The sequence below is a fragment of the Talpa europaea genome, assembly GCF_964194135.1.
Source record: "Talpa europaea genome assembly, chromosome: 5".
Lineage (NCBI taxonomy): Eukaryota > Metazoa > Chordata > Mammalia > Eulipotyphla > Talpidae > Talpa > Talpa europaea.
The window spans coordinates 101153117-101225205 of record NC_140071.1 but is presented as its reverse complement, the minus strand read 5'-3'; the positions used below and the strand labels follow the sequence as shown (position 1 = coordinate 101225205).

The 72089-nt window shown below is 36.8% G+C and overlaps 1 protein-coding gene across 1 annotated transcript; it reads left to right on the top strand.

The window, feature by feature from the left end:
• Nucleotides 1-25773: 25773 nt before the first annotated feature.
• EREG (epiregulin) lies at nt 25774-42010 on the top strand (the record flags this gene model as incomplete). Its single annotated transcript, XM_084233642.1, has 5 exons — nt 25774-25977; nt 37597-37683; nt 39549-39672; nt 40272-40421; nt 41929-42010. The coding sequence occupies exons 1-5, from the start codon at nt 25929-25931 to the stop codon at nt 42008-42010; spliced, it is 492 nt and encodes a 163-aa protein (XP_084089768.1). The 5' UTR covers nt 25774-25928.
• Nucleotides 42011-72089: the final 30079 nt, after the last annotated feature.

Sequence of the window (72089 nt, the reverse complement as noted above, 5' to 3'; positions counted from 1 at the left end):
GGTCTTTACATCTGCAGCCTAGATTCTTCTATTAATTTGAACATCCTGCTTCATCTAAATTCCTCTGAGCCTAGTCATCGGGATGCCTGCAGAGGGCCTTGTTGTACTGCGAACCACACATTCATAAAGGATTTTCACCCGGACGGGTTTCCCAGGAATGTGCTCTTGAGGAGAACCCGCACTCACCTGGGAGCTGGCAGGGGCTGCTTCTGCTTCTGATGACTCAAACAGACACTGCCCTGCCCACACCCTCAGTTACTCTCTGCTAAAAATCCTCGCCAGATTGGTTTCCTTAGTGCTCAACCCTGTTTATGTTACCTCCCTGCTCAAAAACTGACACCGACACCCTATTTGTGCGCCATGTTCAGTGAACTCCACTCAGGCTGCTGGAAACCTCTCCCACAGAAGGCTCAGATGTTCTTTCTTTCCATTTACACTTCCAAGGCTCCCTCGAAGACCATCAGCTATAGTCAGCAGCTGCCTTCTGCTCCCTGACCAGAGTCCATAAGAGCCCACAACTTCTCTGTGTTAAGATTTCCTCATCTCTGCCAAAATTCTAAATGTTTTTCAAATTCTGACTTCTTTGTAAAAATTTTCTCTCTCTCTGCCCTCCCCTCTACATTTCCTCTCCACTTTTTTTTTTTTTTTTTTAACTCCTGGACATGCTTTTTTTTGAAACCTCTCAAATAGTGCTTACCTTTTGCCTTGTATTATAATGATTAATATGGGCGGTGGTGGTGTATGGTTTTTGCTGTGGTGGTGGTGGTGGTTATAATAGTAACAATAGACTTCACTCTGCAAGCTCATACCATAGACTGGGTGCTAAGCAATATGTATATATAGCATCTCTTTCTATCCATGAGACTGCCAGAAAGAAACATTTATTTGGAACTGTACAAATAGTGCTTAAGGTGATGGGATTTCTTTCATATCAACAGATTGAGGTTTAAAGCCCAGCTCTACTCATTAGTTGTGCTACCTTGATCAAGTTTTTTGACTTTTCCAGGTCTGAATTTTCTGATTTGTAGAAAGGGGGTGATATTTATCTTGTAGAGTTTTTGAGGGTAATAGTAATTTCTCAATGAATATTAGCTCTTTTATTATTACCACCTTCCATTTTTCAGATTAGGAAACTGAAATCTAGACAATTTTAGTAGCTTGTTCAATAATGTGCAACTAACTGGTGGTAGAACCTGGAGGTGACCCCAGGGCTGTCCAGTTCCCAAGCATGCTTCACTAGCATAATATTTTGACCAGGGCTGTTACTTGGTCAGTGTGGTTGATGCGCAATCTTGGGGAGCTAGGTTTGAATCCATTATTTATTAGCTCTGTGATGAAAAATAAGTTATGTAATCCCTCTAAATCTCAGTGACTTATATTGTAAAATAGGAATAATAATTATACCTAACCCATAGGGTCATTTTAGGCTGGAGAAATGATTATGTGAACATTGACCACACATTAGCAGAAATGGAGTCCCATCCAGTCTTTATGGAAACCAGGATGGAGGTTTCCCAAAATGTTAAAAATAGAAATCCCACTCCCAGGTTTCTACCTGAAAAATGCAAAAACACTAACTGAAAGGGATGTTTGTACTCCTATGCTGATTGCACCTCTACTTATAGACAAGTTATGCAAGCCAACTAAGTGACCAAGGACAAATGAAAGTATTAAGAAGATGTGGTGCCTATACACAATGAGATACTACTCAGCTTAAAAAAAAAATGAAGTCTTGCCATTTGTGAAATCATGGATGGAACTGGAGAGAAAATGCTTATTGAAATAAGTCAGAAGTAGAAAAACAGACACCAGATGGTTTTAATCTTATGTGGAATACAAAGAGACAAAAGGGTCATACAAAACCAAACAAACAAAAACCCCTAGAAATATGGCTGCAGAAATGAGGCAGGCTGCCAGAGGAGGAGGGGAATAGGGAGAGCAAAGGAGGGATGAGGCCCAATGGACTATGGTGGAGGACCCTGGGAGCCTTTGTCCTGAGTGTGGTGTGGTAACATATAGTTGAAAATGTGTGGCCCTTTACCTCTGAATCATATAGAGTATTGTAAACCAATAGTATCTCAATAAATACTAACAATAACAGCTAATGTATATACAGTATCTAGAACACAGTACTCAATAACTATTGCTTATAGTTATTTAATATTGGAAACTACTGTGGAAGCTCTCATTGGTACTCAATCCAGTTAATTTTATTACAAAATGACATGTACCTTCCCAAAATTCATCCCACTGCAAAATTAAACAGTAAAAACCAAAATTAAACAGTAAAACAGGAAGGACTAATGAAGTAACAGGGGTTTATGGGTCTAATACTCAAAAATTGTCAGTGCATATAAAAACAAGAAACCTAACACAAACAGCAGCACAATTTTGTGTATTGTAAATGATTAAAATATATGTGTGTGCGCATGTATAAATATATATATAAATTATGTAAGGTATATATAAATATATATACATATACCAATAATATGTCGTTTTATCTTAAGAAACACCTGAAGTTTGCTTTTGGAGGTCAAACAGGTTGTAGTTTGTGAGTTATTTGCAGATGATGAGGAGGGGTTATAGAAATTGAACAGAAAGTTCTGGCAGCAGATGCAGATTGAGTGGCTCATAGTGAATATGTGAACCTAGGGTGCTGGTATATGTTTGACATCTGCACATGGCTGTAATCTGTGCAGTTAGTTCAAAAGCTCCGTGCTTTTATCTAGCAGTTCTCTCCGATTAAATTATGCACAAACAAACAAAATTCCTGCTATGCTTAAATTTAAATTTCACATTGGAATAAATTCATCTCGTTTTGAAAACAGGACTGTGCTTGAAATTATCACAATACTTGTCCCTCAATCTAAACCACAATTATAATTATTAAGGTCTAGAAATAGTCTGATTATGTTAGGTGCTAAAGACCTTGTGGAGGGTTAAGATAACCCTCATTGCTCCTCCAAAGTTGTAACAAGAGCGCCAGAGACATAGATCCAAGGCCCTATGTTACTGTGCAATCAAGTTCTTTCAGACAAACTTATCATGGTGTTTGCTCTTTCATTTGTTAAGCTTTATAAATGGATAGAAGAACCTCATGATTATATTCTCCTTCTTAAATGAACTATATAATGGTTTTCTTTCACAGTATCCACTTACAACACTAATATGAAGAGTTCTAATTCTTCCTCATTTCATCATGATTTCTTTCCCTCCTAATTTTTGTACCCTCCAAGGGCACTGTTACTTTTATTCAAAAGCATTCAACTGGTATATAAGAAAAAAAACTTTGGCTTCCTTCAGCAGTCTATATTAGACAGTAAATAATGCAAAACTGCAGATTTTCCTGCATCAAGAACTTAAGAACTAAAAAAAAATTTAATAGAAAAAAGGGGCCACTAAGTAAAAGGAAATCTATAAGAAAGACATGAATGTAGGAATATATCAGGAATCCTATTCTGAGTATAATACATTTTACTGTCAGGGTCCGGATCTGCTTAGCAGGGCTGAGAAAACAGTTGTTTTTGCAAACTGCTGCTTTGGGCCAACAACAGTCTTTTTGCTTAATGGACTGACTAGCAAACATCCTGTGAGTGAGCATTATTTCTGAAGCTTCTCAAAGCTAATCAAAACTGACTTGTCTTTTAGTGCTTTGTGTTTGCATAACTAGGGAAAAAGTGGCCTGCAGTAAAACTGAAGTATTGGTTGATTTGTTTACCTGGCCAGCATCCTTGCCCCTTCTGAAAACAGCATCCTAATTTTGCTTTGGAGGACCATTCTCCTTTACCTTCAGCACCTGGCTTAGGTGTATCTTCTTTTCCTCTAACCCCAAGGGCTATGAGAGCATCCCATCAACCCCTATGGTACTGATGAACTGAGAGGCAGGCATGAGACCTCGTCCTGAACAATGAAAATTAGCCCTCGCATTTTTATTGGAACTCTCTGGACCGAAAAATTCTCTCTCAGATTGCATTGTCAAATTAACAGAATAAAATCATAGATTTTTTTTTAATATTTTATTTTATATAATTCTTACATCATTTTTCATTTTTGCCCAATGTATACATTTTCATTTTGGTTATATTCCCATCAATTGCACCCCCCCCCTTATTTTGACCCTAGTCCTTCCTCTCCCTGCCCCTCCCCCCCCCTTGCCTGCCCTTCCCCGACCCCCATAGTGTGTCTCTGGTTTATAGTTGCATGTTGATTTTGATTTTTACTTTGTATTAATTACTTTTTCCTGGTCCCTTATTTAGGTTTTCTAAATTCCTGCTATGAGTGAGACCATCTGGTATTTTTCTTTTTCTTTCTGACTTATTTCGCTGAGCAATTCATAGATTTTTCTAAAGGCCATCAATGCTATCACAAGGACAATACTGAATTGGGAATGAAATGAGAACACAGAGAAGCAGTAAGAAGCACAGAAATGATTCTGAACCCTGATTCATATTAGGATTATTTTTGAAGTTCGAACTCTGTCCTTGTACTTTATAAGATAAATTTGTCAAAACATTTCATTGATAGCTTAAGCACTGACCATCTCCCAAGTTATCATTTACTCAAATATTAGAATAGATATTTCAGAATATTTTGCTACTTAGTAGTTTTTTTTTTGTTTGTTTGCTTGTTTGTTTGAAGTATTTATTTTATTTAAAATCTGTGTTATGTTTTAGGGGTGTAGGTTCACACCTCTTCAGATGCACATTACTGCACCATGCCCACTAACAATTTTCCACCAGAGTCCATTAGGAGTCTCCCCACTTTGCTTCCCAATCCCATGCACCCACTCTGGTAGCCTCAGTTCCACAGTTAGAATTCTAGTGTTTATCAGTTTGGTTCTGTTTGATGCTTTGTTTTGTTTCTCTATATACCATACATAAGTGAAACCATCTGGTATTTGTCTTTAGAGCTTACCAGAAAATTCATAGTATTTCATGTCCAATATAAGACATAATAGAAAAGGTCCAATATACATTAACAATTTTCAGTGAAACCTTGGATAATTGAAGTGAGAACTGTAACCTAGGAGGCTTATGCCATGACTTTGGGATGTGTTTTGTTCTAGAGTGTACCTTTCAAGATATATAGATCCCTGTGTGTGCTTGGTTGGTGGGGGCTAATATAATACTGACATATAATGTACTTATCCTCACCTGTAACACTTCATTTTTAAGAAGTAAGTTCTCTAATAACTTTCAAATGCCTGACTCATGCTCACCTAAGTTTGTGGCTATTTGGCTTCAAAGATTCTTCCCTCTTAAGCTTCTGTGTACTGACATAAGAGCTGTGGCTAAGGAAATCTTTGAAGCCAAATAGCCACAGCTCTTATGTCAGTACACAGAAGCTTAAGAGGGAAGGATACCTTTTTCCAAACCTCATTACTGAAAAACATGAGAAGAAATGGCAAGAACCTAGAACCTGAAATTCTTACCCATAGAACAGTTCCTAGAGGTGGAAAGACTTTCACCTGAATCTCAAGTTAGAAATCTTTAACAGTGTATAGAAAAACAAAATTTCAAGATGGAGACCAAAAGGAAAGCATGTCCAGATCTCATTTCTCAAAAATGATTTGGGAAAGAAAAATCCTGTATTTGAGGACTGAAAGAAGTCCCAAAAGGAAAACAAAAGAAAAAAAAGACTAGTAAGACAATTTCATCTTTTTCAAGTGAGACGAAGTTTCTGAAAAAATAAAAATAAAAGGATCAATCAATATTAAGAAACCAATCTCATTCGCCAAATCATTTGGGATAGATAAAGTCCTATTACTTGACTGAGGCCAAGCAATGTGGTTTGTAAAATGAGTCTCAAGAGAAAACTAGGAAGGAAAAAATAAATTCTTGGGGTGAGCAATCTATAGTAAGGATAAAATCCTTAAAATCATTTTAAAGACTAAAATCCCCTAAACCCTCACAATAGCAATGAACTCTTTCACACATTTTTTTTTCTCTCTTACATATCTTCAATTTAGAGAGAGAAATGAAGATTTCTTTCCACTTAGTTTCCATTAGCAGAGGGAGAGAAAGATCAGGAATCTGATACAATAAAAATATTGTGTGTGTGTGTGTGTGTGTGTGTGTGTGTGTGTGTGTGTGTGTGTGTGTAGAATTGGGAGGGCCAGACTTGTGGGGTGAGAGGATTCACCAGAGAGAGTGTGGGGAGCAGAATAGGTGAATTTACTGAAATACACTGCTGAGGGGAGCAGCGGGCCATATGTGGCCATTTGCTGTGCCATATGTGTATTAACTCCCTCGCCTGGGAGCCAACTCAGGCCTTGGAGCTCCCTCATGTTGATAGTGCTGAGAACCTCTAGACCACCTGAGTGTCCCTAATACTGTAAAATCTTTATCAAACTTGTGGGCATGTCCAGAAGCCCTCGATTTCATCCTCTGCAGTCACTTTGGGGAACAAGCAGCTCAGCCCTTTGATCAATCTGCTAACCTGGCTCACCAAACTGTTCAGGGCACAAAGGAAAGCTTCCCCTACCCCTCTGAGCTCTTCTAGGCTACCAACAAACCAAGTAAGCATCAGACAGATTGATAAGAGCCAAAGGGAAGTTTAGTAAGAACATGTGTGTCTCTCATATACATGGAGAGACCCAGCATGACGGAATAATCCTTTATTCATTTCCTTGCTTGTAGTTGGCCTGTTCATATTTTCTATTTCTTCCTCATTCAGTCTTGAAAGGTTGTATAATTCTAAGAATTTGTCTATTACTACTTCTTTTTTCTAGATCCTTAGGTGTAAAGTTAGATTATTTGAGCTCTCCCTTACTTGTTGAGTTGTGCCTGTATTGCTATAAACGTCCCTCTTAGTTTTGTTTTTCCTGCATATTTTAGGTGCTGATAGATTATGTCTTCATTTTTGTCTGTCTCCAGGTATTTTTGAGTTTCTTTGCTCACCTAGGAGTTATTAATATTTTGTTTAATTTCCATATGTTTGAGGATTTTTCTGCTATCTTTGTGTTTGATCTCTAATGTTACACCATTATAATCAGAAATGATACTTGATTTGACTTCAATTGATTTGACTTCAATTTCCATGAATTTATTGACATTTGTTCTGTAAACCAATAAGTGATCTTTCTTTAAGAATGCTCCAAATGCACTTAGGATGAATGTGTGCTTAGTTGTTTTTTTTGGTTTTGGGGAGCAGAGTATCCAATAAATGGTAATTAGCAGTCCATGTGTTCTAATTTCTCATTGAAGACTGTTATTCCTTTGTTGATATTCTGTCTAGCTGATCAGCCCATTGATATAAGTGGGGTATTGAAGAGGGCCAAATTAAAATTGCTTAAACCTTTCTTTAGAGTCAGTTTTTGAACCACCTTGGATAAGAATTTGAAATACGGAGAATATTTTATGAAACCCCACATTGTTTATATTATAAGCACAAGCCTGAAAGATGGGAAAAGAACTGAAGTTTTTATTCGTGCTGTCTTTGTTGGATTTGGATGTCACCATTACGTGATATCATATGGCAGTCTGATTATATAAAACATTAACTCTGGAGCCAGATTAGCAAGGTTCAAATTCCACCTCTGCTACTATCAACCATATATACAAATTATTGAAACTGTCTATGCATTGATTTCCTTGACTGTACAATATAAGACCTTGTCTATTTCTGGTTCTTTCTTATTATTAGGATGCAACTCTTCAAATCCCAAGTGAAAGGCCAGGCTCTGGGTAACAAGGACCTTCCTTTCTGGTAGGATCTAAACCCTAACATTTGTCCCCATCTTTGTAAGTTTATGAATAGTTCTGCTCAGCTTCTTACTTCTTCATCACCTACTTCATTGGGAATCATCCACATAAGAAAGGGAGACCCACCTGGGGAGCTCCCCATCCTCCCTCCCAGATGTGGATCCCCCAATTCCTCACTAGCCTCCTGGCTGTCTGATGCCTTGAGAGAAAACTTTTGTTTTGCTCTAGTATTTCTAGGTACTTTCAATGAAAAGTGTAATCCAAAATACCATCGTCTCCCTACTTTTTATTGTAAGTCTAATCTTTGGACACACCCACATTTTCTGCTATGGTAATTATTTAAATTTTGGTTACATCTCTTATTTTAATACTTTTCTCAACTTGTCCTCTGTTCCCTAAGGGGTTTCAAGCAATGTCTATTGTCTCTCTCTCTCTCTCAATCTCTCTCTTCTATTTTAAAAGATTTTATTTATAAGAAATTTTACTTTTGTTCTGTTTTTCCTTGAGCTATGACTGCATGTGCCTCCAGTTATTCTGTTGTCTCACCAGAAGGCCCTGAGGACTGCTATGTTATCTAAGAGGACTTTGATTGTGACTTAAGTCATGCAAGCTTATGGCAATGTATCGCCATGGTTTTTATCTGCCAGTGAAAATATTTTTCTTGTGAGTGTTCCAAACCTGCCATTTGTTTCTTCTTCGTTTTTCCTTTCCTTGTCATAATTTTTAAGACCTTTTTTCTAATAATATTCTCAAGTGAGCAATGAAAGAATTATGTATAATGTAAATATAGTTTTAGTAGCCTTTTATACACTATACAGTAAAAAGTTCACAAACCCTTGGAGGTCATGGCAAGGCCCTGATACCTTACTGCTGTGTTCATGCCTGGGTAAAATCAAGATATACTTTAGTGTTTTCTATAAAATAATAGTAAATAAGTAAAGAATAATTGTCATACTTTCCTCACAAGAGTTTGTAAAGAATCAAAGCTGCATTAATTTTCTAGGGCTGCCATAACAAAATGATACGATGGGGAAACTTAAGAAACTGTGATTATTTTCTTCATAGTTCTGGAGGCAGGAAGTCCAAGATGAAAGTGTTGGCAGCTGTGGCTTCTTCTGAAGTCTCTTTCCTTGTCTTTCCTTCCTACCATGGGCTCTGCTCTGTACAAGTACATATATCTGCTATCTCTCTGTGGGTCCAAATTTCCTCTTAAAAGATTCTGGTCGGGGGCCTCCTTGGTGGTGCAAAGGGTTAAGACACAACCTTATGAAGCTATCCTCAGCCACTGCAGCATGAGTTTGATCCCCAGCCAAGGAGCTACCCATATGGCACAGCAGACCTCTCTTCTCTTGGCCACTGCTCCCCTCAGCAGTGTACTTCAGTCATTTTGCCTGTTCTGTTCCCCACTATGTCTTTTGGTGATGAACCTTCACAATCTCCCCACACTTATGGCCTGTACCCCAGTTCTTGTATGCATAAATAAATAAATCTTAAAGAAAAGAAGATTCTGGTCAGGTTGAATTTGTGCCCCCTCTCCATGCCCTTCTCTTAACTTAATCACCTCTCTGAAGACCCAACCTCCAAATGCAGTCACATTCAAAGGTACTGGAGACTAGGATATTTTATTTATCAATTAACTAATTTATTTATTACACAAAACTTGATTCAAAATGCCCTTACAATGTCCGGTTAGGATTTTAACATGTTGCAGTGCAGGCAGCAGCAAGGCGGGCAGCGGAGCCTTCACTCTCTCTGGGGTCGCTCTGACATTCTCTCCTGGTCTGTCCACTGTTCTCCCCTGCTCTCCGCAGCACTGTTCTCTGCCACACCACCTTTGTATGCTCAGCCTCCACGCTCAGGCGTGTCCACCTACGCACGCCCACATCATGCTCCAGGTGCCGCCATCAAGCATGCGTATAAGACCACAGGTGTCAATCATAGATGCTAAAAGTGGGAGAGCGGAAAATATGATAACTTCCATTTACCCTACACATGTGATGGTGAAGAGATAGAATTCAGCACTAACACACATTGCTGTTCCATTTTGTTCCAGATGACATTTTTTCTAGCTTGATAGCACAAATTTACCTCCACAAACTTGTGAAAACAATGCAATTATTGTAGGTAGTGTGATGGAGAATGAGCGAAAAAATGGTGGCTCTGTAAATGTAAATAATTGTAAAATGTGTTCAATTCTAATGCTAATAATAAAGGCATGTGATCTGTGAATAAGGTATAAATGAAAAAAATCATGGTGAGTAGTTTTATAGATGAGTACAGAATTTATGTGTCATTAACTCACATTGTCTATATTATTATTAACATCATGAATATTCATCATTTTGGGTCAATAAAATGTGTGCTTTCAAGAGTCTTCCACTCCATGTTTTATTTACTTTTTTTGTTGTTTAATGAGAACTTATTTTGAGGGAGAATAAGGCTGTTCCCAAAAATAATTCACAGTATTAACTTAGGAAACAAATCTTAAGGTATACTATTTTTCTACATGATGTATTTGACATGTCAACTCTCATTCACAAAAACACATCACCACATAACACTCTTCTGTGGGGTATCACACACATTCGTATAACTCAAAGCAGCACTCAGGGGGTGCTCCACTAGTGAGATTGCCTTTGCAGTTTAGGGAAGCAACTACTCAACTCATATATGAAAGGACAGAACTCTACCTCCTACATAATAAGGGAGACAATTGATAAAGACCAAATATCCTTTTCATGGTTAAGCCACATAAACAGGTTTCAAAATTAAATGCAAAAAAGTACAGGGTGGGACTTAATTACTAGGTAATGTCAAAGGAAGTGAAATTGGGAGTAGGCACAGGGCAATATGAATTCATGAATATTGGAAGGACAAAGATGGGGAGAAGATGAAGATGTTAGGGGAGAGGGCTGGTGAAAATCTGATCTTAAACATGCCCCTAGGAAAAGAAATAATAGGTCAACATGACTAAATCCCACTAGGTGCTTCAGAGTCCTCCTCACCATTGATACTGTCTGTCTTACTCTCCTTCCTCAAACTCTTTTTATTTTTTTAATTTCTTTTTAAAGATTTATTTATTTTTACACAAGAGCTGGGGTAGAGGTCAGAGGTGCAGGACAATGAGAGGATTCACCAGAGACAGAGTGGGGAGCAGAACAGGCAGACTGACTGAAATACACTGCTGAGGGGAGCAGTGGGCAAGACAGGAGAGGTCTGCCGCGCCCCTCAAACTCTTTTTTAAACTATCCTTGATAACTCCAGCTGGTCATTGCCCCGTTTTCATTATCAATATCATCCAGTCGGTCTTCCTCCTTAGCAGAGTCATCCGCACCTTCCTCAGGCTCCCTCTTCACATGAGCCTCTTATTTCTTCAGGGAATTGTTGCTTTGCTCCTCTTCTGACTGACTTGTCTTCATCTCTACTCCATATCTGCTCTGTTCCCTTTCAATTCTACCCAGGTTTTCTAGTAGAGAAATTACTTTTTTGTTTTATTTGAGTCAAGTCCTCCTTGGTATGAAGTTCCTGTCCTTTCAACTGTCCAAACTTGGAAGATATCCCTGTCCATGTTCAGAATCGAAGCCACTCTTGCCCTTCTTGAGGTGTTCCTGACACACATTGGCATTTCAAGGGCACTACAGCCTGAGGAAGAGGGGCCAGAGGATCGCATCCTTGGGAGCTGTAGGTCCTCTCATAATAATCCTTTTGAATAGCCCAAGTCAAAAGAAAAGTCAGGCAGTTCTGCCTACCTGTGACTATGCAGGTACTTCTCTTTTTCTTTCTCCTTATCTAATAAACTGTCCTTTTAAAATGTAAAAAAAGGAAAAAGAGAGAAGACTCATACATCTTCCCTGCAAATCATTTCATATGTGCTTTTCAAGGTTCACTTTTGGCTCTGAGCCAGATATACATCTAAAACCTCAGCAGCAATCATTCTGCCATCCTCTCCTGCCTCAGCAGCCCGGGCATTTCTCTATTAACATATTGAGTGAAAACAAAGCCTTTATGAACAGAGAACCCACAATCTTGCTGTATGATGAGAGGACTGCTTTCACATCAGACGTTTTAACCACCTGAGTATTGAGATCCCCAATGAATACGCTTGGTTCATGGGGAGAGAATCTGTGTTACTGGTAACATTGCTGGCCATTGTCTTTGATGACAGTTTCTCACAAAATTGAAAAATGTAGCTGAAGTTAAAAAAAATCTCACTCAGCCAAGTTCCACTAATTTACAGATTTCAAGTGATTTGTTACCAGGGGAGAAGAGAGTCAATTCTGAACCCCCTACTCCTGGCTTCCACATGGATAAGCCAGCAGCTGCCAGAGGTCAGTAGTGCATCTGCAGCTGCTCAGCCTTCATTTCTTCACACAAAAAAATTCACCTTTTATTTACTCTTGTTTAATAGCTCACTTGAGTCCTTAAACAAAACATGACTTCAATTATGCAACTATTTCAAAACTATTGAACTGTTTATGCTTTCTGAAGAAAAAACTCTAAGGAAAGAATTAAGTTCAAGCTCCCAAAGTTTATATTACAGCCTTTACAATATAATTCAGTAACCCAAATGAAAATAAATGTCATGTTGATGAATAAACAAAAACTAGAAAAAGGAATCACGCAAAATTATTTCTTCTTATCCTTTATGCTGGAATATATAGTATAAGAAAAACAGCTGAAATTAAAATTAGTTCCCATTCTGTACCTGGCAATAAATATATTCCTATTTTCTTTTTTTTTTTGTAAAAAACAAAGATCCTAGCCACTCTAAAGTTTGAAAAGTTACTGTTTATAATTAAGGATCCTACTGATATCCAATAACTGTGCATATATGAAAACATTGCTAAATTGTTACATTGCAACACTCCTCACAATGAGGGAATTTATATCTGTCAAACTTTTATTTATATTAAAAGTAAAGGACCTTTTCTGGCATTTTAGCATATAGTATTATTTATAACTACCAGGGACAAAATTTGTTTCCTAGGTATTTTGTGTGCTTGTGCATGTGCGTGCATATGTGTGTGTGTGTGTAAATTGGCACATGTTTTCCTATGTGCCAGAGGTTCTTTTGAGCACTCTGAATATGTGAAATTATTTCAACACTGACAGTATCACACAATGCATATTTTATGAACTCCATACTACAGAGGGAACAATGATTCAGCTTGTTAAATAACTGAGTTAAGTGTAGGATGTGGGATTTAGAATGTTGTTGAAAAATCATTAGCAGAGTCAAGGCTACAAGAAGTTACCTGGGCTATTCTGATGTCTTTAGACAAAACTGCACTTAAAACATAGATAATATTCTGCTTCTTGCCCTCCTTCCCTAATCTTCGAGGATAAAAATCCACACAAATCCATAGTTGGCCAATTCAGTCTTCACTCTTAACTGCTGGAGTGCTTCTTGGAAGTCTCTTATCATTTAAGAATATCCTGATTTTCCCTGTCTCTGCTGAAAATCTGCTCACCACTCAAAACTGAGAGTTTCTTTCTACTAAACACACCACATTCCTGTGGCTATAGTTGGTTGTCTGTTGTCAGAGATTCCAACACAGACAGTGAATGTAGTCTGTTCTCAGATTTCACCATGGGTTCTCAGGGTGATCCTACCACAAAATCACAAATTCAAGCAAGATCAGTTCATTTGGTACTTATAAGAACAGACTAACTGGGAGTGACTCCAAGTTGGTCTAGGTTTCTTACGAAGGCTTTGCTAAATACCTATGTAATATCCAGTAGTCAATAATGGGATCAGTGGGAACATGACATGTTTAAATGCTCCCCAAATTTCCCAAGTAGATAAACAAAAGAAATCCTGTATTTCACCAGTACATTTCCAAGATCATATTTATGACATAATTATTATTCACTCTTAAGTGCTTAAGTGATGATGATAATAATAATAGTTATTACATAGGCTCTTTGCACACTCAATGTCATCTGTTTCCTTTTACAAACAATAGATTCATGGATACTCCTTCTGTGGATATTTTATCAGGTCTCTGTTACTCTATAATTTTATCAGCCAATTAAATACATGGGTTTTGTTTTGGTTGTGGAAGAAATGCCAAGGAGGAAATACGTACACAGTTAGAGTTTGAATAAACATAACCTTCACATTTTCAGTGGCAAATTTGTTGCATCGTGTTGTGATTTTTAGAAATTGGGAAATACGTAAATTAAGCTTATTTAAGGAATGTTGTTAAGAATGAAGTTAATCTATTCCAAGTAAGAATGTAATTTCTGACTTCTTCCCTACTTAAAAAATGATTCGATGGTTATCTGGTTCTAGCACTGACTTGTAAAGAGCTCAGAAGTTAACACTCCTTCAGCAAATGCTGAACAAGCTAAAAATCAGATTTTTCTTGGATCTGTCAGAGGACTAAGGTCACAAAACTAACTGCCATGCCCAAATCTAGAGAGACAGATGAATTTCAGAGATTCTTTGAACTCTGAAACAGAAGCAAGCCATTGAAGCCACAAACTGGCAGGAAATTTAAATGGTAATTTTGATGAATTGCTAAAGACCAAGGATGTAGGACAAGAGAATGAGAAACCCCTGGGGGCTATAGTTTTAGGAGGATCCCCACACTTTAATGGGTTTTATCTACAGGAACCCATCAGTTTTGCTTTGAGGAAAACTAAGAAGAAACCCTTCTGACTCGGGTGTGGGAAAGGGAAGCATAACCCTACAAAATATGCACAGAGCACCTTTCCATGGCAGAAGCCAATCCTCTGTATGAAATTCTTTATTAGAGCTTTACCCCACCTGGTAAAAGGGCATTTTTCCTTCTCCAGCCCATCTTGTCTTAACTCATCTAAGGGAGTGGAAAACAAGCTAAACAATATGTGTCTGACTAAAGGGAGAGATGCACACTTACTAAAATGCACATTTTTTTTAATTTAAGATTTATTTATTTATGCATAGAAGAACTGGGGTACAGGCCAGAGGTGCAGGGAGTGAGAGGATTCACCAGAGACAGAGTGGGGAACAGAACAGGCAGACTGACTGAAATACATTGCTGAAGGGAGCAGTGGGTGAGACAGGAGAGGTCAGCTGCACCATGTGGATAGCTCCCTGGCCAGCCCGGGATCTAACTCATGCTGCAGAGGCTGCAGATTGCTTCATAGTGCAGTGCTTAACCTCTTGTGCCACCAGGGAGGCTCTAAAATGCAGATTTAATTGTAAGATTACAGACCATTTCCTTTCCCTCACACCTTACCACTACAATGGGCTGCAAGATGTGCAGCTTCTCTCGGAGATGAATTACTTAGGGCAGAACTCAGAAATACAGAGGTTCATGAGACTATTAAGAACATATGTATGCCAGTAAATTGGATAACCTAGAAGATATGATCAAATTCTTAGAAGAACACAAGCTTATGAGACTGAATCAGGAAGAAATGGAAAACCTCAACTGACTAATTACAAAAGAAAAGGATTGAAGCAGTAATTTAAAATCTCCCAAAAAACAAAAGCTAACACCAGGTAGTTTCACTAGTAACTTCTAGAAAATCTTCAAAGGCAAACTGATACCTATCCTTCTCAGACTCTTACAAAAAATTGAGAGAATGTTTCCAAATTATAAGGTCAACATTACTCTGACACCAAAAGCAGGCAAAAACATCACAAAAAAGTGCATGTCAAGAAGACAAAATAACTGCTTTTACAACTGAAGCAAAAATATAATGAAGCTCTATTCAAAATAAAAATTATGATTGAGCACACAAATAGGCCAATTAATGAAGACAGTGGAAGTAAGACTCTTGTTAGCAATACAAAGAGGTGATAGATATTTTTAGCAGTGTATAAATATATATATATACTTATTAATTATAATTGTCAGGCTATTTTTCCTATCCCAAAATTGTTTTAGTTTCAAACCCAAGATCGTTGAATAGCGCGAGCTATGTTATTCTTCAAAAATCAGGGATACATAGGTAAAATTATTTCAAATATAAAAACTGGGAATAGCAATAACTTAAACCATGGATTAGGTAATGCCATTTCTCTTAATTTTGCAGATGTGTTTATCTTTCAGGCCCCGGTATCATTGCTATGTTAATTTTCATAGTCACATGTACCAATGTGATCAGGTCCTTTTCAAACACAAGGGTGTTGTGTTGCTTAGGCTCCTAATTATTGGATTGCCAATAGAAGGAGTCCCTTGAGTCCTTAACCCACAGGATGATTCACCTCATCTCTGACTAGTTTTGAGCACGATTCAAGATGTTCTTCCACCAGAGCAAGACTTTCTACAAACAACATATTTTGAAATTTATTTAAAGTATTTCTCCTGCTCATCAGGCTTTTTTGGTTGTCCACACCAAACCCATCATATAACATTGTGACTTGTGAGCAGTACTGGTCAATGCAGAGGAGTAATGGTAAGTAACCTCCTTAATGGGCAAGTCTTCCTTACCATTGGCCCTAGATTTGAATTCATAAGTGTCTAACAAAACTGGTCCAGGAACTAGTGGAGATGATATACATATCATTAATGTAATTAGGAATTACAGTTGCAATAATGATTAACATTGTAACATCTGATCAACAACCAGATATAGGACAACCAAGTCCCAGTGTAATTTCTTTCTCTTCCTATTTATAATATGGAATTCAACTTTGGTAATCAACAAATTCATTCAATAACTATGTATTTAGTGCTTATTATAAGCAAAACACTAAACTAGTGACATCAGACTATCCAAACACAAGACATTACTTTGGCTCTGGTATTGAGGATACAACTTTTCAATCACCACTAAAAATAACATTTGCTGAGTAATTTATTTTGTGCCAGGCAATGTTCTAAAATAGTTAACTTCATATTTTAGAGTATTGCCGGGCACATAACTTACTCAGTAAGGATAACTGTTGATTCCTTTTTCTAGAGTTTGTATTTCAGTTAAAAAGCAAAGCATATGATTAAAGAATGGATGTATTTGTGATAGAACTCAGTACGTATAACTGGTCTCTGTGTCACTGGTTCCACATCTGCAGGTTCAACCAAACACAGACTGAGAAGCATACCATGTAGTGAGTCCAATGATGGGTGCACCTGTACTGGGCATATAGAGACTCTTTTTTTCCATATAGTCCTTGAAAAGGATAGTATAATACTATTTGCAAAGCATCTACATTGTATTAGGTATTATAAGTAATCTAGAGAAGATTTAAAGCATATGGGAGAAATTTGTAGGTTATATGCAAATACTATGCCATTTTATATAGGGAACTTGAACATTCTAGGATTTTAGTATCTAAGGAAAAGGGATTCTTAGAGTAAATCCTCCAAGGATACTGAGGGATAGCTATCGAGATCAGGGAAGGCTTCTAGAAGTGATATTAAATCTGACTCATTTAAGTGTTGACCAGAACAAAAAGTAAGCAAAAATGCCAAATACTTGGAGCTGAAATGTCATTAAAGTTTTTTTAAATTGTAAATCACACAAGTAGAAATGGTTCCTATTACATCAATGATTCTACCCTCAAATAGGCTCTAACTCTTTATCCTGGTGTCCTGGTGTTGAGCTTGAGACAGTATTTCCTTTTGAACATATTTTATTGACTTGTGATTTTGAAGAGTCAGCAGCGACCTTGATGCAACAGAAAGACTGGAAGTTTTCACCTTTGGTTGCCATAATATCTACTATGATGGTGGCAGCACAGGGTATTTGCAGAGAGGAAGGCAGTTTACAACCATTTTTTTGGAAACCCACAGCTATATGGTCACTATAGTTTACAAATTCCAAGACATATTTTGTCATCAAGATTGGAAAAAAAATTGGATACAGAAGGCCTCTAGAAAATTGGCTTAAAATTTATGTAGAGTTCAAGGTTTTTTCCATGAGATTTTGGGTTACAGTTAATTGTATTTTTCATATATTCCTAGATAGACTCTATTCTTCCAGGAAAAATAAGTCTGAAGTTCTATTTCCACTGGCACAAAGGTAGAAAGATAACTGGATTTCATAAACATGAATATATTAGCAGGTTCCTTTAGAGGAAAGAAAAGCATTGCTGTTCCAGTAGTTTGTGGAACTGTTTGGTGAAATGATGGGATTTTGAAGTATCTGAAATCTAGATTTACAGTTCCAGAGCCATAGTAATTTGAGAGTGGAGTCTAGGAACTCTAAGAGTGACATTCCTTTCATGTCACCATTTTTTTGAGCTTACGTCATTTTGAAATCTAGATCAGCTGAAGTTCCATAGCACCACACAAAGAATGAGAGTGATTTCCCACATGTGTTTATCTAGAGTTAGTAGACACACACACACACACACACAAAGAGAGAGAGAGAGAGAGAGAGAGAGAGAGAGAGAGAATAAATTAGGAATAAGGAAAGGAAATGGGGAAAAGGCCAATATATTTTAAAAAGGAATGAGTGAAATAGTAAGTACAGAATCTCAATATCTCAGAAATTCCTTTGTCCTTATAATAGAGGACCTTCCTTCTAGTATAATATCTAAGGAGACCATAGAACTACATAGTATTGAAAAATTCTACCCTTAAATAGCTATGGGAACTATTTAAGCAAGTTATTTTTGACATTTTTCCCTCCAAATAAAAGAAGTTAATGTCAAGTAAAACCCACCACAGGTAGCTTCTCCATCTCGTTCATTCGAGTAAAATATGGATTAATGAAAGACCAACTGACAAAATTACTCATCTCTCTTATGATTTACACTTACATTTTGACAATTTATGAGAGGTTCTGTGCTATAAATATTCCCATACTATCTTCACAAGTCACTCATCTCTTGATGACAATATTTTGTGTTAGAAGAAATACAAAATAATAGATGTATGTAATGTGACTTCTGTCCTCTCCATCCTCTTGAACTTTCTCCTGAAAGGTTATTCATGATCTCATTGTTGCCAAACCTCTTCCTCCATTCCTATTGCCTTGACCTCATTCTACCTGCGACTGGTGTCTACTTCTCTTTGAAAGTTCCTTTTACTGTGGGAATTCAGTACTTTCATGGTTGTCCCTTTAATCTTTTTACTCTTTTATATTTCCTGACATTAAACCAATATCTGATATTTATTAATGTCAACAATTCTATCTTATATTTCTGTCCTATGGTTTTATTAAATATTATCTCATTTGAGTTCCAATGAAAACATGGAGATGAATGAAACACAGGATCAATATATCCAAGTTTAACAAATAAGGTTTGTGCAGCTTAAATATGGTCCTAAGGTTGAAATACTCAAGAATGATGGGAGCCAGGATTGAAATCTACCCCTTCGAACTATTGATTGTCTTTTCTGCTTGATTGTTTTCCTCCTTGGTTTTTAACACATTTAATATCAGAGAAAATTAAATTTTCTTTATAAATGTGATTTGAGTCATATACTAATACAGTCCTTTATCTGCAACAGAATCTAGATTTTCTAGTTTTTAAAATATCTACATATTTTTTGTACAGTTCATGATTTGTAAGTTTTAAGCAAAGAAGAAAAAGGAAATACAAAAAAAGCCTAGGGGAGATGAAGACAAGATTTTAGAAAACTGGAAAAGCCTGCTTATAAGGTGAAATGCTTTTTCATATCCTGAGGACATCGTCTGTGCTATCACACTAGAACATTTCAGCCAATGCTTTTGCACACTTGGCTAAAATGCCTGATGCTTAGAGACACATTGGCCAAGAGATAATAAATGACCTGTACAAGATCACACAGTACTTTTATTTTCAGTCAGGACCAGAATTTGAATCTTAACCATGTTGTTGTCTTCTTTCCATGTTTTAGTTAATACAGTAAGCTGTCTGCAAAAATATATTCATTCGATACCCTTGCCAGACCAAATGAATCAGAATCTCTGGGAAAGTAATGCCCAGGCATCTGATTTTTTTCCTGAAACTGATCAGAGATTGTAAAGTGAAGACAACAGTGAGAACCAGAGTCTATTCAAGCCCTACATCAAAATATTAACAATTTACATAAATAATTTCTTATAGAGTAAGTTGTATTTGAAGACATAGTCATTTGTGTGTAATCTACTGGGAGATATTTTCTAAGTCAAATAGATATTACCAGTAATAGCCAATACAATAAAAATATGAAAATTATAAAATAAAAATAAATACAAAAATAAAATGTTTTAAAAATAAAATAAATAAAAATAATAGAAATATTATTTTATTGCCTTCAAGAATTTCTACTTCTGTTAATAAGTTCTAAGCAGAGAAGAAAACATAAATCACAAAACAATGGCTGGATTTATTCATTCCATTCTGTCTTCTAAATATCTTTAACCTCAGAGTATCCTGAATTCAGGCAATCATCTATAATGTGTTTTGAGACATATTTAAAAAGGAAGTTAGGTTAAAGAGGTTAAAAGCCAAGAAAGTTTCAAGCTTAAATATCTATCAAACTTAAATATCTATTGTGTATATATTGTTCTGTATCTATACCTGAGAAAAACATTAACATTAAATATTAATACACTACACAAATATTTATGTGATCATGCAGTAACTATACAAATGATTTTGCAGGAAAATGAAAGTTCCTCAAAGGTTGATTTGTGGTAGCATGAGACATAAAATATTTCTTTAATGGTCAAACAGAAAATGATTGCTGAATCAATGGCTTCACAAAAGGTAATATTTTAACCCTAAAATGTTGCTTAAGGAGTAGCAGTGTTAATGTAGACATTGTAGGATTGAATACATGCAACTAGGCGTTAACGAAACCTGAAATAGCAGTGCTTTAAATAGGGATAGTTGCATTCCTAATTCCTGGTCACTATGTGTGTAATTAATGTTCTGTGGGTGTGCATAAGTGACGGAAGGGGAGGCTCTTCTATTAGTAGGGCACAGTACAGGGCAGTAGAAGAAAAAATGAATTCAGAATCAGTTGAGTTGCAAATATCAAATGATATATGGTTCAGTTTACATTTTGTGACTACTGACTAATTTTCTAAGGGTTCAGTTGGTAAAATATGTGATAAACAACTAAAAAAGTAATATTAACAAATGGCTTGGTGATGGAAGTTAGAAGACTACTGTCTTCTTAATAGGAAAACAAAGACAAAGAGCATTCTTTTTAGAAAATAGAACATTCTTAAAGAGTATAAAAACCATTTGCAAAGGGTCTGAATGTTGTTTGCAAATAATCTGAGACTAGAAATTATTGGAAAAGTGGATTTTACTGAAAATGTATGAAAATGCAGCATATATAATAGAACCTGCACTTTTGGTTCACTGGCTGTTACATGTGAAAACAATATATGGTGGGGGTGAAATGTGTTGTACTCTTTGGAGTCAGGCTCCATAGTTTGAATTCCATATCTTCCATTTATGAGCTGAAAGGTCCTAGAGAAATCTCTTAACTTTTTTGCTTTAATTTCATCTGTAAAATAGAAATAAAAAGTACTTATAGTTCTGTTTTTCAGGAATAACTAAGCAATTATATGTTAAACTACCTATTAAGTTTGAAATGTTAAGTACAAGTATTAGTTCTTATTATTATTTGGCTCATCTCATTTAGATTTAAGAAAAATATCCATTATTTGTATGTTCCATTCCACCTATAGTTCTGAATCAAAATGAAGCCACAAAGAGAAGAAATAGTCTTTTAGTGAATCTACTCATCCAATCAATTGAGGAGTCATCCACACCACTCACTCAACTTTCAAATGGTTTGTAAATTTTCCAATGCATGGGCATCATATGTATTTAATAAAGCCTTCAAATTATCAGATTGATCAAAAGAAATAATTATTTAGTAGACTTTAAAGCTTTGTAAATGCTTATGTTCTACTTATTTAAGAAAAATAAGGTAATTTTTCTTTTTGAATTCTTAAACCAATTCTCAATTAAGAGTGGATTCATCCAGAGGAAAAAGACTTTTTAAAAATCTATGATAGAGGCTATTTAAATAGAGTATTACTATATTCAGTACATGTTCCTCCTTTTCTCTAAGATGTCTCTAGCTAGATTAAAAGTTCTTTGGGGTCAGGGATGCACCTGCATACATTTATCTAACTATATTCATATAACAATTCCATTATAGAGACATTCAGTAGATACTTGGTTGAATCAATGAATCAATGAAAGATGTGCCTAAATAGCAAAAGCTTTTAATTTTTGTCAAAGAACAAAACAAAACAGTTACTGCCCCATAAAGATTTGGAGGAAATATGGAACACAGAATTTTGCTTGGAAATCTATGTTTTATTTGCATTTGACAAGACATTATTTAATTTAACATATATTTTAAAAATGATCATGAAAACAAATTCTTCAATCAAAATAACTTGCTAAAAAAGCCACAAGTGGTATATATCTGGTTAGATTTATAGTAAAATCAATTGTTTACAAAAATTAGCATCTGAGAAGAGACTTCAATGTCTTGGGCTCTTATTTTAAATATTAAATTTAAGAATCTGATCTTGAACACCTTCTTATGTTTTTCATTGACTTCATTGTGAAAAAGCAATCTAGGGCCTCCCAGGTGGCACAGCGGTTGAGCGCTGTGTTGCGAAGCTGCCCTCAGCCTCTACAGCGCCGGTTGGATCCCCGGCTGCTCCCCGGCCACTGGCAAGGGTCCCACATGGCACGCAGATCTCTCCTGCCGCCCGCTGCTCCCCTCAGCGGTGTGCTTCGGTCCCTCTGCCTGCTCTGCTCCCCGCTCTGGCTCTGGTGAATTCTCTCACCGTCCTGCGTTTCTGACTGTACCCAGTACTTGTATAAATAAATAAAGAAATCTTAAAAAAAAAAAAAAGCAATCTAATACCATTCCATTGCAAGCGTTCTTGCTAAGAATAGCTAATAAAAGACTAAATATTCTATGCTATATAAAAGTTAACTCACCCAAGTAGGTATATTTTACTGCTTTTCAACCTGAAAAGCAGTTATTACTTACAATAAATGAGTACCAATTTCAGTGCTAATGAGCAGTAAGTTGAGGGAAAAGCAAGAGATGGAAGAATTGTAAGGTTTTATCATTTCTAGTGAGAGTCTGGATGTGGGTTATTTAGTTTGGGCCCATGGCTGGAGCTGGTGGCAAGCTGCTCTGGGTTCAGAGCTGACACCAATGTAGGGTCTGTATATGGATGTAGCCTGTCCAGGATGTGTTAATTTCTCCTAAGAGGACTGCCTTTTAATGTAAAAAGATTATTTTTACAGTATTCCTCCACCTAATAATGGCTACATGTTTGCTACTTATCATGTCACCAAGCCACCTTGTAGTCAGTATCAGTTAAAATGAATACATAATCACAATAAAGACTCTACACTTTAGAAACTAATGTTAGATAGATGTGTTCAATATTTAGTCCATAGAAAATTTTAAATTTACCAACCACTTGGGGAAAAAAGTCCCGGTAACTGGAGTTGTTAATCTGACTGACGTCTTTAAGTCACTTCCTAGTTGGAAAATTCTGTGCGATTATTTTCTTCCCAAACCGTTCTGCCTTCAAATAGGTTTTGTGCCTTTAAGAGAAATCATGATTGTACTTCATACTATGTATACACATTTAAATGAACGATTAATGAAAATTGTTCCCAATTATTTTTAAAAAAAGAGACTGTTTTGCAGAGGCAGTGATAAATCCTCTCTGATGTGTCATGACAGAGTCATTCTTGAAAACTAATGGCTAGAAAATTGAGTAAACATAGAACCAATAAAGAAAAGATTACTTCACACTATGTGAAATCAGCTCGTAGAAGAGCACATTGCTATGGAAAATTTTGGGATACGCAGAAGGATTTTTTCACGGTGATGATATCTCATACATGTAGGCATCAGTACAAATAAAAAAATTCCTCCCCACCTATCAATACCACAGAGTTGACTGTTGTAGTGTGACCCTATTCTCCCCAACACGTTCCTATCCCATTCTTCTTTTGAACACAAAGCACAGTATTACAGTTGATGAAATAAGACATCAATCAGGACTAATAAATTCCATCTCCTGTCACTCCTTGCAAGTACCAGACAGTGTCACTGTGTAGAATAAAGTAATGCTTCCCCTTGATATCTCATGTTTTTGTGTGACTTGCATTTTTATTTATTTTTTTTAATTTCATATATTTTGTACATCATATTTCATTTTTGCACAATGTATGCGTTTTCATTTTGGTTATAGTATGGGGCACCTCACTTTTTGAATGAATTCTGCTTTAATTTTCAGGCACTTGAGCCCCTTCTTTTCCTGATTCAATTTGTAAAATAAAAGCCATTATGTAATCAACTCCCTTTTTTAAATTCTAATTTACAAAAGTATGCTCCCTGTCAGTGTTTCATAACCTGTAATCATTGCCTGGATTATCTTTCTTGGTTCCATTTGTTCCTTTACAAAAGAGCATTTAAATGAGAAATTACTTACTGCCTGCCTTCTTGATGGGAGTCAGAACCCAAACTTATTAACCCATAATCCAATCTCCATTTTACCATGTATTGATTCATTAAACTCACAAATATTGACCATCAGGTATCACCATCCTAAGAATTGGTGTTTACATATTGTAATAATAACTATTTTTAATGAGTGCTAACTCTGTGCTTAACACTGTGGTAAGCACTTTCATTATCTTCCTATAAGTTAGGAACTATCATTAGCCCTATTTTACATAGGAGGAAACTGGTAGAGATTAAATAACTTGTCCAAAGATTCAATTGTAGATGGTCTAAATTTTAACCATGAAAAGAAGGATAAAGTATTTCTTTCTAACAGAAGAGTTCTGCATATTAAGGGATACCACTTGGAGTGAGAGTGAATGAAGCCAAAAGAAAAGTCATAGAATATAACAAAAAGTAAAATAATCATAAGAAAATTAAAAAAAAAACATTTTCTTAAGAAAATAATTAAAAAAACTAATAAAAACTAGATATCCATCAGATTTCATTTTCTGGTCAAATATGCTTTCATTACTGCTAATTGACTCATTGTTCTTGGGCTTTATAGGAGAGTGGAATGAAAAGTAAGAAAAATTCTATATTTATACAGACCTGAACATATGTATGACTGACAAATAAGGAAAGTTAAATAATACAAAACACTTATCAAGTGGGAAGTTCCAGATTCAGAATTCTGAGTGTAGGGGGAGAGAAACCAATTTAAACAATACAATATCACAAAGTAAAGACATCCCTCAGGTCAAGATGCAGGCCCTTGAGGAGAACCATGAAAATGAGTAGGATTTGATTAACTCCAGTAAATGGCAGCCATTTTCTCACTGTAACCCCATCAATTCAAGTAGGAAGGTGGGAATAAGCAGTAAGAATAATTTTCCAGCGTGATGGGGGTGAGACAATTTGTCTAGTGAACTAATGGGACCTGAGGTTGAGTAGACTGGGTTCCTTCTCACTGGAGTCAAGTCTTGTTCAAAAGGCAATGGGAAGTCATTTCAAGATTTTCGGATGGAAGTGAAAGGTTAAGGCAAAGTTTAGGTAAATTGAATTAAAGAAACCAGAATGACTGATGTCAGAGGGAAGAAAAAAATAACTGGAGGATTTTCTTTATAAACAGTAGTGGACTTTGAAGCCATACACACCTGTACTACACTAGAAGCAGAGGGGCTAAGAAGAAAGAGAAGAAAGGCGGAGATATGTAAGGCACCTGTGCTGCAGGTGGACATGAATATGAGGAGGGCATTAGAGACATTGACAAACTTTAACAATATCCTCTCTCTCTCTCTCTCCCCCCTCTCTCTCTCACACACACCCCCAAAAAGCATGCAGTCCTGGCTGACGAATTGACTGTGATTCAAGTTAGGCCTGTCACCAGAGCACGAAAACCACCCACGATCCGGCTAGTGACCCCACATCCAACCAAGCATCAGGTCCAGCTCTGCACTTCCTCCCGCAAGAGTCAAGAGGGAGATGGAAAAGTTTGGGGAGTAGTCCCCAGGACACCAGAAGGACATTATTTCATTCCTCAGCCACTCTCAGGTGTTCAGAGAGGGAGGATGACATCCGGACAATCCTCCAGCCACTCCTCCCCCGGGGCCGATTATGAAACTTTGGGCACTTCGAACCTCACCGAGCTTGTCCCTTATAAAGGTCGTAGCGCCGGGCAATGTGAGCTCACTTGCCTGACGGGCCGGGTGTCAGCAGGACGCCGCCGAAGCTTGGCCCCTCCAGACTCTCCACCGCGCTCCCCTGCGCCGCAGCCGCACCCCGCAGCCGCGCCGGCTCCCCGCCGTCCGCCCGCCGCGCAGCCCGAGCGCCCGCCGCGTCCCCGCTCCCGGCCAGAGAGAGGATGGAGCCGCGTCGCGCCGGCGGGGTCCCCGCGCTGCTGCTGTACCTGGGTAAGTCTCCAGCCGCCGCCCGACGCTACCGCCGCGGGTGTGCGTTTGTCGGGGAACAAGTAGGGACTTTTGCACTAGGTTAAAGTGTACTCTAATTAAAATGTGGTCTCCAGTTATGAGATTGCGTCTTTTCTTCCAGGCGGGCATGGAATGGGGTGCGGCGGGGGGCTGGGAGAGGGACTGGTATTAAAAATGTCTTTTATTGATGAATTAACTATTGTTATATACGTTGTGCACGAATTAATAGAGTTCCGTATTAGGCAAAATAACAAAAAAAAAAAGAAGAAAAACTTGTTTTCTCTTTTGAATATTTTCCAGCTCTAGCCATCCAAAAGCCGGGGAAGCGCTGCTGACATTTCAAGTTTAGTTCTATTTGTGGAGGCTGGGATGGGGGGCCCCGAGGGGCTCTAGGAGATGGAGTAGAAACTAGACCCGAGCACAAGAGATCTTTCCTGCCGGGGTGCTCTCAGTTTTCTAAATGGTTAAACTTGAAGGGGGCACTGGCAGGTGCTCTCAGTTTTCTAAATGGTTAAACTTGAAGGGGGCACTACCAGCTTTGCCTGAGTTGCAGACTGTATTTTAATGCTATTTGACTGTATTTTAATGCTATTTTCCGAGTTGAGATTATTTAGCTCTTGAGGACAAGGGGGGGAAAAAATCCTTATGTAACCTTCCTGGCTTGAAAATAATCACTTTTCCCCAATTCTTTCAACTCAAGAGGATTTTGGCGCTTACATGAAAATTTTAATAAGGAAACAAAGGTTGCATGTCTCACACTCTGGAGTTGCAAAGAGAAGAATTCCCCTTAACAAACTAACTTTACTTGTACAGGATGTGACAGTTAAATTACGATTTCTAGATTCTTTATCTCAGGGTTGGGAGACTTAATGAAATGCATACTATGCATAGTTGGAACTTACTTCTCCAAGTACAGGAACATAAGTGCCAACTGGATCTATGGCTTCTATTAAAACTGTTAAGAATGACTTGTTAAAAGATTATCAGTAAATAATGTGGCTTTGCTGTTTTGCTGCCTCTGAAAAGAATGAAATTAGAAAGGTGACAGTCTTCCTAGAGTTAGAAATTAACCCCGAGGTCAGAATGGCTCAGGGCTTTTTACTTGCCATCTGTAAGGTTACATCTGAACAATGCAAGTGTCTGTTCAGGCCACTCATTGAATATTCTAATTTGAGACAGCAATAGCCTATGAATAACCTGGTTTCTACCCACTTAGTGTGTGTGTTGTGTGTGTTTTTGTTGTCATGAAAGTGCTTAACTCCTTTATTGCATTACTTAATTATAGTTCACCTATTTCATCAGCCACCAAGCCCATTTCCAAATGAGCTAGGTCAGTTTCTGTTTTCCCAGTTTGTTTAGATATTTCTCTGCCACTAGGAAAGTTCCTGTTTGAATTTCTATCTCATATCTCTATACTCTATTCAGGTATGCAAGTCCAATAGACTCATTTGAAAGTACACGGAAAAAAGACAAGGCCACCTGTTATTCTTGAAATTGCCCTTCTAACCCACCACAGCAAAAGATTATCTAGAAATGTATTTCACGTATGTCTAGCCTTCAAAAGGAGGAGACATTTGTTTTAGATTTTAGCCAAAAATTCATTATTCCTTTTGTGTAGATTGTATGCTTTTATGACTGAAAAAATATAGATGACTTCAATTGCATCCTCTGCCTCCAACAAATGTAGATTTAAAATTGCCACATGTTTACACAATCATTCAGTTACTTTTAAATTTTAGAAATATTTGATATTGAGGTTCTGCCTTTAAATATTGGGAACCATGACTGACAGTCCCAAAGAAAACAAGGCTAAGCTGAGAAAATTTATACCTGTGTTTGCTAGCACTTTTAGCTAACTGAACATGAGCTGCCCCAAACCAGATAACAAATTTTTAAATAGTATACAATTTTTGAGTTGAATTATTGTTTCAAATCTTGTGATTGTTCACAGCAAAGAGGAAAATTTTTACCAGGAGTTCTGTGATTAATACTTTGGGTCTCAGTGCTAAAGTCAAACATTTTGATACCCAAATGAGCTTTTAAGCCTGTTTAGTAATGAGATCCCCAAGACAACTTATTCCTATTTCATTGCAGAGTGACAGAGAATTAAGCAAAATGAGCATTCTTTCTTGAAAATATGAGAAGCACAGCTCTCCATGAGACATTGGCTTGCCTCAGAGATTTTCTGCTGATCCTGAGAGTTTATAAGCTCCCTGAGTGTAAGCACAACCTGAAATGACACATAATGGGCAGAAAACATGATAGGCCTCTCTTGTCTGGACCCAGGCACTCTACTTACCCTCCACATCATTTTGTTATATAAACAACTTGGCCAATTGGGATGTGTGACTCAGGAGTGGGGAGTGGGCTTCAAATGCAGGATCTGGGAAGGAGACAGTTACCAGATGTCCACTGTGAGTCAACCACATTGTATATTAGTACTTTACACAAACTAATCATATTTTTACTCCTCAAATTAACTACAAGAGGTAGGGTTGTTTAGCCCAGTTTGACAAATGAAGACATTAAGACTCTGCGAATTCAAATACCTTACAAGGTATTAAGAGACAGTGCTTGGCAAGGTCATTGTGGAATTGTGAGTAAGAAGTCAGAGGGTCTCTAGATTATCAGAAGCATAATCAAGATAGTAAGTTCTGTAGTAGTTGTCTGGGGGTTTTACCCCATAGTTAAATCTTTTATAGGGACAGGCTTATGTATGAAAATCATATCTTTATGGTGTCACACAAAATCAGGCACAGACTTATGCTGTGCCAAAATATGTTGAATTTTTTACTTAACCTAAATTCAGCATTTTAAATCTACACATTTCCCAGAAAATGACTTTTTATAAAGCACTCATTGATGGTAGCTGACTCAAGTCTTTATATTTCCTACATGTATATGATATAGAACAATCAAGAAGTAGAATATGGATATCCTTTTTATTCCCAGTGTCCTTTTATATTATTGTGATTGAATACACTATCAATAAATGATCAAGTTGAAATCCATAGTACATTTCTATTAGCAGTGAGAAAGCAGATGTACTGCCTGGGTTTATGAAAGTCCTATCTCACATAGTTAATTTGGAAAAAATTAAATTTGAATGTCTTGTTCATTTTTGCAGAAGAATTTCCTATTTCCTGGTTAATGGTCATTCGAGAGATGTAAATGTCATGTAAAAAATCCTCTTCAAAGAGACTGTCAATGCAGGTGTGGTTTCCTCATCTGTCAGTCTTCACTGAATATAGGTCTATGCAAATTGTCTAATTAGTATGACTGTAACTGCCGAACATTCCACTGGAAGACAATGGGAAGGATCCTCAGAGCTGTATATATTAGGAGATATCCTCAAGGAGGAGCACCCTGACAGCCATCACTTTGGTATGGCAATTTTGGAACCTCTGAAAAAATGAAGTAATGCAACAGACTCAGTGTCCTCTGGCAATGCCATTTATGTAAGACTGAGTGTCTAGTTACAGGGCAAATAAAGGTTCTTTCTGTGACATTCTAGGTTAAAGTAATGATTTAGTTCACAACGTGATTTAATAATTGTTCAGAAAATAATGTTAACTCCTCATTTCTTAGGTCAAAAACCTGATTTTTAAATTTGAGATATAAAAGTGAGTTAAATACAAGTTCTTTTGAAAATCCATCATGATAAGGGGAAGAGCTTCTTCTGTTACACACACACATTTATATATGTCAAACTCTGTAGTTTTGAGCCAAGAGTTATAGTGTAAAGGATACAGATTTCACAATCCAGTATCATTTCATACTTTAGAAATATTTGTTCCTCTTTGAACCTCCGTTTTTCATCTGTAAAATGGAGCTCATAATAGCTATATTATCAGGTTATTGTATATGGGTTAATACATATATTAGAATATAAAAAGCAGTCTTAAAGTTAGAGTTGTTATCACCATCGCCACCAAGTGCTTTCTTAGAAAATGTTTCATTTGATCTTTGTAATAGCCAGGAAAGTAATTATTTTTCTCATTGTATCAATGATATAACATACTTAAAAGAAGTGAGCTGCCCAGCTCCATGTGTGAATCTGCTGTACCATCTGCAGTGGATACCCCCAACTCACTCTTCACTTTCAGTGAACATTATGCTTTTAGACTAAAGAATAATACCAGACCCTCTCTGATAAGCCCTTTCACCTCCCACCACCAAAAATAAATATTCAGCTTGCCCCCCCCCCCCATACACCACTACATCTGTGCATTCCCCCAGTCCTGCCTTGCAGGTCACTCTGTAAGGGTGTATCCAACCCCCTCTCTTAAACACTCACTAAATGTTAGTTGGCTGGATGATTGGAATGTTACTTAATCAGCTTTCTCACCTCACTGTTTTGACTCCACCATCTGCTCTTTGAAAATGTGATCAAGAAGCAATATGTTTTGAGATTAAGCAATAGTTTTTAAAAACTCGATTTTGATGTTTTTGTTAAAGTCTAATAGTTTTTCTTTGCTTCTCATTTCTATTTCTTAATGTAGCATTTATTCATTGATCATATGCCTAATAAAATTTTAATTATATCTGCACTGCTGCACTGTGTGTATGTGTGTGTGTGTGTGTGTGTGTGTGTGTGTGTGTGTGAGAGAGAGAGAGAGAGAGAGAGAGAGAGAGAGAGAGAGAGAGAGAGAGAGAAAGGGGGAGAAACTGAACAGTGATATGACTGAATGATGGGTTGTCAGTTAGTGAAAGAGAAGTATTGTTTTAGAAATGAAAAGAATTTTAGAGTAATCTAATCTAAATTCCATCTCCCCCTCTATTCCACTCCATTCCTAGGTTTCTGTTTTCAGAGATAAGGAAATTCAGCTGCAGAGGCCTAAAAGTAGTATTCAAGCTAGAACTGGACTTGACTGTTCATGTGTGTTGTGTCTAGGATCTATTTATGGTATGGATTGTATAGTTCTTTGTGGTGGGCTGTCCTATGCACTACAGTGTTAAATAGCAATCCTGATCTCTACCCACTAGATGTCAGTAGCATCACCCTCTGTTGTGACAACCCAAAATGTCTCCAGACATGACAAAATATCAGTTTGCCAAAATCACTGCTGGTTGAATACTACTAGCCTAATGTATCTGCCATTGCTATTACACAGTGCCCCTTGGAATTCACAGCTTGAGTAATCAAACTTAAATTACCCAAGATAAAAAATATTAAATGGTAAGCTGCATGCAAATATCAAATCAATTCAATATCAAAAAACCAACTTACTTTTTTTTCCCGATGATTTTAGCACCATTTGCTCTGAATAATGATGAATCTTATATATAATGAAGTCGTTCACAATTTTTTAAATCTTTTCACTGTTGATCACCTGTACCTCACTGGATAACTCTACTCGCTTGCTCTACAACGCAATTTCTCTTTTTCCTCCAGTTTCTGTGGCCATTTCTACTTACTCCTTATCCCATATTTCTAAAGTTCTATTATTTTCCATTCCATAATATTTCCCTTGAAACATATGAATGTTTTAAAACACTTCTCTGTTTTCATTGGTCATATTTCTTTCAAATAGACTCCAGTAACTATTTTGACTTTTTAACTCAATATCAATATTCCCAAGTACCTCATAAGTATAAATAGATAATATGTGAACCATAGACCAAATTTTTTTCATTCATTATCCCTCCTTTCATGACTGCTAGCTGCCAATGCCACTTCAACCTGTCCTGTTGTGATTCTACTTTTTTTTTAACTTTTTTTTTTTTAAGATTTATTTATTTTTATACAGGAGCTGGGGTACAGGCCAGAGGTGCAGAAGGTTGAGAGGATTCACCAGAGACAGAGCAGGGAGCAGAACAGGCAGACTGAAATACATTGCTGAGGGGAGCAAAAGGGGAGACAGGAGAGATCTGCCACCTCATGTGGGAATCTCCCCTGCAGGCAGGGAATGGAACCCATGCTGCAGAGGCTGCAGACAGCTTCACAGCACCACGATCAACCTCCTGCACCACCAGGGAGGCCCTGATTCTACTTTTTAATGGCACTACCCAACTTGGTATTTTCTAACCAGAAACTTGACATCATTTATGAATTTTCTCCTTTCCACTCCACTTCACAAATATCTAGTTCCACTTAATCCTACTTAGGACAGGAACTATGTCCTTTGTATTAACTTTGTTTTCAGCGTCTTACTCAATATATTGTGTGTAGAAAGATCTCATTAGGTATTTATGGAACAAATCTAATTTAAAAGATGTAGTTACAAATAGTATGTATAGAAAAGCTGCACTCCTTCATTTCCATTTCTGGTAGAACTGAGTCTTCCAACTCATTATATGCCTCCCACTGAAGTTGGACAGTGTTAACCAAAAAAACACACTTATACAAAATAAAATGCCTTAGCAGCTTCCAGTGTGCTAGGTGCATTACACGGATTTTTTAGTATGAAAAGTAATTAGCTTTGAGACTTTGAATATCACCTTTTACATACTCATTTCTTCTCTTTTTTAGTACTCATGGATTAAAACTGTCCTCTTGCAAATTCATTTTTGGCAATAGGCTTCTATAAAGACTGTATGAGAGCTTCCCTGGTAGTGCAGGCGGTTGAGTGATACACTGTGAAGCTGTCTGAAACCTCTGCAGCGCAGGTTCAATCATGGCCAGTCGGCAAGAATCCCACATGGCAAGCAGATCTCTCCTGTGTCGCCCGCTGCTCCCCTCAGCAGTGCATTTCATCAGTCTGCCTGTTCTGTTCCCCACTCTGTCTCTGGTGAATCCTTTCACCCTCCCGCACATCTGGCCTGTACCCCGTTTTTTTTGTATAAATAAATAAATCTTTAAAAAAAATGCATGAAAGTCAACAGACTTCAAAAAATTCCAGAAAATATTCAGTGCTACAGGCCACCACATGAATATAATGAAAAGAAAGCAATCAGCAAACTTATAATCCAAACTAGTGTTAGCAAGCCTGAGGGCCATTTTGGGCGTCCGACACCTTCCCTTGACTGATGTCCCAGCAGTTCAAGCTCCCAGATCTTTGCTCCTTTAGAATATTTTTCTTTTGAAACAATAGCATAGTAATAATTCAAATTTCTGAATTGGCTCATAGGGGCAGGTGGATGAAGCAAAGTGCAAAGGAGTAAAGGTAGAAAAGTTTGTTGAAAGATTCCCTGCATAACATTATCTTGAAGAAAAAAATATTTTCAATAAAACATTTAAAATAGTACTCTAAAGATGTATCTGGCTTTGAAGGAATGCAAGTCCCATATTCATAGCTCTTGGTCACAAATCCCAACACCCAGTTTAATATAAATTGTATAGTAATATTTATACCGAGTAATATGTGCCCTTCTGTATTCTGGGAACATTTCCATTTTAAGACTTCCCCATTTCACCTGAGCTTGCCACCCACAGCCATTTTTAGGTTAAAATAACCTTACCCTCATATTTTGACTCATTAATTCTGATTTGGAGAGTGTTATATATAACAATTGTATGATGACTAAAATATATGAGTTCCTGAAGTATGATTTAAAAATTGCTACCAAAATTGCAGATTATAATTTAATACCTATGAATTGAAAAAAACATTGTTTTTAAACATTTTAAAACTATTAAAATGCTTATCTTTAAACGTTGAATTTTTTCTTGTCACTTGACAAGGAAGTCCCTATGGGTATTTTTTAAAAGTCAAAATTAGAAGAAACACTTATTTGCAACCCATTATTATATCAATCTCTGTTTTATATCAAATAGGGATAGTTGGTATTTATATTTAATTCTTTTTTTATTTTTAAAAATAGTTATTTAATTATGAATATAAGAACTGGTGTATAAGCCAGAGGTGTGCAGGTAGGAGGATTCACCAGAGACAGAGTGGGGAACAGAACAGGCAGATCTACTGAAATACACTGCTGAGGGAAACAGTGGGTATATTTAATTTTTAATGAAAGTTATACAGCTAGCATTGAAAACCTGTAGGAAGGCAAAGTTTATTTTCTAAATATATTTTATCCTCTGAAGGATAGACTGTTAGTAGAAAACACTGGCAGTAATATTTTTGTTATCTGATATGATAAAATTTGCAGTTATTTTGTTCAACATGAAGAAAGACCTTATCTAGTAGAGGAATTGCACTTAAATAAAATGGTATCTGAGAGTAGTGAAAGTGTATGTCACTCAGAGTATTCAAGACCTAACATGCCTACTATGTTACAGGCAAATTCTAAAATTACAGACTGTCATGGGAGAAGGTAGAAAACTAACAGTCCATGAGTAGGTAGTTATGTGGCCACAGCAAAAGTGTGAACAAAGCGGATTTTGCTACCTGTTTGGGCTAGGCAAATTCGATGATTCATTATGAGTTTGCTGTTCTGGTGTAAATATTGTAAAAGGTTAAATTTGGAAAATAAGGTGCATTCCTTTCATTCTAGAACCTATCTCATTTTATGGGCGTCATTTTATTTGCTTGATTGTTTTTCAGGAGAGTCCCTTAATCCCTAAGAATGTACTAGATGTGGAATTGGCTTAGCAATCACCAAGTGTTGGTCTCTTGGGTGAGCCCCTCAGTGTAGCTATAAGGAAGCAAAGTCAAAAGAAACCATGTGCAATGAGGACAGTTTCTATATCTGGCATTCCTCCTGACTGTTGGGCAAGCACTTCTTAGGTCCCCAGGACCCACCATATTTAGTGCTATCCCCATCTGGGTGATAGCACTCAACCTCTCCCACGCGAGGTCCCCAATATTGTGTAAGGGTGTAGGCTGGCCCTGACTCACAGAGTAGAGGTGATTTGTATCCTGTGAGTCACCAGTACTACTTCCTGCTGGTGCATTTGAGATTTCACTGAAACACAATCTCTGAAAGGTAAAGGTAGAGAGGTGAATAGGTGAGCTTCAGATTCCTAAAACCAGTTGGAGTTCAACAGAAATAGTTACCATGGTAGGGATTTTGATTTTCATAGCATTATTGAAATAGAAGTCCAGCAGTTGATTTTGAGTTCAAGATTTACCCCATTACACCCGATGCTGAATTGCTCTGTGTCTTAGTTACCAATGTAGCGTTTGCCACCCACAACTGTTTTCTGACACACTGACACATTCCACAATCTTTACTGTCATAATGAATTATTTTTTTAGCACAAACCCATGGTTAATGATCAAAAACTATATTTGCAATTAAATCATAGGTTATTATGTTCAAGTAACACCAAAATCATGAAAAACTGAAACAACTTCCCTATCTGACTTTAAAATGAGTAATGATTCTTAAGGGCAACATTTGGGAGTCAGAATTCTCTTTAGTTGGTGCTTTTTATTCTTTTGATCATCTCCATTTATTCCTCAACCTTGGTTTGCAAGGTCTGGGGGTGCAATGAGGTTGAGGGAATCTTGAGAGCCATGTTTTATAACAATGGAGTTGTGCAGATGGACACATGATTTAGAACCAGTTTTGCCATCCTATTAGCTACATAGATCCATGATGGAACTTTAGTCTAAACACTTTCACTTGAGAAAAAAGTATTTAAAGTTCTTTTCCACTTCATCTATAAATATCAGGATGTTCGATTAATGTAGGCAGTCTCACAGAAACCATCCTGAACGATGGACTATGTCCAAGGGAGGGTCACAAATTAGAAGAGCCCAGTTTTGGTGGAGGCACGCCCTGCACTGAACATTCTTTAATTCACAAAGAAAAATATTTCACCTGTGGCTTGACCAACTGGAACACAGTTTGCAACAATGGAAAAACTAACAACTACATAAAACTTTAAAAAAAATACTAAGAAGGAACATACCGAAACAATTAGCTTTATTCTATAGTAGTTGCAGGTTGCAGTTTGTAAACAATTCCAAACAGGAAAGGATAATCTCTGATTTGCACAAGGATGAGAAACGAGCTTCAGATGTGTATTTGCATGATGAATGTGGCTTTTTCATAGTGGAGGAATCAGTAATGTCTCCTCCAAAGCTTTCCTCAGCTAAGGAAACCTGGGATAATAGGAGGCTCAAGGATTAATAACACATCTAGAATTCCAATTTGTGTTGAACAGATTATGTGAGTTAAAGGGTTCAATTCTTCAGTAGTGAAAAGTGCATGACAAAATTATAATGAGATGTAGAATAAAATTGGCTCAGATGGGAATCTAGATTCTCCTCCATAAAAAGCTATGCAGACAGTTATCTTCTTGCATCTCAGTTCAACTGATAATGACATTCAGATTTTAACCACTTCATATCATTTACAAAACATGACATTTTTTCTACAAGAGAATTGAAGCAACATTTATATTGTTGAGAGATATGGAGTGGGAAGGAAATACTTCTAAACTTTTCAAAAAGTATTTTCAAATCATTGAAACATTGGGAAATTTGATGTCAAAAGATAAGATTCCTAACTCTTCTATGATCACTAGATAATTGGTCTTATGTAAGCCACTCATAGACATTCTTAGAGAAGACTACTTTCTAGGTTTATTGTGTTATGCTGGAAACATGGAATTACAAACTATGATGCTGACTTGTAATTTAGGTTTCAGTGTCCAAAAAATATGAAAATTACCAGCAAACCTCCTTTGACTGAGAAAAAATAAAATCCTTTATTATTTGGATTAAATCACCCTTTAAAATACCAAATTACAAAGAAATTTAAAATCACATTATAGAACAGCAGAGGGCACTACCCACATTTACTGCTAAAGCTAGAGGCTAGCTGGACCATTTATAGGAGTCTTTGGTATTTTAGGTATTTCATAAGCTATATTGCTATAATTAGTTCATTCTCCCCAAAACTCTCTAGAGTAGGGAAAATTGAATCCAAAATCACATAGCTCAAATTTCCTCCCAGAATTGCCTCCCATCATACTTAGGTGACTCCACAAATGGGGTCAAATGTTGTGCTTAAATTATATTTACCCTCATTTAGAAGTTATGATGCCCATTATACTCATGTTTATCATCTAGACAAAGATAGAGTGATCCAAGTGCAAATACCTAAACAGAAGAGACTAAACTCTTTTCAGAAAAATAGACTTGCAATTAAAGGGAATCTGATTTTTCTTAATTTCTTAATTTTTCTTACATTATTACTCATTTCATAAATCCTCATAAATCCCCCTGCACCTCTTCCCCTGCTATTCACCTCAGATCTACAGTTGGCCTGCAAATTTTGGGGTTTTTTTTAACCCTTTGTTCGGTTTCATTATTTCCTCCAATGAGTGAAACCATCCAGTATTTTTCTTTTTCCTTCTGACTTATTTTACTGAGCATAATCTCACCTTACTTAGATTGCATTTATTAAAATCTATTTTTTGTTTTTAATACAATGTAATGAGTAACTTAGGCACTTAAATCAATACTGCATGTTAATTAGGTTGACTTGATTTTTCTTTGAAAATTTCTTTTGTGATGAGTTCTACCTTTACTCTGAATGCCTCATGGAGTAAAACAATGGAAATTCTACAACTGTTCAGTGCTACAATTCTTAGAAAATCAAACTTCAAAATCACAGGAGCAGAGCATTCATTATTTTTAGGTATGTAAAATAATTAAAGCAAGTACAAATCCTGCAGTGATATGGAAATCCAATCAAAGTTTCTTTCCTGGAAAAAATTATTTATATTTGATTTTCCTCTATAAATAGGTTTTCATCTTCTGCAAGTCGTCCTCAGTACAACTGTGATTCCATCATGCATCCCTGGAGAATCTGAAGATAACTGTACAGCTTCAAGTAAGCCCAGTTTTGTCAACATTGCATCAAAGGATTATGTTTTTTTAATGGCACTGTAAACTCAAAGACCAAAAATATGTGACAATGGAAAAAAAAGAGGGGGAAGGGGATAGATAGCTGCTGTATTAGCAAAGGAAATTTTTAGCACTTTTATGACAATCTGGAAAAATTATTTGAAGGAATAACTGGTGCACAGGGGAACCACATCTGGTTAGAGATAAAGATTTGACCTTAAAGAGATATGCCAAAAAGAAAATGAGATGACCATTCTCCAGTGCTTTGTTGTAAAACCATTGTTAAAAGTTGGATCCCAGGTAAAACAGGAAAATTAACATACAATAGCTATTATATTTTATATTTTGTTCTCTTCCTTTCTAGAAAGAATAAATGTTGTCCTTTCTAGCTAAGTTTTCATTCAGAAAATATTTATGGAGTACTTAACTTATGGCTTAGGCATAGGACTTCAAATTAGTGATGCCCAGTGTTTTCCCCTCAAGGATCCCAAGGGAGCTTGGATGTAGTTCAAGAGGGGTGCGCTTACTATTCAGTTTGAGCTATTGAATCAAAGTCTATCTGAGGAACCAGGGTATTTTGAACAATTCGTCTTCTCGCTTGTCTTTTATCTCTGGGCTTTCTGGAGTTTTGGTGTACCCCTTTCCCTATTTTTTGTTACAATCATCGTGCTCTTGTTTAATTATTTCAGTAATGAAAATATTCTTTTTTTAAGAGATTTATCTATTTATACATACAAGAGCTGGGATGGAGGCAAGAGATGTGGGGGGTGAGAGGATTCACCAGAGACAGAGTGGGGAACAGAACAGGCAGACTGACTGAAATATACTGCTAAGGGGAGCAGCAGGCGAGACAGGAGAGGTCTGCTGTGCCATGTGGGTTGCTCTCTGGCCAGCCGAGGATCAAAACTCGTACTGCAGAGGCTGCAGATAGTTTCATAGTGTGGTGCTTAACCTCTTGCGCTACCAGGGAGGCCCAGTAATGACAATATTCTAAAGTAATGTTACATGTGGACTGCAATACTATTTCTGGTGAGGTCTAGATTTCCATAGTTGTATTTGCCTCACCGAGTCATTTCTTTTTAAAGATTTATTTATTTATGCATATAAGAACTGAGGTACAGTCCAGAGGTGCAGAGGGGTGAGAAGATTCACCAGAGACAGAGCAGGGAGCAGAACAGGCAGACTGAAATACACTGATGAGGGGAGCAGCAGGTGTGACAGGAGAGGTCTGCCGCGCCATCTCCCTGGCCCGGGATCAAACTTGTGCTGCGGAAGCTGTGGATAGCGTCACAGTGCTGTGCTTAACCCCTTGCACCACCCGGGATGGCGAGGCCCCTCAGTCATTTCTAACTCAAAGTTTGTCTAGTTCACATTCAGGCCTCAGACATTTAGGTGGCTTTCATTGATATCTCTGATGGTAATCTCAAAAGAGACTTTCTGATAGAATTAAGCTCTCTTGATCAATTAATGCCTTGAGCTTATAATTACTGTTGGAGAAATAAATTTCAGAATTTCTTTTTGAAAATTAAACGTTGATGAATGGGTTAAGTGTGGAAGGTCATCATTTTTGTGTACCTTCAGCTTACTTTTTCTATCTTTAAAGGTTGTCTTTGAGAATTAGATTCCTAGGTCTTATTTTGTTTCGTGTCATCTGTTGGATATGTCCCATCGGGTGTTTATTGATCCAAAGAGTGTAATAACTGGTGTGATTTCCAAGTTCTGAAAATTCTCCTCAACTGACTGGCTCCTGACCTGCTTTGTTATAGTTGCTCTGTGGTTACTAGTAGGAAAGGGTAAGTAATGCTTCAAAGATGGTAGCAGAATATATTCAATTTTCCATTTCCTTCACAGTTCAGACAGAAGAAAACCCGCGTGTGGCCCATGTGTCCATAGCGATGTGTGACTCTGACATGAACGGCTACTGTTTGCATGGGCAGTGCATCTACCTGGTGGACATGAGTCAGAATTCCTGCAGGTAAGGGCCCAGACAGACAGGACCAGCTTTCTTTAAACTTCTATCTCTCTTCCTACTTTTTATTTTTTGAAATTATTTCACTTTTTCATGGAGTGCAATTTATACCTACTATGAGCACATAGTTTGTATGTACTACTAGAAACTTTCTTAAGTAGATTTTTTGAAATTTGGGGACATGTAGTAGCTCTGAAATTGATCAGATCCACCAGGGAGTGGATGAGTGGAAGACTTCAGATGCCCACATGTGCCTTAATAGCAGCTCAGCTTTTAATTTTTTCACTGGACTTCTAGATCAGCCATTGAAGTAAGATTTGACCCCAATAATCTAGACAGAAAGCACCTGGAACTTACAAGACTTATAAAGCATTGTTTAGATTGTCAGCCTCCCTGGCTGTCCTGTAGCTTGAGAGCTATACGGAGCTGTTTTATCAATGTTGACCTTCCTCTAAGGTCAGACTTTAATCATCTTTACAATTTTTGGAAAGCCTTGTTGATTCTTACATTGCAGTTTAGTTTTCAAAAAGATTGATTAGTTCTTAAAAACTATTGTAATCATGATTTTTTAAAATAATTGATCCTTCCCTTGCATTTTCATTTAGGTGTGATGTGGGTTACACTGGTGCCCGATGCGAGCACTTCTTTTTAACTGTCCAACAACCCCTGAGCAAAGAGTATGTGGCTTTAACCGTGATTCTGGTTATGTTCTTTCTTGTCATAATTGCTGGTTCCACGTATTATTTCTGCAGATGGTAAGTCAGTGTTTTTTTTTTGGTTTTTTTAACTCCACATTTAAAAATGACATATATAATATAGATTTATAAAGTGGGTAAAAATATGGACAAGATTTATTTAGAAGAAGACAATAGACTCAGCACTGATACTCATAAAGAAGTTTTAGTCACAGAACATCTGGATTTGACCTTCTTTATCTCTCACTTATTACCAGTGACCTTATGCAGGTCAAACTTGGAGTATTAATTTCTTCCCCTATAAAATAGAGAGAGAAATCGTTGTCCTACATTTATGACAGTCCTGCTTTCATTATTGAGTCTGATAATACATGTGAACATAAACCATGTGGTTCTAATGGCATACTTAGCCATAATTTATTAGGCATACTTTATAAGTCAATAGCTCTAGAGATGTAGGATTTTAAAATTTTAGAAACTAGTGGAAATGAATTTCCAGACAATTGTGAAAGTTTACTTTAAAAATGGCTCTTGCCATTCCTCTAATAGTCATGCTCTATCCTTATGTGCAATACTATATTGACACATGCGGATACCTGAGAAAAATAGAGTGGGAATTATCTTTTGACAATATATCAGATTAGGGTTTCTCAGGGTTTGGACCAAGTATAGGAACAATATAAATTAGTTATATAACTGCCTTTGATATATCTCTGTGAAATCATCATTTTGGATCTGGCACAAAATTGTTCAGTATAAATTTGAGTGAATTTATTTCTTTTTTTGCTGAAAATATCATATTCTAATTTTGAAGGTCTAAAAGTACATTTGGAAGATTAAATGTATCTTATCCACGTTTGAGTTTAAGTATTGATCAAATAATTAATGCGTTTCTAACTAGTTAGGATTATAGAACTGAATATAATATTTTTTAAAGATTTATTTATTTATTTATACAAGAACTGGGGTACAGGCCAGGTGCACAGGAGGGTGAGAGGAGAGGATTCACCAGAGATTATATTCCACTCACTTCATCTATAAAATAAGGATAATGGTGATACTATGAGGATAAAATAAAGAATGAATAGCATTTAGAATATCGTTGGCCACTTAACTAGTGCTCGATCAATACTAGTTATTGTAATTTTTATTGGTGGTGGTGTTATATCAATGTATTTGGTAGAATGTAATAATGTTGCTTATATCAAAAGACTAATCTTTGGTTCTAGAAAAAGAGATGAAAAGGGAAACAAAGAAAGACAAAAAAAAAAAAATCCAGGCTTCAGTGTGAAGCCTTCCTGTGTTTTTACAACTTTCATGATTAGGTTTAAAGCTCTGAGAAGTTCTTTAATTGAGTTTCATCATTTCCTCCCAAAATGGTTTGACCACAGAACATGATCCCTAACTCAACGCCCTTTCTTTCTTTTGTCCAACCCAAACCTATTTACTCTTGTCATTTGGAAACAAAATGATGTACCTTTTGAGTCCATGTATTTGTTATTTTGTTGATATACTTTGTTCTTATTTCTGTTAACTGCAGTGCTCTTTCATTTCTGGTTATTTCTAGGTACAGATACAGAAAGAGTAAAAACTCAAAGAAAGAATATGAAAGAGTGACTTCAGGGGATCCAGTGTTGTCAAATGTCTGAAAGGAGCCATCAAGCTTATGGGCAGGGACACATGACAAGCCTGGTTATGCTAGTATTCCTATTTCATTAATAATATTTATGTTGGGTCATGTGTTAAGCCAACAGTGGTATATTTTTAATATACTTCGAAAAGTTTTTATTTTTGTTTTATTTTTGACAGACTATTTGCTAATGTATAATGTATACAAAATATTTAATATAGAAAAAAATTATTATTTTTGTAAGAAGTCATTTCCTGGGGTAAATATTAAAAGCCTCAAAACTTATTTACTTGCTACACATTGCTTTGGAGTGAACAATACCCAGTTAAATGCTCAGAAAGTGACAGCAAATGATAGATTTCTGTAAACCTGTGTATATGGTCAACTCAGTTTATAAGTTATATTTTTCTACTTCTCAAACCAATGGAAATTGGTTTGACTGTATTATACTTTGATGTGCAAGTTAGAGCCAATATGTCATGTATTAAAACACTACTGCAATGGGACTTGGGTAGGAGAATATATGAAACGTCTGCTAATCATCACACATTTGAAACAACTAAACCCAGAGGCTATGCTTCCTCCACCCATCCTCAGCTATGGCTTTATGTTTGGAGGGCAAGTGGCAATGCCTTATCCCAACACACAACTCTAACACATTCTCCTCAAGTTTAATGAATTGAGGACGTTACTATGCCATCTTTTATGTAAATAGTAGGCATTTTATAGTTCTACATTGTTCTTTTTTTTTTTTTTTGTAGTACATCTGTGTGAGGTCACTGTTGCTCATGAGACAATAAAAAAAATCCACACTTGAAGTCAAAATTTGTGCTTCTTTTAAAGAGTATTTTCACAGGGACTTTGTTGAATGATTCTAAGGTTAAGTCATAGTCCAAAATTTAATGGCAAGTCATTATTCTAAAGTATTATTTAAAGTATAAGACATTAGTTCTAGATATTATCTAAAGATGGAAAAAAGTGGTTCCATTTTCTTTACAAGAGTTTTTAATTTAAGACCAATATAACAAAGAGTTTCTTCTAAGATTTAAAATTATATGGTTGGGAAAAATCAGAAAAATAAATCATAATGCATTTTTTCATTTGAAAACTAAAATGTAGACGTTTAACTTTGCTTTCTTATGGAAGCTAAGGTGGAACCAGGGTTCTGTTTTAGGTCTTTTGTTTGTTTCTTGGAAGAGACTAAGATTTCCCCTGTGCCTAGAACCATGATGTCAGTAAGTTAAGGGTACTGGGGCAGTCAGCTAGCTGTCACCACATCCAATCTCACAGAAGCCTCTCTCATTGATGCTAGACCTTTGGCTAGAGTCTCAGGACACATAGCTGGCCAGGTAGGGCTTGTTCATTTTCTACCTTTTCTCCTGTTATGTGCCAGGGCAACAAAGAGAAAATAAACGATGACTGAGCTCTACAGTGTGAGGTGCCATGACTTGCCTCCCTCTGTTTCTCTATCATAGATACCCTGGTACATGCATGACTATTAGACAAAACCATGGATCTGGTCCTTATCATTAGGAGAACAAACAGATAAGACAAACATATATGCATATGTATAATGCATATACATGGTATATGCATATTTACATGCCAACACAAATATATACATGAGCGCAACTGGTTAAAGTTTCACCACCATCATTAGTTGCTTTATCAACAAGACCTAAACCTTAAAAACAAGCTAGAGGGAAAAATTAAGCTAGTGACATCTAAAAGCCTGTTTCTGTTTTCCATGTAGTATAACTGACACCAAATATTCTAGTAAGAACATATTTTAAATCCTATACATACATAGTGACACCTACTATATACATAGGAACTATGCCTAATTTAAGTGATCTTGATTATTTCAAGGAATTATTGACTAGAAAAGTAATCTGCTGGAATCTATTTTATTTACAAAAAGAGGAAGAGCCTTATTGATTTGTTAAGCATCTCAGTTTATGTTACATAACTGTAAGCAATTTGGGGGATGGTTACTCTTTATTTAAGTGTGCTTAAAAATCTAATGCCTGAAAAAGTCAAATATTTATTTATAAATGCATATTAAATATTAAAGTATTACTCAGTTTGCCTTTTATGGATGAAAATGTGTCAAAATAATTTAATGATGATAATGCTCAGCAAACATTAAGAAAACAGGTGATTATCAGTTCATGTTTCCCAAAAATAGAGGAAATGTGTTGACTTGCATTTATTCTATTCAATGTGAGTCAATAATTTACTCAGTATTTCCTCATTTTACATATATAAATGTATATATTTATTTCCTCATTTTACAGATATAAATGTATATATTTCTAGAAGGGGCTATATATAGCCAACTTATTGAGGCTAAATATAAGTTCAGTGCATAAATGCATAATTTATGGCTTCCTACCAAGGTGACATAGTAACTGATTTGAAACACTCTAAGGCCTAGGACATAAGTCTATGATTAGTACTAAAGAATTAACAGCAAAAGTGACATTAATGTAATATGCTAAATATTTATAATGTAATAGAGTTTTACTGTTCTCTTAGACATTCTTTTTGCTTTCATCCCACTGCCCATAATCAAGCAATGAGAAAATGGTCCAGTGGTATGAATGTCTTAACTCAGATTTTTATTTTTGAGCCTGTATAAAAGTTACCTAAATTCAACTGCTGTTAGGTATCAAATCAATTTTAACACAGCAAATGCATGATGCTAGTTTCTAATTTCTGCTAATTTCAACAATGCAGTTTTTTTAAAAAACTCATATCTGATCTAACTTGTCATTTTTGCTGTGGTATCCATTCTGTAGACTTTTGAAAAAAAAAAGTCTTTAATTTGCTGCCCAATATTTTCTTTTTTTTCCTACTCTTATTCATATGGCAAGAAGAGGAGTAACAATTTGTATAAACAGTGTTCTGGCATACATTTTAAGGTTTTAACTAAAGAATAATTTTATCTAAAACATGTGATATTAAATGTAAATATATTTTTTCTCTTTGCTTTTTTTGCACTCTGTAATTGCACTTTTTAAGTTTGAAGAGCCACTTTGGTATACAGTTTATATTAAAGATGCTATAGAACATAAAGTTGTATTGCAAGCAGTTTAAAATAACTTATTTGACAATGAATTTTATCAGAGTACTGAATTGTATCAATTTGTTTGTGTTCAATATCAGCTTTGATAATTGTGTACCTTAAGATATTGAAGGAAAACTTAGAAACTTTATAAGATATTGTTAATTTTTATTTATTTTTGTTGGGAGTTGGTAAAAAACACAATTGAAAAATAAAAATGCATTAAGTGCAATGAATAAAAAATTTCACGGATAAATCTAGTCTCTTATTTCTCCTTTTTCTCTTTTTCTGTAATGCATTAAATGGCTTAAAAACAGTGACAGAACTATAATGTACTTAGATATAAAAACATAATGGTCTTACTTGGGAATAAATTTTATAATTTTGTCACATTTTATGGTCCACATGGTGAAGAATTTCTTTGAAATAAAAGAAGCCACATTAATTATAAAATTCTAGATGTTAGTATCTTTTAAAGAATATTTTAAGTATATTTGAAAAGAGAATTTCTAGAAAGAATAGTTATCCTACTGAGATGTAGGATAAATTTTGAGCTTTTGAAAGGACACATCAGCCAAAGGATTATCTCAAGGTCTTCCCAGCACCTGCCAACCAAGAGGTTTGGCTTCCCCAGACCTTCCAGCAGAAAGCAGTTTATCTGAACCTCCATTATAGTAATGGCTTCCTTGGTACATGATTTCAATGCCTACAGAGTGCTTTATCTATTTGTTTGTCCCTGTTCTATTTATGAGCCTGAATACCAGGCAGGGACTCGTAACACTCACCATTTTACTGAAAGGTAGAATAAATAATTTATCTAGGGTCACAGAAATCAATAAAGAAATGGCAGATTCGATCAAGGAAATAAGTGTCATGTAGCTTCATGCATTCAAGATTCTGTCAGGAACAAGTCAGAGTTTAAAAAAAATTATAAAAGTTAATTCTTTATGAAAGTCAACCAATACTTAATGAAAACCTTTATTTTTTAGCTAGTGATACATAAAAATTGGTGGAGTATTCAAATGAAGAAAAATAGATAAGAAAGACATATAAGTATATCATACATATTCATATGTATAATAAATACACACAGTATATGCATATTTACATGTCAACACAAATGTATACATGAACTCAACCGACTGTAGAAACACCATCGTTAGTTGCTTTATTAACAAGGCACAAAACTTAAAAGCAAGCTAGAGGAAAAAATTAATCTACTGACATCTAAATGATTGGAGTTTTTAAGATACTTAGAAAAGGAATTTGAAGGTATGGGGACATTTGAAAAACAAAGCAAAGCTTTGGTAGTTAGGGTTCTTCGATTTTTATGGATCAAAAATGATCTTGACTTACACAAGAGAAATTTTGTAGGAAGGATATAGGGGGTCCAGTAGAATTAGAGCAAAATCCAAAGAACCAAGGAAATTCTGGTGATTTAGTCAGCAGTGTGCTGGCTCTGAAGTTGTGAAATCTAATTATTTTTAGTTCTTAGGTGTCTATGGTATATGAAATAACATCTGATTAATAACATCTGGAATCACAGGCTTACCTCTTAACCAGAGGAGCAGTACATTTTTATTGAGAAGCCATCAACTTTATACTTATTGGGAGAAAATTTTCCCTCAAAGGAAAAAGTCAGAATGCTACTACCATAGAAAGAATAAGCAAATTCCAAACAGGCAAACAGAAGTCCACATATATACTAAATAGTGTATCAAATAATTTAAAGAAAGATGACATCAATGAAGAGAATTTTAATGATCAGGCAGGATTTTAACTGGACCTTGGAAAATTGACAGGACTTTGATAAGCAAAGGAGGGACTGTGGGACATTTCAAAGGGAAGAATAACAGCACCAGGAAAAACATTACTTGATTAAGGCAAGTCAGGGAGAACATTCTAAGGGGAATATAGAGTTCCTATTTAGAAATAGTTAAGAATTTAGGATCTTTAAAGTCATACTGAGAAGTATGTAATATAATAATGTAATTAATTATTAACAAGGACTCATTTAAAGTTCTTAATCAAGGGAATAACACCATCAAATTGATGTGTAAGCAGAATAATATCCCCAATCCTTCAAAGATGTCCATGTCCTAATCTCCAAAATATGTTATCTTACAGCATCAGAAGGGCTATTGCAGATGTGGTTAAGGTTACTTTAAAATGGGGAGATTATCCTGGATTAACCTGGTAGATCTAATCTAATCACACAAGTTTCTTTTTTTGCATAGGAGGATTTGGGGTACGCCAGAGGTGGGGGGATAGGAATGGTAAGAGTATTCACCAGAGAGAGAGTGGGGAGCAGAACAGGTGAATTTACTGAAATACACTACTGAGGAGAGCAGCAGGCTAGTCAGGAGAGGTCTGCTGTGTCATATGTGGGGTCGCTCCCTGGCCAGGGATCAAACTCAGGCCATAGTGATGATAATGCTGAGACTTGACCCCTAGGCCACCAGGGAGGCCCTAATCACATGAGCCACAGCAGGGAGCTGTTCCCAGCTGTGGTCAGATAGCTGCAATCTGAAAAGGGCAGGACCTGAGGTTGCTGACTATGAGGAGGAAAAAGGCGGCCATGAGCCAAAAGTGTGAGCAGCCCCTGGAATGTCTAAAAGACTAGGCTATGCCTTTTTCCCGCTAGAAAAAATTGTAGCCTTGTCAATACCCTGACATTTACCCAGTGCCAACCCCTTGAATTTAGTCCAATGAGGGCTACATTGGATTTCTGATTTAGAGGAATGTAAAATAATAAACTGTCATAGTTTAGTTCACTAAGTTTGTGGTCACTTGTTACAATAATAATAGAAATCCAATTTAAATGAGATTATTCAAGAAAGCTGATTAAGAGGCTGGAGGCAGAGAGAGCAGTTAAGAGTGTTATGATAACCTAGATGTAAATGGAAGAAAGCTGACACTATGATTATGTGTGGGAGAACAGACGGCAAGAGGAACATTATTGACACGCCACAGAGGGTGAACCAAAAGTGTTTAGAAATGGGATATGAGAAATGAGAGAAAGCGAAGTCAAAAGAAATTCAGTTTCTGGAAAAGGAATTAATCTAGTTTAAATATGTTGAATCTAAGATAACAGCAGGGTATATGTATAAAAATAGTATAATGACATCTCAAAATGAGTTATACTGTCTTACGGCTTATAAAACACTTTCGCATCTACTAACTCTTCGTTTGAATACACTCTGAGATGGAAGAGGGAGGTGAGTAATTGTTACCTACAGGAGAAAGGTTGTGGTTTGCTGTGTCACAAAAGAAGTTAAGGTTATAGAACTGATATGCCTTTCCAGGTCTCCTTTGTCTCAGGCCAAATTTCCATCCACTTGTAATTGCCTCCCAGTGTGGAACTTGGATGCAGCTTAAGAGGTGATGGTGGGAACTCCCATCAAAAGACGGTGGTTGAAGCCAGAGAAACATTTCAAGGTAAACATTTCAAAGGACTGAGGGTTAAGGAAAAAATGCCAAGGAAACCAGTGATTAAGTCTAAGAAAATGCCTTCACCAAGGAATTGGCAAAAAGAAAAGGAGTTGGTGAAGCAAAGGAAACAGTTAAATATTTTATTCATTCATTCAACAAGTACTTATTGAAAACTTAATATGTATCTTACTGTTTTATATGTTGAGAAGAAGTGATGAACAAGACAGATAATGTCTGAAATTTATATTCCTGGTGTGGGGAAAGAAAGAAAATAAATATTAATAACAATTTTAGTAGCAAACCTTATAGAGTGCTTACTATAGGTTGTTATGATTTTTAAATGTAATAATTCATTAAATCCTTTTAACAGCCTTAAAAACTGAAACTACTTTTGTAAGACTCATTCCTCACATGAAAAAAGTGAGCACAGAGGTCTCACAGGTAGTGATGAAGTGAAGTAGTAAGATATAGTGAACTCTGATTTCAGGATTGTTTTCTCTGTGAAGGGAATATATGAGCAAACGTGTAGAAACATGAGGTGAACTTGAGCATACAAACATAAGGAGCAAGAGTATTTTTGACCCTGAAGAGTAACAGCAAGGACTTCTATGTGAAAAAGACAGTAAAATCAGCATTACTGGAGCATGCCTGTTGGACAGATGTGGGAAAATTCAGAAAGGTTGGAGGAGTAAATTAGGAGGTATCAACCTTGGTAGAATATTTCCCTTTTATTCCCCTTCCAATGCATAAGGGGTTAAAAACAGCACTGTAAAGCTATCTGCACCCTCTTGCAGTATGAGTTCGATCCCTGGCCAGGGAGGTGACCCACATAACGCGGCAGACCTCTCCTGTCTTGTCTGCTGCTCAGCAGTGTATTTCATTCAGTCTGCTGCCTACTCTCTCTGGTGAATCCTCTCACACCCCCACACATCTGGACTATACCCCGGTTCTTGTATGCATAAATAAATCTTAAAAAAAATAATAATTGCCTTTTAAAAAAAGATTTATTTATTTATGCATACAAGAGCTGGGGCACAGGCCAGAGATGCTGGGGGTAAGCAAATCCACCAGAGACAGAGTGGGGAACAGAACAGGCAGATCGACTGAAATACACTGCTGAGAGGAGCAGCGGGCAAGACAGGAGAGGTCTGCCTCGCCATGTGGGTTTCTCCCTGGCTGGCCGGGGATTGAACTCATGCTTCAGAGGCTGCCGATTGCTACATAGTGCGGTGCTTAATCCCTTGCACCACCAGGGAGGCCTATTTGCCTTTTATTAAAATTGTCATAAGCCAACAGAGGTCTGGGGAGAGGTAATGATATAATTTGTATGTCAAAAAGACCAGTCTGTCTACTCTGTGAAAAACAGACTGAAAAAGTGATAAGGCTGAAACCTGGAAGGGTTTTATTTTAATCAGCTACTTTAATTATGAATTAATAAGTCCTCTTTTAATCACTACTTAAATTATAACAAGACTGGTACAAAGATGGTAGTAGTGGAAGTGAAGTGGTTGCACTTTGAGCTGCTTTTAGAATTTGCTTCACATCACTTGGGCTTGCTGCTGGTTACAAGTAGGAGAGCAACTAAGGCAACATAACAGCATGAGAATTAGAAAAGAAATCCAAGATTCATTGCACAGTCAACACTGTTCAGTACAAAAGAAACCTAGAAAAAAAAAAAAAACAAGAAAAAGGAAAGATGGGACTAATTTTGTTCTCTGAATGTCATGAAGACTTAGTGGGTGATGAAGGTCAAGGTTCGACTGCACTAGATTAAAGGGGCATGGTGGTTGCTGTAGAGCAAGGTGGTTGCCTAGAATCTTATCTGTGAAAGGGAATGGAGAGGGCAAGCTCTCAACTAGTCAATGATCATAAACTTTTTTGGCTTATAATGCCCTGTGTTTATCTCTTTGGCCTTTTCTGTGTTCATTAAAATCCATGTATATGAAAGTTGAGGAGAGGTTAAGATTGATTAAATTGGAAGTTGGGAATAACGAATGGACTTCACTGCTTCCAGTTGTCTCTGGCACTCACACCACTGATAACTGAGACTTGGCTCTCACCCTAAGTTTCAGGAAAGGGACAAACGCATGTGAGTCATGTGCTTACCTAAGATGGAGTCTAGATTACAGTGGAGAATCTGGCTTTGGGAATATAAATAAGCCCCTTATCAGTGGGTAGGGCCTCTTTATAAAACATGGGTTGGGTGACAGAAGAGAGAATTGAATTGAAAGACATACAGTAGATGTACTTTGAGAATTTATTCCCCTTCCAATGCATATGATGGCTCCTGATCTATTGGTAGTATCATGCAATTTAGAAATCCTGAGTAGGAACTTTCAGGTTAATGGATACAAAACATAGTTGACTTCTCAGAAGTAGCAATTTACTCTTCTTGCTGTAACAACACTGGGAAAACCTAACAAGGACTTGCAGTTGAAATCAAATCTATATTACAAAAGCATTTCTGTCTTTTAATCTGTGCTTCCAAATCTCCTATAGCCTATAGCCTATATGGGTTGAAATCCAATCTCGAATAGTTTATATGCTTAATACAGGTTTGTTCTCTGGCTATTTGTAATTTTTTGACAATTAGTAAAAGGAGTTCAACATTTGTTACTAATAGGATGTCATGACTCCTCATCAAAAGCAATAGAAATTGTAAATAAAAGCCCCAAGCTAAGACTGTAAACAGTGTTAGCTTTTACACACTAGTACACAACACATACCCCGCACTGTTTTACAGCAACACGAGATAAAACTGCAAATACATCAAGAGCTGAATGACAAATTACCTCACAGAATCCAGGCCCAAACTATCTGAAACTTGGGTCCTAAAGGACACGTAAGAAACTAAGTTTGGAAATCTAATCACAAGAGAAATAATTGAATTACTTTTGAAACTCCTAGATATTGGAAAAAATACAATTTTGCATACAAAAAAGAAGTGTGCTTTTTAACAGATAGTAATATATTGCATTTTCTTTTTTAAATTTTTATATACTTATTTATTTTTACATATTTTCTGAGGTAACATTGGTTTATATTGTTGCTTGTATTTTAGAAATATAGGAAACTGTCCCCCACACTTTCAGGTGTTGTTGTATATGGTGCACCCACCACCAAAGCACCCATAGTCTGCCACCATAGTCTGTTGCACTCCCTCCCCATATTGTTCTTCCCCCTACCCCCTGGTTATTGCATTTTCTTTCTTTTTTCTAAAGAAGATTTATTTATTTATGCATACAAGAACTGGGGTGTAGGCCAGAGGTGTGGGGGGTGAGAGGATCCACCAGAGACAAAGTGGGCAACAGGACAGGCAGATTGACTGATATACACTGCTGAGGGGAACAGCTGGCAGTCAGGAGAGGTCTGCTGCACCATGTAGGTAGCTCCCTGGCAGGGGATCAAACTGGTGCTGCAGAGGCTGTGGATAGCTTCATAGGTTGTGTCTTAACACCTTGTGCCACCAGGGAGGCCCTGGTTGTTGTATTTTCTTATCAGAATGTGCAGCATTTGGTTTTAGGCCTTATACTTTCATCAGGAAACAAATCCAAGAGCCCATGTCTCCTTATTTATAACAGTAATACACTGATTTGCAACAATGGAAAAAGGATTTCTTGGATGTAGTCTATTCCAGGAAGAGTTCATGGATCATGCTTGAAATGTCAATCACCCAATCAGTGGTCAAAATGTGTCATTGGAAAGAAGATATAATATGCAATAGGTGTGTGTGAGTGTGTGTGTAACAAGAAGCTTGAACTAGATTGAAATTCATGACTACTTATACCTCTTATTTCTATTTATAGTGTGTAATTTTAGCACGCCCCTGTGTCCATTAAAATTAAAATTAAGTTTTAAAGTTACCCTTTACCTTATATCTTAAAATGATTACATTAGCATTTGATTCATAGTTTTTTTTTTTAAGATTTATTTATTTATTTATACAAGCACTGGGTACAGTCAGAAGCCCGGGAGGGTGTGAGAATTCACCAGAGCCAGAGCAGGGAACAGAACAGGAAGACGGAAGGAAGACACTGCTGAGGGGAGTAGTGGGTGCGGCAGGAGAGGTCTGTGGCGCCATATGGGACCCTTGCCGGCGGCCGGGGATCGAACTGGCGCTGCAGAGGCTGTGGGCAGCTTCGCAGCTCGGTGCTCAGCCTCTGCGCCACCAGGAGAGGCCCTGATTCATAGTTTTGTAATCTTTCATATGTATGAAATATAAACAGAAATGGAGTCATTCTTTGTGTATCATTGTGTATCTTGTTTTTATCACTTAATCTGGCACTTTCTTGTCATTAAATATTATTCAGTAATATTTTAATCCTAAAGTCACATTATTGGACATGTAAGTTGTTTCTAATTTTCCAAACCTGTATATAAATTTTGATGAATATCCTTGTAACAAAAGCATGTGCCTCTCTACCATTCTTTCCTTACTTTCCTTAGAATAAATTCTCAAAGTGCCACCACGGGAACAAAGCTAAGGGGATATAAAATTTTGCTTTTGAGACACTATCCACTAAATTTCTTCACTGTAAAGTTCCTATCTTTCCCCTTTATAGTTAACAAGTAGTTTGACAGATGTGTTTTCATTCTATAAATATACTATTTCTTTTTTTTTTTTTAAAGATTTATTTATACAAGCACTGGGGTTCAGGCCAGAGGTGTGGGAGGGTGAGAGAATTCACCAGAGACAGAGCAGGAAGTAAAACAGGCAGATGGAAGGACCAAAAGCACTGCTAAGGGGAGCAGCAGGCAAGACAGGAGAGGTCTGCCTCGCCATGTGGAATCTCCCTGGCCAGCTGGAAATTGAACTGGTGCCGCAGAGGCTGCGGACAGCTTCATAGCGCTGCACTCAACACACTGCGCCATGGGGAGGCTTAAATATACTATTTCTATCAAAATTTCACCCACTAGTTTTAGCACCCTAAGATGATTTTTCCTATTCTCTCATTTCTTCCACATTTACAACTTGGCATTCTAGTATAAGATACAGGTTTCCCTAAAGATTTGTTTGTTTTTAACCACCTCAAACTTCTGAGTTCTAGTTTTAGCATTAGTTGTTCAAAGTTAAACAGAAATGCCTTTTCAGGTGCATGCTCACAATTCAGACTAACAGAGGTCCATCAGGGCTATGGGGCATTGAACATCTTGCTTATCCTATGAGCTCTGGACATGTTACTAACTCTCTCTCTCTCTCTCTCTGCCTCCATTAACTCATTTTTATGTAACCCCATCTCAATAGGTTGCTGGTAAGGATAACTGAGTACAAGTAAAATGCTAAGCACAATACCAGCAGATACTGAACGCCCATTAAGTGTCCTCTGTTATTACTATTTCAAAAGAGACTATTTCTTCATAACTGGTGGTTATTTGGAAGAAACTAAAATTTTAAATAATTGTTCAAATTACTTGCAGTTACTCCTAAATTATATCTGGGTTGACTGTGCTTTCTCCCTGGTGTAATTAAGTCAGTTTTCCTTATACTTTGGTTTCTGAGTAGTTCTCGGCAATGTTTGTTAACTTTTTGTCATAACAATTCATGGGTAGTAGAAAGCAGGGAAATGTACTGCTTTCCAGGGAGGTAGAAGGTGGCATTATGGTAGCTGGCAGATGAAACATTTTCTTTCTTTTTTTTAAGATTTATTTATTTATGCATACAAGAACTGGGGCGTAAGCCAGAGGTGTGGGGCAGGGAGGGGAGGCGAGAAGAATCACCAGAGACAGAGTAGGGAGCAGGCAACAGGCAGATCGACTGAAATACACTGCTGAGGGGAGCAGCAGGTGAGGCAGAAGAGGTCTGCTGTGCCATGTGGTAGCTCCCTGGCTGGCCAGCAATGGAACCCATCCTGCAGTGGCTGGCAATAGCTCGATAGCACTGTCTTTAACCCCTGCGCCACCAGGGAGGCCCCGTGAAACATTTTCTGAGACTGTGGGTCTCGTTGGGTTCACGATGGTTGCAGACCCACATACTGACCTCTTTCTGTGCCACTCTGTGCCTCTCAAGTATGAGAGGAGAAAACTCAGTGCCACCGCAGAGAGCTCACAGCTTCTATTTTAGAGACTGAAGTTGAGGAATGGGCAAGAGAAACCACAGCAATCTATGCAAGGTCAGAGGAGACTATAAGGTCCCAAGACAGCCCTGAAACCTGGTGGGATTGAAAACCAGAAATGTGACCAAAGAGTTCTAGATAAAAATATTAATTGAAAAGCTGTTTTTAAGAGCACAAACTTAGGCACCACATAAAGTTTCAATAAATGGGGAATAAACTGCTGGTTGGAACCTAATTTGGTAATATCATTTTGAATACCTGCTTGCAAAATGTAGCAAGTTTAAGCTGGTATACACTTTGAGGAAACCATTAGGATGAAATATTCTGAAATTCATGTAAAGAACCTGAGTAAGAATTCTCATGATAATATGACTTAAAAAGGCAAAAACTTGTCCATATCCATATAATGAAATTTTATTGAATGAAAATAATATTTATAAAGCTATATCAATGACATTGGCAAATGCTCACCTTTTAATATTGAATGAGAAAACTAAGATATAAAACTGGGTTCTCTGGGAAGCAAAGATTTTTGAGCAGGACAATGACTGTGAAAGATAAAGGGAGGAAACCAGGATAGGAGGGGGGTGACTCTAGATGCCACTGTGGTTGGAGAAAGAGGAGGAGGGTTGGGTGAGAGGAGGCATGGCGTGGATCGAACTCATGCTGTAGTGGCCTGCAATCGCTTGATAGCACTGAGATTTTAATCCCTGTGCCACCAGGAAGGCCAAAATTTCCTCTTCAACTATCTCAATGAGTGCAAGTATAATAGTCTATAATATTTATAATCTCCTCATACTTGTCTGTAAAATCATGCTGAAAAAAAGTTATTTTAAAAGAGAATACATAATTTGGAAAATATAAGCTGAATAACAAAGTTTTTCTGACTTCACTGATTAAAAGCAATAATTGTTAGTGTTTTGAGTTTTATTATCCAATGTATTTCTTTTCATATAGAATTTCACACTATTTTTGCATTTAACATAATAAATATTACTCCATGTAATTTTGATAGCTACATAATATTTCATTATAGAGATTACAGTTTAATTTTCTCATTAATCTATTCCTGAATATTCAAATTAATTTCTAATTCTTTTAAAAGATTTATTTATTGTAGAGTCCAGGAATGGACACAGTGCAGGTTTTCTGATCCAGCAGACCGGGTAAAGGAGGAGTCAGAGTCCTCAGTGGTTTTTTGCAGGTCTTTTATTGGGATTTAGCAGGTACACGGCAGGCAGGGGTGCTGGGGGGCCAGGAGGCTGGCAGTCCTCCCAACCCCCAGCAAATCTTCACTCTATCTGGGCTCTCTGACGTTCTCTTCCTCTTTCGGCTTCCGTTCATTCTTGGCTTCTCTTTCAGCTTCTGCTGGCGTCCCCGTGACGCCGCCCTTAATAGCCCAGTCTCAGCCCAGGTGAATCCCATCTACCTATGCCCACACCCTACTCCAGGTGCCCGCCATCAGGCATGCATTCAGGACCGCAAGGATCCATCATCTATCCTGATGGCGGGAGGGCAGAAAAGCCTGACATTTTTCCTTACCCTACATTTATTTATACAAGAGCTGAGGTACAGGGCAGAGGCATGGGAAGGTGAGAGGATTCACCAGAGACATAGCGGGGAGCAGAACAGGTAGATAGACCAAAAGCACTGCTGAGGGGGGCAGCGGGCGAGACAGGAGAGGTCTGCCATGTCATGTGGGTATCTCCCTGACCAGCCAGGAATCAAACCCACGCTGTGGAGGCTGCAAACAGCTTCACAGTGTTGCGCTCAACCCGCTGCGCCACCAGGGAGGCCCTATTTTCTAATTTTAACTACTGTAATAAATATGTTCATCTTATCCCTAAGAAAATATGTCTATTACAGCAGTTAAACATAGGAAATAATTTTAAAACAAGACAATTTTGAAAAAGCATGACTTTTTAAAATTTTTGTGAATGATTACAGGCTTAAAGATGAGACAAATTCTTCTGTATTTGCAATCTGGCTTTACAAGTTTTGATTGTTCCACAAATTTAATTGATTTTAAAAAGAGGTGACAATGATTATATCAATAATTAAGGAAGAATGATCCACAGATGCTTTACTCAGGAACAGGTTAGTGTTTTCAAAGAATGCTCCCAAGTGTTTGCTCTTAAGCTAGTCAATTTACAGGTATTTGCTAAAGTGATATGACCTGATCCTTCCAATTATTAAAAAAAAAATCTGACCTATCTTCTTTTTTTGCTCTTTAACATTCAACAAAGCATCTTTTTCTAAAATAAACTAATAGTGGGCCTCCCCGGTGGCGCAGTGTGTTGAGTGCCACATTGTGAAGCTGTCTGCCACCTCTGTAGAGCGGGTTCCATCCCAGCCAGCCAGGGAGAAACCCACATGGCACAACAGACCTATCCTGCCTTGCCCGCTGCCCCCCTCAGCAGTGTGTTTCGTCAGTCTGCCTATTCTGTTACCCACTATGTCTCTGGTAAATCCTTTCACCCTCCCGCACGTCTGGCCTGTATCCCAGTTCTTATATAAACAAATAATCTAAAAAAAAAACTAATATTATACTCATGACAGTTTAGTCATAACATCCTCCTTTATCATCTTCGTTAGCATTTTATAGAGCTCCTGGATCTCTGACACTTTCAATGATGCTGCTGAATCCAAGGACCCTCAAACCTATAAGCCACTGTGGCCTGATGGAAAAAGCTACATCAACCATACTTTGACCCATACTTAATCTTCAAGTTTCCAAAGAAATTGATATTTTTTCCTGAATTAATATTTAAATAGTAGTCATCCAATATCCATGCATAGTCTCTAGCCACAATCTGAAGTTTTTCTACTTCCAGGAAAGGTAAAGTCTGCTACTTTTCCTGTCTTTAAATACTGTGGCATAGAATCAACCTTTCCAAAAATTAAATGAAGTTCTCTTACTGGGCAATGAGTCAGAGTCTTAAAATATCTCAAAACTAAGCAACAACAGTCAATAAAACGGTGTCTGAAGGTATCTGGGCACTCACAAACCCTAATGCCATCTATTGGTGGCAGGCAGAGATGATACATGCTTTTGCACTGTGCTACCCTTATGGGTCTCTGTGCATAAGTGTACAAGTTGAAAGTTCATAAACAGTGGTGCTCCCATAAAGGAATATAATTCTATATTCTCTACTTGTAGATTTAACAAATACTGTTTACACCATATGACTGGTGGATACTGAAAATCTCCCTTATTCCAAATCTCTGCTACTAAATCAAAAATGCTTTTTCTATTGTTAACATCAGTGTTTTCTATTGAAATAAATGACTGCTTTATAAGATCAGTGTCATAGAAGAATGAGAACTCTTTAATCCATTAGCCCCTTAACTGCATTAGCATCTGTTTATATATAATTTTGGCAGGAAAATGTGCCCCACTAAGAAAGGGATTTTAATAAGAGAATGAAGAAAAAGATACAGAACATAGAAAGTTATTGCTATTAAGCCTTACTAAATCACTAGAGTGATACCATGAGACAATGCAAAGAAGACTTTGAGGCCACAGGGGTGAAAAACATAGACAAATGATGGCACGCAGAGATATGAAGGACATGAACATAGTCATTGCCTTTACCAGTTTTCTAAAAATAAGAAGATTCTGTAACACATGCAATGAATTTATAAAGTAATCTGGTCATAACTGCAATTCACCTTTCTTCTTCTGGTAACTAGTGATACTTTTCCAAAAGCCAGCAATATGAGCTTGCACTAATTATTTGTTTATTTTTAAGACCATCCCCCTGTCACATGCTGAACATAGAGACAGGTTAGCCACCTCTCCCAGCTAATATGACTGCTAATATTTATTATTAGCACTTTTAGTAACTTTTGCTGGTGAATTTTATGATTTATCTCAGTCCTGCTCAGTTCAATGAGATATTTATGGATTTAGTTTACAAGTGGGCATTTCCCCTTTTAATCAATACACTTGAGAATTTAAAAATAAACAAATAATTAGTATTCCCCACTAAATATAAATTATACCCGTAGAATATCAACAAGAGTCCCCTTTATAAATTCCATTGTATGTGTTACAGAATTTTCTTAGTGATGAATTGACAGTATCGGTGCTCTTTTATTTGATTATTTAGTTTTTATGTTTTCAACTCACTAATTCTTTTATTTAGTAAATATGTATGAGTTTCAAGATGCAAGGTGTGAGGTGCAAGGGGAGGACTGGAAAACAAGACAACCAGATGGTCAAGAGTGGGGCTTTGTAAACCAAAGTGTCCTGGTTTGTTTAAATCTTTGCTTTGTCACTTACTCTCTCCTTGGGCGAGTTATTCAATATCACTAATTCCCAGTTACTTCATCTGTAAGTAGGAATAGTAATAGCTCCTCAGGAAATTTTTACTGGTGCTAAATAAGTGTTAGTTATCATCATTATCAACATCATCACTAAAGAAAACAGAAATTATGTAAGATCGCAGCCATGAAGTGCTACACAACAGGCCCCAGAGGGCTTGTTGGTGGCACCAGAGTCATTTATCACCTCTGGGGGAATCAAGGAAGTGTCTCTGAGGAAGAAATGTTTAAACTAAACCCTAGGCACATTTTACTTATCTGGAAGAAGTGAAGAGAGGGGTTTCCCATCCAGGTAGAAGGAGAAAGTTGAGCAAAGACTGAGATGGAGAACACCTTACATCTGCAGCCTGGGAGAACGCCTCTGGTCAGGCCAGAGAGATCTGGAGGAAACAGACAGTGGGGGATCAGGTGGGGTATTGGAAAGATAAGGTAGAGCCTGAAGGCCACTTTAAAGATACCACACTGTCTCCTAAGAGCAACAATAAATCACTACCTCCAATGTCCTCCCTTCTTACTCAACACATTTTTGGAAACACTGCCTAATAGCCATGGTAAGGACTTGATGATAATCTCTTCATTCCCCTGCTGCCTCCCAAACTCGCTCCATATGAAGGAGTTTGGTTACCAGTTCAGACAACTAGCCAGGCCCTAATTTGTGCCCAGTCCTGGGGAGAGTGGGTAGGAAGGAGGGGGAGCAGAGGAGATTCATTTAAAAGAGAAAAAGGGAGTGGGTCATCTACAGGCCAGAGAGCTTTTCAGATGGAATATATGACACATACCTTTTTAAAAATCCCTTTATTCCTTTTGTATGTTTAAACCCCTTTGTATGTTGGACATTACATTTTATGTTTTAATTTGAGACCAGTATTTCACAGATTTTCTTTTCTCCTGTAATTTTTTTTACTAGAAATATTTGATTATTTTTAATCAGCCATTGATAGTGTCATAAATTTAAGTGGCATCTAATTTAAACATTTAAAGTAGCTCATTGAAGGGTAATCTACAACACAGTATGTTAAGCCTAACTGTCAAATGAACATCTCTCTTTTTAAAGAAAGGAGAAATAAAGGCATGACCAAAATTATGAGTAACAATTTGGGTTCATTTGTACACATAATTTTGTAGGCATATTGGCAGTGTATCTGTAATTTTTTTTCAATGCCTGTAATTCACTTAGCCTCCCAATAATTTAAGTGACATGGGGGTTACCTAAATACAAATGAAAGGTCTAAAATAGAAAGATTTATTTTTCAAATTACATATTTACATCTATAAATTTAACTTGATGACAAATCAGAAACAGAAGTTGTAGTTTTTGTTTTCTACTCTTTAAAATTGGTATAATTATCTCCCCTATCAGATAGGGTTGTGTTAAAGAAATATATAGGATAACACATCCCATGGGTATGGAGGACATGAGTAACCTTTCCTTCTATCAAAAGAGAACTTGTGCTCAGGAGAAGTCAACGCTAACCTAGAGGAACTGACCATGAAATCTTTCATTTTCCCCAGTCTGTTTAGGAATGTGTCACAACCAGGTTAAAAATGGAGTCAGTAATTGTCTAAGATGAGTTAAGGGATATGCAAGAAAACTGAACAAAAGCACCAGTAAATGCAATGCTGACTTGGATTCCATTTCTCATCAAAATCAAAATTGCATTCCCCCAAGTTATCTGTAGTCATGACTCCACAATGACTTGTCAGATTTTGTCCAGGTGGAACTGGACTAAAAAAATTTTAGCAAAATAAACTGCCCTAGGCTAACACTTATGTGATTCATTTGAACGGAAATGTGAAATTATTTGAGGCATTAGGATCATTTTCTATTAAATGATGTAAATAAAATGAATTAAATGTTGAGAGATGAGTCAATTCTTTTCTCCAAAGGCACTAAAATTCCTGCTGATGTCCTCTAGACTCATTAGTCTTCCTGTAACTATTGCACCTTTTTATTCAGCTTGCTTTTACTTCTTAGTTTGTCTACCATTCTGTCTAAACTGAAGAAAAATCACACAGACACAAAATTGTAAAATAAACACACTACCTCCTTAAATTTTAAAATTAAAACTGATAATTTTGTCTTTCATGGATGGTGACTCTTTCAAAATACTTTCAATTTTGCAATACTGTCTTTATATATACAGCTGACACATAATGCATGAGAACTATGCATTTCTATCAATAGTTCTGAGTAGACGAATTGAGGAATTTCCAAAATATTTAATGGATTATACAATAGAAATATTTACAAACAATTGGTAGGTGAAATAATAGAATATTTATATTTTGCTTTACCCATGTAAAATGTTCAAGGGGTAAATAAATTTCATGCCTGGAGTGGTTTATATAGGTGGTGACATCTCTATTGAAGTGATCATACACTTGCACGCTATTCAAGCCTGGGCTTCTTCCATCAAAGAGAAATGACTAAGAATGACCACACCAGTTCATAAGGCCAAGAATTCCAGGGTAGATTTCTTCCTGCCAAGGCCCAACATGTTACAGGTTCAGAAAGAGAAACCCTTCCTGATCATCTTCTGATTTTACAATTGGGAGAAATTACTTCAACAGAGTAGTCTTTTAATCTGGATATGAGTTAGTTATTACAAAATGATCAGTGACAATAGCTGGTAAAAAAAAAATTCTGCACAATTAGATATAATTTTTTGTTATTCCCTAACTATGCATATGAACTCAGGTTTCATATTACTACTGTACTTAAGATATATATATATATACTACATATATATTAATATTAATATATATACTACTTGGGGCCTCCCTGGTGGTGCAGGGGTAAAATCTCAGCACTATGATGCTGTCACCAGCCACTGCAGTACAAGTTGGATCTGGCCAGGGAGCTAACCCACATGGGGCAGCAGACCTCTTCCGTCTGACCCGCTGCTCCCCTCAGCAGTGTATTTGAGTACATCTGCCTGTTCTGCTCCCCACTCTGTATCTGGTGAATCCTCTTAGCCCCCCCCCACTCCTGTTCTTATATGCATAAATAAATCTTATACACACACACGCACATAGGTCTTACTCCAAAAAAACAAATCTTACCCAGCATGGTGATTATGTTCAGATGGAATTGGGAACAATAGTCTCAACCAGAGGGATCATTTGGTGAGCTTTATAAAGTAGGGGACCTTGTGTCCCATCCCTTCCCTAGAAATTCATACATGTTGCTGTGGGATGTAGCCTGAACTCCAGGAGCTGAAAAATCTGAAGATAATTCTAATATGTAGCAGATCAAGATGGTAATTTAATGTTTGCCTGCATTTTCCATTTACTGATCTGTAGAAGTGTAGGGAAGAGGTAGCCTCCTAAAAACAGTGAGAGATTCACTTATTAACTGTAATAATCCATTATATTTATTTGGCATGCAGTACATTTCAGTGTTACATATTACATTAGAATGTATGGAAATGTTTTGAAAATAATTGAAAAATACAGAGCCAATACCTCTCTGATGTCAGTTATTTGAATTCATACTTAGTTCTTAAAAATAAATTAAAAATTCCTTAAGGCTAACTTTGTATTCCATATCAGTGCTCAATAAATATTTTTACTTGTAAGTGTTCAACTAATTTCTCTTGAATAAATAATTGAATAACTTCATTTGCTTTCTTGAATACTATTGAAAACTTCTTCCTCACCGCTCTCGAACTCTTTAGATAGAACAAACCTTGTGGTCCTATTTTTAGGGAGTGTGCAGCCCAGGGAATGAATGAAATACTAAGATATAAACTTACAGGACTACTCCATATGCCTTGCATTGGTACTGACCTGCCACAGCAGAACTCCAGACTGGTACAAGCCAAAAATCTCAGGAGACACGTGGCTTTTACTTTACTAGCAGAGTCAAGCGTCAGCCTGTCCAGCATTGTTGCAATCCTTCTATCATTTTAAGTGAACAACTTCCTCCTATTTCTTTGATCTATCTCACACAGGGAACTTAAACAGCATGACCAAAGGAATGTATTAGTAATGTTCAGAACAAAAACCTACCATCTTTAGAGATGATAAAAATGGCTCAGGTTGTCAAGTCATCTATTGTTTATTTCCCCATTGGAAGGACTGACTTCTATTTCAAATGGTAATTTAATCCTGCCATGTTTAAAATGGTGATATGTGCCAAGGAGAGGTCTTGGCATGAGAAAATATTTAATATCCAATTAAAATAAAATTATATGTATAAATGTATAATGACCTCCTGTTGACAACTTTGAAGAGAAAAGGGGATTGTTTTTTCATTTGGTTATATGAAATTAAAAAAGTGATTGACAAGACCCTTGAAAGTCCTCTGGTAATACAAATTCTTGCCTTCTCTCCAACTGTCCTTTGTACGATGCTATTTATCCTCTTATAAGCAAAGATTTTGTTCTGTATTTCCCTTTCAGGGAACTGGGCATCATCAGAGAAGCAGATGGAGGCTGGAACTTGAACTGAAGAAAGGGGACTTAAGAACCAGACTCACTGACCCTTCTGATTTCAAAATTGCCACTGCCGTTAGTGAAGGAAAGCACATGCCCATATGAGGTGTGAACATGAACTCTTCAAAATCTATACTAGCTACATAAATGATTGGCAAATCAATAGAATTTGAGAAAAACTAAACAAAACTGCCTTTGAGAAAAAGGAGACATGAAGGACAAATATCAAAATCTCTGCCTGCTCAGAGCTGCATCCTGATTCACTGACCTCTGAACTGCAAGTGGATGGAAATAATTTGCCTATGGCTATTAAAATCTGCATTCAGTTTTAGAATTCAAGCTCATTGGATTTTATGATCAACTTTTTCTTGAGGAGTACTGGCAGACCTGATGGGACCACAGCAGTGAACCCATTCAAAACACCCTCTGTGCTTAACATAGAGCCAAGCTAATATTCCAGTGCAAGCACCTGAGTAAAGAATTATACTGGTATCCGGAATATAGAGAGAGGGGAGGGGAGAAGAGTTATTTTGAGTTTCAAGTTCAAATATAAAAGTAATATACACAGATGGAAAAATATTTGTCTACTTTCAAGTTCAACTTCCTACTAAAATTATTTATCATAATAACCATAATTATTTTAAGTCACCTTGAAAATAGAGTGACAAATCATTTGAAGGCAAGACTATCAGAGTCTGATCTAAAAGCAGTATTTTCTTTGTTAATATTCCTTGTTAACATTTTTACAAATGCTAATCTCAGGTTCATGTTTTCAAAAACAATAGATATCTCCCAGTCCCTTATTACCCTTTTGAAATGAGGTAATAAAAAGAGCTAATTACTGGGGAAGAGAAAAAAAAAAAACACTACACATCCAACAGCTGACCCATATTAGGTATCACTTTTCTTTTCTAAGGCAGAACAGGATGATGATCCAGTAACTACTTTTAAAGATTGGAGACTGACTAACAGGATATAGTCATCTTGGCATGAAGTTTGTATAGAGGAGACTTTAGTTACTACCAAGTAATTAAGTAAGATGAAAATATCCATTGAATCTGATATGAAGACAAGGGAAATTTAATTGAAAGTACAAAATTACTATTTTGCAAATATGTATATGAAGGAATATAGTTACATCACTTTTCTATTACCCAGAATTTTATTAACTAGAATGCTCTATTAATTGTTTCTTCAGAAAATTTCCAGTGCATGCATAGTTTTATTCCTTATCACAACACTGGGATATTTAATATTGTGAAGAATTACTAAAAGGCCAACCAAATGTGTATTTCCTGATACTTGAGTATAAGACATGCTTATGTAAATAATCTTTTCAGTACCTTAATTAATTACTACATTATTCATTAAGAATGCCAAATACCAGATTTTTGAAACAACATCTCCTTGAAGAATTCCCTCTTAAGTTATACTGATTGAAAAAATATTGTCATTGAGGCCATTACAAAAATGAATTACACCGCAGAATCATTATTAATAAATGTCATCAATCTCTACTTCAAGTGAGAGTGAACATTACAATCAATATGCAGGTGTTAGGTGTTTTCTTGTTAAGGATGGTTCTTCTTGTATTGTCAGCCATTTTTGCCATTTGGAGAATAATATTTTAGGTCACCATTATTGAGTTCAAGCACAGATGTGCAATGGTAGAATTTATTATACACCATAAGTGTTGTAAAAACTCAGTCCCAAAAGGTATTAAAATGGTATTTTTTGGGCTCCCTGGTGGCGCAGGGGTTAAGTCTCAGGCACTATGAAGCTATCACCAGCCACTGTGGCCTGAGTTTGCTCCCCGGCCAGGGAGCTAATGCACATGGTGCCGCAGATTTCTCCTGTCTCATACGCTGCTCCCCTCAGCAGTGTATTTCAGTACATCTGCCTGTTCTGTTCCTCACTCTCTCTGGTGAATCCTCTCACTCCCCTCACCTCTGGCTTTATTTCCCAGTTCTTGTATGCATAAATAAATAAATCTTTTTAAAAAAATGGAATTTTTAAAGCATAGTTTTTGAACCACTTGCATCCAGAAATCACCTGGGATGTTTGTTGTACACATGGATTCTTGTACTCCACTTAAAATCTAGTAAATCAAAAGCTTGATACAGGAAAGAGCATTTTTATGAGTATCCCAGTTCATATTCATGTAAAGACTAAAACTACCTGCCTTAAAATGACTTATTTTCTTATTGCTAACTTTCAAAATCAAAGCATTAAAACCTAGGACTTAAAGATTAAGACTTGTTGAGCCCTAATCTCTGCCTAGTGTAAGTCTGCCTCTGATGGAACTATATCAATACCATATCCTCTGAAGTCTCTAGGCAGTTTTTCCAAAGTTAGTTGTTAATGATAATGGTGATGGTATGGTAATGCTGAAAATGTTGATGGTGGTGGGCGTGGTAGTGATGTTGATGAAGAAGATGGTGATGATGGTAATAAGGATGATAATGGTAATGGTGATGATGTGGTGGTGATAATGGCCATGGTAGTCATGGTGATGGTAGTGATGATAATGATGATGGTGATGAACGATGATGGTAGTGGTAATGGTGGTGATGATGTAGTCATAGTCGTGGTGGTAATATCAATGTTAATGAAGATGGCTATGGTAACAATTACAGAATTACATTAATTTTGACCAAATTCCAGGCTGTTTCTTAAAAATATTAAGCTCAGCATTTGTCTCAGGGTCTTTGCACATATTTATATTCCTTTTGCCCTTGGTCATTCTCCAGACTTTAAGTGCTTATTTATTTCTGCTCAGAAAAAAAATCACCTGATCTTTGACCATCCTAAAATTGTGACCCTGCTCCCTTTTCATCTTCTCCCTTGGATTTATTTTTCTTCATAGTATTATGTTATATATTTGTTTACTTGCTTAACTTCTGCTACAGTACATGATTGCATTCAAGCAAATGTGTGTTCTCTGCTCCTTGTCTTAATGTGTTTTTATTCTCTGCTCTGTTCTCAGTGCCGAAGACAGTAGGAAGTACATGAGAACTGTTTATTGAAAGTGAATGAGCTAGAAGACACAGTTTTCAGTTAATCCTTTAGCAAACATATGTTTTAAAGTAGTAGAAAAGGGAACTGAAAATGTGAGCTTGTGTAAAAGCCCAACCGGCCCTATGTTTTTCATGCTCCCCCAAAGTTGTCTTCACAAAGAATGTGTTAAAGGCAACTTTATATTCCAATGTTTTAAGACACACCCCATTTAAGCTAGTTTCTGCTCCCACTATTGTCAGTTCTAACTTATTATCCACAATGAAATCAGGGTGATCAGACAATAACCTTCATCTGCTTGAAACCGTCAACCCACTGTGTGTCCAGGATAAAAGACCCCAGGGGCTTTGCATGGTCCAGATTTATCTAGATTCTCACCAGTCTATCTGATCAAGACTGGTGGCAAAATCATAAATTTTGCCAAAATTATAGCTACATTTATGCCAACATTTCTACTTGAGCAGTTCCCCTGCCCCCTTTCCTTGGCAAGTTCCTACTCATTCTTCATGTTTCAGGAGAAACACTATTTTTCATCTTGAGATTTAAGTTAGTTCTTCTTCCTATATTTTCTGATACTATGCCATGATTTTCTTCCATAACATTTATCACAATTGATGTTCACAGTAAGAGTTCAGCAGTGTGGATTAATTCGGGAAAATAGATTTCATGAGGGCATGCTATAATATTTATCATGATTCAATTCTGTTTCTACTGGTATGACTTATTTTTTAAAAATCTTGTATTCACTGAACTCCCTTCCATTTTACAGAATTTTAGTGTTATTTTGTGTTTCTAATTGTTACCTGTAGGCCCTTAACTGTCCTAGCCAATAATATAATAAGAATGGGAGACACTGAACTACAGTGGGAGAACAGTAGATTATTGAAAGCAAAAGAGCAAGAGACATAGCTCCAGGGACACCACTTTAAAGGGAAGAGGCTCAGTGTCTGAGATTTATCTGTGTCCTCAAGGCTTCAGAGTTGCTGCAGAGTCTCCTCCTTCATTTCATCATTTATTTACTTCCTTGGGCTTGGTGGACCCTCTTCCAACCAGATGGTAGCTTGTGAGTCTGCACCCTGGGAATTTTCTGGATACACTCAAAATATACTTTAGTTCTCTAGAGCCACGAGTGGGATCATGATAACACTGCAAGCTTTGCTGAGCAAGTGCAAGGACTGGGGGTTCAGTGGGGACCTATAACTCCCTACTTGTGTTTTCAGCAGTATGTGCTGCTCTGGTCCACTTACCATGGTCATGCATAAATATGTTCATGACTGAATGGTATTTCATCATTTGTTCTAGTAACAGTTGGTAGTTTCTCCATCTCTGTAACATAGTAATTGGCACAATCAATTATGCACTCCCTATCAATATATATTGAATGAATGAATGAACCACCCAAAATTAACCTGTTGTTTGAGTGACATTAAGATAAAGCTATTTTATACTGTTGTGAATGCTTTGAAAGTTCCTAGAAAGACTAATGCTTTTAAGTTGCATTTAATTCTATTGTTCTCTCTTTTTGTTAATAGTGACTCTCATGCATTATCTACTGATTTGATTTAATCCTTTAAAAGCCTTTCTGAGGTAAGCCTCATAGATGAGTCTCAATATCAATGATGAACACAAGGATTTGAGTCCAATTCTATTGACTCCAAAGCCTTTATACTTACTGCTTTGGGAATATTAGAGAATCCCGTATGTCTCTTGTTCCTTCCTAAAGCCTTGGATACTTCTCTACCAGTGAAGTGCCATGAAATTACATTCATTGAAACATCTCATTTCATTTTGGAATTTACAAAATCTAGTGAAAGTAAGCTAAAGCATCCCACTTTATCAACAGACACTGTAATCAAATACTTTAATAATCCATGAATGTAGTTGTAAAATTTGGTCTAGGTTTGGAGTCTTATAGGACAAATTAGCACCTTACTTTATTTTTTTCAATGCTATGAGCTTAAAATATTGAAAGAGTACAGTTATAACTGTATGTATTCAGGTCTGCCTAACCTGCACATTTGGTATTTGGCAGCTGCCTGGCATTTTAAATGGTGAGCTTTTACATGCCTTGGCATGTATAAATGTATTTGTTCTCTCTGCCCTCTTTATAGCATTCCATGTGATAAAGAAGATTCCCAAGTCAATAAGGATGCCAGGCCAACTACAGAATTTGTAATAGTATTTGTTTTGAATCAAAATTTATTCTAGAAATTTTGTATTCTGGTTGTTGCCCTCGGTCCTCCAGAATTGTTCTTGTTGATTCTAAAGTAAATGTCAGTTGTTGTCTGGAAATCTTGATTAACAGGAAATCAATGGACTAGAAGTAAGTAAAAGGCAAAATTCTTGTTGTGTGAAAGTTCGCTGGGCCTCTAAAAACATGCACAATTGACATCTGGGTCACCGATGGGAATGAGTTTATTATGTATCACTATGCTTTTACCTTTAATGGCTAAATTTTTTTAGTGAAAAAATGTACTCATTTTAAAACCATCGTAGAATTACAAGACACTATATGCCATTATGATTATTTAGATTTGAGTAACATGCCAAGACAGGAAATCAGAAACTCTGATAGAATTATCTGTATTGCTCTGTGGTTTTCAAGAAAGATTGGGGATAGCATTTAAAGTTTAAAAGTTTAGAAGAATTGACAAAACTTCCCCCCACATTTATAACAAAAATTGACCCATTTAGTGGGCCAAGAATGTTACTAATAGGGAAAGGAGTTTGTGCAGTCATTTAACTTAAATTCCTGGGATTATTACATAAATGTGCTCTAAATTACTGCATTCAGATTTTAATGTGCCATTGGAATCTTGTTAAATGCAAACAATGATTCAGCAGGTTTGGACTTGACATTTCATCTTTTTATCAAGATTGAGCTGATACTGATATTTCTTCAAACACTCAGTTCATGCTTTACACAGAGTAGGAGTTCAGGAATGTCTGGACTAGTTGAATTCAGGAAGATGGATTTTAAACCAGCATGTTATATCCTCATCATTATTTTGCTTATTGAGCAAAAGCATGGAAATGCTTACTGTCTTCCAGGCACTGTGGTAGGCACTTGATAGATATACAGCAACCCTTACATCTCGTAGCAGTGAGAAAGAGCTCAACACCAGACTTCAGAATCCTGTGGAGAAGGCAAGAAAGGAAATAAATGCTTATTTAAATATGTTGTCACAAATCATGAAGAAAACAATGAAAGAGGTGGAGAATTTATGCTGGAGTGTGTAGAAGTAAGTTTCAGCAGACTTGAAAGATGCCTAAGTGTTAACTATGGAAAGAACTCTTACTTATAGGTTTATGGTTTAATAAATCACTTTGGAAACTGTAGAGGTAGTTGGTGAAATCAGTCTTTTTATTTCATTTCCAAGCAATTTTGTTTTGCTTCAGAAGAAGCAGTGTCAAAATGATAGAACAGTAATTTGAGAAAGTCTCAAATCATATTTTTTATTTTATCCATCTGTTTTGTAGGGTACTTAGGATTTTAGTGGTAATATATGGCATATTAATTTACATAGTATTTGTATTTGTTTAATCAGAAGTGCAGAAACAGTAAGTAACAGATTCTTGTGAAGAATTTTAAAATCTTTGGAATGTCAAAAGGTACATAAATTCAAAGAAAATTTAATGGCAAGAATGTAAATATGATGAGCAAGATATGATAAAAGACTTGGGCAAACATCCAATGGTGCGCAAGCTGGAGGCCTGAGATTCAGAATTAGACACTCAAACACGCCATATTCATTCTCACATCTGTGTCCACTGGGAAAAGAGAGTACCGAGAATCCAAGCAAAGGTCAGGTAAAAGACAAAACTTGCAAGATGACCATAGATCTGAGGCATCCGGCAGGGGACAGGGGAGGGATGAGCACAAGGGACTGTGGTGATGGATCACCGGCTATGGTGGTGGGAGAACAAGCGGAATTCACCTGAGGGGAGAAATCAAATGCTGTCCAAAAATAAATAACCATGTAAGGAAATAAATACAAAAAGTAAATTTAAAAAAATAAAATAAAACCTGTAAAAAATACTTCAAAAAGATGATTTGGAGATACCTCTGGGAAACCTTGAAACAACTAATAAGATGTAATTATCTCAAGCAACTTTTGCTACAACTAAATGCCACCAACTTTCTGTGCATCCCCTCTTTTTAGAAATGATTTCTGATTTCCTTCCCAACCTTCCTAAATAGAAGACTGAACTGCTGACGATTTACAATGCTCTTCTCTTGCAGCGATTCTTCTACTTTCATCACCTCCCTACCTTTGGAGTGTCAGACTCCCCCAGAGTCACACTGGTTTCTGGCAGTGATTTGGTTGCTTGGGAAACACAGTTACTCCTTCAGGACACTGAGGACTTTTCACGCACCCCAAAAGCCTGGTGTATGTACATGGGTGTGGGAATGAGGGCGTTTAAAGCCCCACTACTTCCTTTCTTCCCTCCTCCCCAATCCTTCACTACACGCCCTCTGATGCCAGTTGACTCACTCATTAACCATGACCCATCGTCTGCTCTGGAACCTGTCCATGTTCTCCCCGCCTTCCCATTTCCTCCGCCTGGAGCTCTAACTCTAAGACAGAGAATTGCTTTCCTAAAGAGATGAGTGATATCACATCCTTTTTCAAACTGTTTATCTTACCCTAGCTTATGCTACACCCAGTCAATTTAATTCCCTTTGTGCTAGAGATGCCCTTAACATTTGTGACTGAATCAAATTTATTTTAAACATGCTATGACATCTTTGCTACTGAAAATAGCTCCCTGAACAAAGCATTAAAATTTGGAAAAAAAAAAAAAAGAAAAGACTTGCTCCTATCCATCCACCAATATTTCTCTCTTTTATAAGTAACCATCATCACCTATGCTGTTTGCTAAAATGGGGGTTTACCTGCACAAAACGAGGCTACTTGGGCATCTCAAGGAACAAATGTTCCTCTTCTAGCATGTACCAACTAGAGACTGATGTAGCCACTGTAAAAATAAATGTTACTTTCTGATATTATCTAATTCGATGAGACAATATGTCTTTTAAAAACAAGACAATTGCAAATTTTGGTAAGTGCTGCAAAAAAACAAACACAGTTAAATGCAATGAAAGAAAAAGTTCCTCAATATAACCACCCAAGGATAGGCAAGATTAATTTTGGGGACCACTTCAATCACATGAGTGATTCAAAATGAGTTTTCAAAATGATTTTCCAAGTTCTCATGCTAGGTAAGCAAGGCTAGAGATGGGGGTGGGGGTGAAAGAGAAACAGTCTTGGCCAATGGCACCAAAATATTTCTAGTGGGTGGTAGAAGGCATACATCATTTCCTTATACATACAGGATGTTAACACTTCCTCTGTAGAGAGTAAGAAAGGAAGAGGGAACTGAAAGCAGAGGAGAGTATGTGAATAAAACTCTTCCATCCTTATGTCTACATTCTTCTGGACACTTCCTCAAATGGCAGAAAAGCCAAGGAATAAAATTTAACCAAGCTCATTATATTAGATGATTCACCAAGTCTCTTCTGGGCACATATATATGATCCTGGTTTTCCTTATGGATGTGAGTTGATCATAGATTACTAACTGGTATGGAAAAAATCTTAGTACATTGTCTCTTCAGTTGGAATAGGGTAGCTAGACATAGATCAAACAATTCCATGAGATTATTAGCTCAACTAATAATAATAGTAATAATAATAGTAATAATAATCAACTATACGCTTGTTTGTTTTTTTTTTAATTTATTTATTTATGCATGCAAGAACTGGGG